Below are 72,089 nucleotides of genomic sequence, written 5' to 3' on the forward strand. Positions count from 1 at the left end.
TGCTACAGAAAAATTATGCAGAAAATATAAAAAGGCACTAAATTAGATGATAAGGCAAAGATAAAGGTCTGCAATCAGACTGAAATGTACGAAATCTGAAAACTGTTCAACATATTCTGGATTACGATGATTTTACATGCAACTGTCAATGTTAAAATTTCTGAACTTTTCTAACAAGTAAACAAAATTCAGCATACCTTATATTTATAGCTAATACTGTAAAATCATTTAATTTCGTGGGCATGAAATTTCGTGGTTTTGGTCAAAACGGCAATTTCGTGTGGATATGAATTCGTGGATTTCAACTTTTGAACATAAAATAAATGGGAATTTTATTTGTTCGTTGGGATTAAATTTCGTGGATTGACTCTACAACGAAATCCACGAAAATTAGTCCCCCACGAAAATTAATGATTTCACAGTAAAAGGATACTATTAAGCGAAATGATAATGTATCAATGGTTTGGGACCAGTAGCTAGACAAAACTCCTTACTTTTCAGTCATTATTCTTCAATTCATTTGATCATCATTAATAAAACATGCATCCCATAAACTTGCACGAACTTTGTGAAATTATCCAAAAACAGAAACCACAAGCATTAAAAGACATAAAAAAATGGTTTCATATGGAAAAAAACGGAATCATAAAAACTTGTATTTGAAAGCAAGTGGTTACATAAATATATTTTAATAATGATTGATAGCTATCTTGAAAATGAAAATCAGTAACTCATACATTTTACCTTCCTGTAATCAATAGTGCATAATCAAAATAAAGGTTACCAGACTATCAAAAGCGGCAATAAAAAGCAATGAAAAGTCGATGCAGTCTCAAATGTTTATTTGTCACACACCAATACTTCATTATTCGACTAGATAAAAACAAAAGTTGTTAAAAAATTGGCAGCTCTGCATCATCAGTTATCAGTACAGTGAAGTTAAAAGCAACTTTTGATGTAAGCATAAACGAAAAAATATGTTTTTGAAATTATTTCTTTCCCGTTTTCTTGGTGTTTCGGTTATCAAAATAATGTGCACGTAAAATCTAAATTTATGCAATGGAAGGTTGTAAAGTAATAACTTGTTGAAAAGTGATTTTCCACAGTCAAGAAAAACAATCCGAAAGATCCACACAAAAAAACCAGCAAAATTTAGCTGTTAGTACATATGCCTGCAACCACTGGTCTTGTGGGGCCACTGGTTCCCAACCAGTATTAGAACGATTGCCAAATGCTGGCAACAGTAAGATGGAAACTGTTTAGGGTTTCGGATAAACAGAACTACACGGGAAATGTGCTCTTCTATATATTTATTTTCTATGCTCATAGCATAAAATCCAACACATGTGAGCGAGCGTATCTACTCGTCTAGTTCTGTTTATCCGAAGCCCTTAACAGTTTCCATCTTACTGTTGCCAGCATTCTAATATTACTTACATAAGTGACAAAAGTACTAATTTCATGTATTTAAATCACTACAAGGTTAACACTTGAATACTCGTACCCATTCATAGCAGTCAATTTCATAGAAAATGTCACATGATGAATCAAATATTTCTAACAAGAGGGCCATGATGGCCCTATATCGCTCACCTGTTATCATTGCACTTGAGGACAAGAAGGTCCTCAGAAAAAATATCCAAGTCCAAAGGACAGGAACAACAAAAGGAAGAAATTTAACCAAAAAGAAAAAAAAAATTCTTACAAGGTATAGATATGTCAAAATATACCTAAAAATTTGAGGTACCATCCATGTTGTACCTCAGAAAAGTTGTCTCTGTTTTTCCCTACGGCCAATAATAAAAAAATTACTAAAAACAAGTGAATGAAGTATTGCCATGCAATACAAAGTCCCCTACTGGAAGGCACCTAATTTTTTCTACTGCAGTATAACATAATGAACTGATATCTGTCAATGATGTATAAACAATATTGTACTACATATACAATATGTTATAACATTATAACAACACACTTGGATTAAAATGTGCATATATAAAAACCCACAGTTGTTTTCATATTGAATTGTTTTGGCTGATTATAAAAATGTTATCATGTAAGTTATTTATAGTAACAACAAAGGGAAATCAATCTTTAAAAAAAAATAAAAAAAAAAAAAAAAAAAATAATAATAATATAAGTCCATAAGAAACTCTTTACCAGGTAGAGATAGGTCAAAATACACCTAAAAATTGGATGTAACATGCATGCTGTACCACAGAAAAGTGGTCTCGATTTTTCTCTACCGCCAGTAATAAAAAAGTTACAATAAAATCTATTTATAGTAAAAACAAAGGGACGTAATTCTAAAAACAAGGGTGCCTCATGGTGGTGAACATTTGGTCCAAGTTACATCAAAATCCCTCCATGCATGAAGAAGAAATGTTCCGTACAAAGTCATTCTTGAATTTGACCTTTGACCTCTAAATATGACCTTGACCTTAGACCTAGGGACCTGGTTCTTGCGCATGACATGTTGTCTCATCCAGGGGAATATTTGTGCCAACTGATATCTAAATCCTGCTTTGCATGACAAAGTTATAGACCGGACAGGAAAAAAATCCTCTTGACCTTTGATCTCAAAGTGTGACCTTGACCTTTAAGCTAGGGTAATGGGTGTTGGGCACGACACGTCGTCTCATCATGGGAAACATTTGTGCCAAGTAATATTAAAATCCCTTCATGGATGGCAGAGTTATGGAAGGGACAGGAAAAAAACTCTGTTGACCTTTGACCCCCAATTGTGACCTTGACCTTTGAGCTAGGGGTCCGGGATTTGCGCATGACACGTCGTCTCATCATGGGGAACACTTGTGCTAAGTAATATTAAAATCCCTTAATGAATGTCAGAGTTATGGACCGGACACGAAACAGACCCTGTTCATGCTATGTTAACATTTGACTGCTAAGTGTGACCTTGACCTTTGAGCAAGGGGTCTGAAAGTTGTGCATGACACATCGTCTTATTATGAGGTACATTTGTGCCAAGTAATTTTAAAATCCCTTCATAGATGGGAGAGTTATGGACCGGACAGGAAAAAAGCCTTGTTGACCTTTGACCTCCAATTGTGACCTTGACCTTTAAGCTAGGGGTCCAGGTTTTGCGCAAGACACGTCGTCTCCTCATGGGGAACATTTGTGCCAAGTAATATTAAAATCTCTTCATGGATGGGAGAGTTATGGACCGGACAGGAAAAAAGCCCTGTTGACCTTTGACCTCCAATTGTGACCTTGACCTTTGAGCTAGGGGTCCGGGATTTGCGCACGACACATCATCTCATCATGGGGAACATTTGTGCCAAGTAATACTAAAATCCCTTCAAGGATGGGAGAGTTGTGGACCGGACAGGAAAAAAGCCCTGTTGACCTTTGACCCCCTATTGTGACCTTGACCTTTGAGCTAGGGGTCTGGGTTTTGCGCATGACACGTCGTCTCATCATGGGGAACATTTGTGCCAAGTAATATTAAAATCCCTTCATGGATGACAGAGTTATGGACCGGACACGAAATTGCGGACAGACGGAATGACGGAAAGACGGAATGACGGAAAAGAGCATTCCTATAGTCCCCAAAACTGGTTTTCAACCAGTAGGGGACTAATAAGCTATTTATAGTAATGTAAATGTGAAGTAATTAAAAAAAAATAATATTATAAGTGAACAAAAGGATCTGCCAAATAAATCTGTTGACATAAATCAAATTTCAGATCAGTATCTTCATTAGTTACGGAGATATAACCATTTTAATTTGAAATAAAGGGAGGTAATTTGACATAAAATCAGTACATAGTTATCTATCCTGATTGTCTCAGTCCAACTAATAACAATAATGAAATTTCAAATAAGTCCTGTAAGTATTTACTGATATAAATCCATATTTATTACAATCAGGGGAGGTAATCAGATATAAAAAGCTCTGGAACCTACGATTGGATCTGATTTGTCATGGAATCCAAGATTTATTGTTGTTGAAGATATTTTGGAAGTTTGTGTCAAATAAAACCATAAACGAAGTCTCTATATGGCTGAAAAAGCCAAAATAGCCAATTTTGGACGTTTAAGGGGCCATAACTCTGGAACCCATGATGGAATCTGGCCAGTTCAAGAAAGAAACCAAGATCTTGTGGTGATACAAGTTGTGTGCAAGTGTGGTTAAAATCAAATCATAAATGAAGCTGCTATTGTGCAGACAATGTCAAAATAGCCAATTTTGGCCCTTTCAGGGGCCATAACTCTGGAACCCATTACCGAATCTGGCCGGTTCAAGAAGGAACCAAGATCTTATGGTGACACAAGTTTTGTGCAAGTTTGATTAAATTCAAATCATAAATGAAGCTGCTATTGTGCAGACAAGGTCAAAATAGCTAATTCCGGTCCTATCAGGGGCCATAACTCTGGAACCCATTATGGGATCTGGCCAGTTCAAGAAAAGGAATCAAGATCTTATGGTGACACAAGTTTTGTGCAAGTTTGGTTAAAATCAAATCATAAATGAAGCTGCTATTGTGCAGACAAGGTCAAAATAGCTAATTTTGACCCTTTCAGGGGCCGTAACTCTGGAACCCATAATAGAATCTTGCCAGTTCCAGAAAGGAACCAAGATCTTATGGTGATACAAGTTGTGTGCAAGTTTGGTAAAAATCAAATCATAAATAAAGCTACTATTGTGCAGACAAGGTCAAAATAGCTAATTTTGGCCCTTTCAGTGGCCATAACTCTGAAACCCATAATGGGATCTGGCCAGTTCAAGAAAGGAACCGAGATCTTATGGTGATACAATTTGTGTACAAGTTTGGTTAAAATAAAATCATAAATGAAATCACTATCGTGCAGACAAGAACTTGTTGACGGACGGACGGATGCACGCACTGACGACGGACGAAGGGTGATCACAAAGCTCATCTTGTCACTATGCGACAGGTGAGCTAAAAATGCAGTATGCTGTTTAACTTCTGATAGTCAACAGAATCAACAATACTGTCGATATAAAAAGGGAACATAATGGAATAATTATCTATCGTGTTTAATTATGTTAAGAACTATTCCTCCAACAATTTTAATATACAAATGTAGTTACATACATATTACTATTCAAAAGCTTTATGAATTATGCAAAATTATGAAGTTTCGAAAGCGTGCTGGAATGAAATCTCGAACCTCATTTGAAATCACTGTACTTCAGTGAACAGATTAAAAATTTTGTTATTTTATCATTTTTTTATTATTATTATTTTGGTCAAAGCAGTGAAATAAATACTAAAGGAAAGCAGATTTGATAGATATCTTGGGGGGCAAATTCAGGAAGAAAATGTCCAACTAAGGAAAGAAAGATTTTGGACCTTTGTACTTGCGTATTAGTAAATGTATAGTACTTTTATTCCATTTTCCATCTGTCAGGAGCCATATCCAAAAACATGGTTTGAAGGATTTCAATAAAACAGAATAGAAATGTTATCATTCTGTTATTAAGAGAAATTCATAATGACAGTTAAATGAATTATCTCGACTTACTAAAAGATTACGAGATATATTTAAAATGTATTACTGCGGAAAAAAATCTAATAATATACAACCTATACACTGACTAGATTTGGAACATAAAATGAACTAAGTAACTACTATGATACTAAAATACAGCAAACAAGTAAATGAGCCGCGCCACGAGAAAACCAACATAGTGGGTTTGCGACTAGCATAGATCCAGACCAGCCTGCGCATCCGCGCAGTCTGGTCAGGATCCATGCTGTTCGCTTTCAAAGCCTATTACAATTAAAGAAACCGTTAGTGAACAGCATGTATCCTGACCAGACTGCGCAGATGCGCAGGCTGGTCTGGATCCATGCTGGTCACAAAGCCATTGTGTTGGTTTTCTCATGGCATGGCTCAAATAATAAAAATATTCACATTTTATATTATACTTAACAAAATTTACAACTGGTCACTTTTAAGTTGTTAACATTCATTTCAAATTATGCATTTTTCCACATGTATATTGCATAAATGCTTGTGCTTTTTATTGAGAATGCATTTGCATACATGTATTTCCATTTTTAAAAATTCAGCTATCATATTGTCAAAAAAAAACACACAACTTTTACTAAAATGTTACTTGGTCATTTAATGAAACATTCTGAAATGCCTTATTTTCAGATTATCTCCCTTTTATTTAACAATAAACTTGAACTGTGAGTTGATATACAGCTTATACTGCTTTTTGTTATAAGGAGGACTCATTTCTTTAGCTTGTAACTCTGTTCAACTTAACATAGTTTCTTCTCCATCTAACAACTGATTACATGTATTGATTTGCTGCCGTTTGACCATCCAACATACTTCCATATTTGATATCATCATTGAAGAACTTTTATACACAACAGCATACATGAAACTGACGTCACAAATGACATCACACACCCAATATGAAGTGTGAATGTCAATATGGAAAAATATTGACGTTTTCAGGTTCCACTGAAACTTAATGGAGTTTTAAAATGAGTATGTAATAATCTGGAACACAAGATAAAGTATACATGCAAATATGTAGCGGCTAATTAGAAATTTTGCTATGTGTATGTGTTTGGAGCAATACGAATGTATTTTATGAACAACATTTCCTACACTACAGAGACAAAACATATATGTGTTTCCTGATATACATGCTTCAGTACATTCAAGACTATAAAAACTAAACTGGCCTAATTCTAAAGTCATTGTAATATAGCTGTTAAAAATATCACAGAAAATTGTTATTTTTGAAGGCACAAAAACTATAAAATATTTAGTACTAAGAATCATTTTATTCAAAATCCATATGAGTAGAAGATTACCTTGCAGTAATTTTAATCACAGTATGAATGATTATGGTAAATACTACCTATCTGTACTTACTGTAGATCGTGTAACTTTGTTTTTCTTTTATTTCAAGACAAGAATGTTTTATTACCATAAGTTTGGTAACTAGTTAAAACTTTTTAGATACTTTAAAAGCTGCTTGTTTTGAAGTCATGAGGCGCTCTGTTTGAGGGTATTTTTGCTAAAATAAAACATTGTGAATATCATCAGATCTACAGTAATAATGTTATAAAGACTGTTTACACTATTTTGCAGAATACCCTTAATAACTAAGCTTAAGTACCATGGTAAGAGTAGGCACTATACAGTACAATTTGCACTAGGAGACCACCTAAGGGAAGGTTAACAAGAGCTGTCCGTAAGACAGCACGCTCGACTTTTCTCAGTGCTTGACTCTAAATTAGAGCTTTGCCAGTAAAAACTTTATAAAACTTTAACCAAAAAATCTAAGTTAAAAAGGGGCATAAGTCTGTCAAAATTCAAATCAGAGTAATGGGGATTGTTTCTCCTGGTGTAGACTTTGATAGTAAATAAATATTTTAAGTTTCAAATCAATAGCTTTGATAGTAACAGAGATATTTGACTTTATCAAAAACTTTAACCAACAGCGGAGCCGGCCCTGGGGAGAGTGCAATAGCTCTACTTTTTCTTCGAAAAGTCAAGCTAAAAAGTGGTTGCTTAGCACAACTGGTCTCTTAAAACAGCATAATTTGTTCTTTATTAACACAAATGGGTACTAAAAAAGTGGTCTCTTAATGCAAATGGTCTCTCAAGCAAGTTTGACTGTACTTCAACGGAAAGCCTCTTTAAAACATCATTCATCATGGTGAAGTACATCTTCTATGAAGAGTTTTTGTTTATGGTGGATTTAAAGTCATAATGGCAAAATTATAAGCCATATGCAAGAACCTAACTTTTCATGGTGGATGTAAACCGAAGGTGCGTCTAGGGGCATTACTTCAGGTGAGGGCATGCAACTACAGACATATGAAAATAACTATATACAACAAAGTGGAAGACACTACATTAAATATGCAAATTAAAAAAAAATATATATAAATTTATAATACAATGTGCATAAATGAAATCACATTCATGGATTGGAACTTTTTCAGTGATGTACAAGACAATGCACTGGAAATTAAGCAGAAGTACATACTGGCATTTTCAAAAGTTTTCGAAGCTTTGAGTATTGATCAGAAGTATACTACAAATACAGTTTGTACTTTTAAAAGAAATATAAATACTAAGCTTGATAAGCTGCACAGCAATTATAAACAGTTAGTTTGTTTGTTTTTTAAATCGGATATTCCATATTTATGTGTCACAAAAATACAACAGTCTAATATAAATTCTGCACTATGTTTATATCATTGTAGGATTTTCAAACATTTAGTAAGAACAATTTCAGAACAAGACAATTTAAACACATTTTTCTGAAAATTTTGCATGCTAGCTTCTGCTAATTTGTCAAATTATAACAGAATGACGAACATATGAAACAGCTAAACAGAATAATCATACAGTGAAAATGATTTAACTTTAAAATCTATGCAAAAACTACTTGGCACACTTATTTGCTATGGTCCATCTAACATACACATAATATCAAATGGAAACAAAGGTAAAAACAAATATGAACTTGAATATCACTTTAAAATACCCTTTGCAATACAGTAATTTGGTAAAAACAATCTAGCCATGGTGAATAAAGGAAGTGGGCAATTTGCCCAGGTTAATAGCATACATTAGTCCAGTAACTACATTAAAATCTAACATATACATGAACAATAGGTTTTGAACATTTGTATTATTAATCACTAACATTATATTGCAATGAAAATGAACATGTCGAAGAAGTGGTAATAAAAGTGAATTAAGATACCTAATTAAACTGCTAAATTTCATATCATGCCAACAGTATCAAATGTTTTCACAGTAATATTACTGGAAAATAGCAATATTAAACGGTAAATTTACACATTAATCAAATAAATTTTAAACAAGAGGGTCATTGACCCTAAAGCGCTCACCTGTGTACAAGGCTTTAAGTGTGAATGTATTAGTACAGAGTTAGGTTTCTTCTATGTTAGCTTATATTATATACATTTCACACACATTTTTTAACCTAGGGCAATAATTTGAATAATTACAGTAGAAACTAGAAAATGCTTTTGTAAAAAAGCGCATGTCTCCCCCAATGCAAAGTCCTATAGGCAAGAAGTCAATAAGGGTCAGGAGCGAAAGTCAAAGAGACACTGATGGTTGGCTGCAATAGGGATCATCTACTTGGCATGTCCAGTCATCCCACTAAATTTCAACACTCGTGGCCTAGTGGTTCTCAAGTCACTGTTCAGGCTCCTGTGACCTTGACCTTTGATCAAGTGACCTCAAAATAAATAGGGGTCATCTACTCTGCATGTCCAATCATCCTATTAAGTTTCAACATTGTAGGTCAAGTGGTTCTCAAGTTATTTCCAAAAAATGATTTTACATGAACAGGCCACTGTGACCTTGACCTTTAATAGACTGACCCAAAAATCAATAGGGGTCATCTACTCTGCATGTTCAATCATCCTATGAAGTTTCAACATTCTGGGTCAAGTGGTTCTCAAGTTATTGATCGGAACTGGTTATCAATGTTCAGGCCCCTGTGACCTTGACCTTTAACGGAGTGACCCCAAAAACAATAAGGGTCATTTACTCTGCATGAACAATCATCCTATGAAGTGTCAACATTCTGGGTCGAGAGGTTCTCAAGTTATTGACTGGAAATGGTTTTCCATGTTCAGGTCCCTGTGGCCTTGACCTTTAACAGAGTGACCCTAAAATCGTTACGGTTCATCTACTCTGCATGATCAATCATCCTACGAAGTTTCATCATTCTGGGTCAAGTGGTTCTCAAGTTACTGACCGGAAATGGTTTTCAATGTTCGGGCCCCTGTGACCTTGACCTTTAACAGAGTGACCCCAAAATCGTTAGGGGGTCATCTACTCTTTATGACCAATCATCCTATTAAGTTTCAACATTCTGGGTCAAGTGGTTCTCAAGTTACTGACCGGAAATGGTTTTCAATGTTCAGGCCCCTGTGACCTTGACCTTTAATGGAGTGACCCCAAAATCGATAGGGGTCATCTACTTAGCATGTACAATCATCCTATGAAGTTTCAACATTCTTGGTCAAGTGGTTCTCAAGTTATTGATCAGAAATGGTTTTCAATGTTCAGGCCCCTGTGACCTTGACCTTTGACGGAGTGATCCCATAATCAATAAGGGTCATCTACTCTTCATGACCAATCATCCTATGAAGTTTCAACATTCTGGGTTAAGTGGTTCTCTAGTTATTGATCGGAAATGGTTTTCAATGTTCAGGCCAATCATCCTATCAAGTTTCAACATTCTGGGTCAAGTGGTTCTCTAGTTATTGATTGGAAATGGTTTTCAATGTTCAGGCCCCTGTGACCTTGACCTCTGACGGAGTGACCCTAAAATCAATAGGGGTCATCTACTCTTCATGACCAATCAACCTATGAAGTTTCAACATTCTGGGTCAAGTGGTTCTCTAGTTATTGATCGGAAATAGTTTTCAATGTTCAGGCCCCTGTGACCTTGACCTTTGACGGAGTGACCCCAAAATCAATAGGGGTCATCTACTCTTCATGACCAATCATCCTATGAAGTTTCAACATTCTGGGTTAAGTGGTTCTCTAGTTATTGATCGGAAATGGTTTTCAATGTTCAGGCCCCTGTGACCTTGACCTTTGATGGAGTGACCCCAAAAACAATAGGGGTCGTCTACTCCAGCAGCCCTACAACCCTATGAAGTTTGAAGGTTCTAGGTCAAATGGTTCTCCAGTTATTGCTCGGAAATGAAGTGTGACGTACGGAAGGACGGACGGACGGACAGGGCAAAAACAATATGTCTCCTGGGGGAGACATAATAACAAATCTGATATCACATGCCAATAATCAAGGCCCTAGCCATTATTGATTCAGAGAAGAAGATTTTTTTCAAAGTTTCTTATGTATAAAAGCATATAGTAAGTACATGTCAGACGCAGGAGTTAGGCCATTTTTTTTTACCTTAGGGTAATAATTTGGACAAGTATGGTAGAGAGTCAAACCCTTTTATCAAATGCCAAATATCAAAGCTCTAAAGAAAAGGATATTTAAAGTCTGATAGCTAAAAACCTATTTTTAACCAAAAGGACCCACATGTTCAATGAACCGGAACCATTTGAACAATTTTGAGAGAGGGCTACCAAGAGATCATTTGTGTAAAGTTTCATCAAAATCCATTCAGTGGTTTTGGAGGAGATATTGTTTAAAGAAATTGTTAATGAAAAGTGACCACGCCCTCTGGCAGCCATGTTTTTGGACAAATCAGAAAAATGTGAACAATATTTGTAGAATGTCACACAAGAACCACTTGTGTAAAATTATTTTAAAATCGTACAAGCAGTTTCACAAAAGAAGATATTTAAAGTTTCCACTATATACAAATAGGAAAACGTGACCACACCCTCTGGCTGCCAAGTTTTTTCATGAATCAAAATAATTTGAACAATCTTGTTAGAGGGTCACACAAGGACCAACTGTGTAAAATTATTTTAAAATCAGGCTAGCAGTTTCACACAAGAAGATTTTTAAAGTTTCCACTATATACATACAGAAAAAGTGACCACACCCTCTGGCGGCCATGGTTTCGACATATCAAAATAATTTGAACGATCTTGGTAGAGGGTCACACAAGGACCATTTGTGTAGAATTATTTTAAAATCGGGCTAGCAGTTTCACACAAGAAGATTTTTTATATTTCCACTATATACATATAGGGAAAAGTGATCACGCCCCTGGCGGCCACGTTTTTTGACGAATTGGTGTAATCTGAACAATCTTGGTAGAGATTGACATTAGGACCATTTGTGCGAAATTATTTCAAAATCGGACCATTGGTTTAGGAGGAGATGTCGTTTGAAATTTTTTTCTATCTTTAGCTCTGGCGGTCCTATGTGCAACCAAGCGGGACCATTTGAACAACTTTTGCAGAGGACCGTCCAAGGAACATCCATGCCAAGTTTCATCCAAATCCATTCAGTGGTTTTGGAGGAGATGTCTTTTAAACACAACTGTTGACGATGGACGGATGACGGACACAGCACGATCACAATAGCTCACCCTAAGCATTGCTCAGGTGAGCTAAAAAATATAATACAAGGGACAAAACAACAAAATTGCTAAACTTTGCAATATTTTAGGCCCTATATTAAAATCAAAGACAAAATCATGTAAAAATAATTTTAACATTATAATATAACATCATATAGTACTATAAATAAGTAAAATTAGGTCCCTTTCTAAAATGAAAAGAGCAAGCTTAACAACATAAAACAACTTACCGGTAAATAAAATACAAACTTTAAACATTCCTGTAACATTAAGAGACAAACATGTATAAAATGTAGCACCTCTTGGATATGGCCACATTAATAATGGTCACATGATAAAAACATGTATGTTAACAAATTCTCCTGAATCTATTTTTGATTAAACACTAAAATATTCAAATACAATCACTGTTATTACAGTCATTTAAGAAAAAAAAGAGAACATTTTGTGAAATTCCCTGATTTTGGATTCTGTTATCATTTCGCAAGACTGTCCCTTTAATCATGACAGCAAAAATGTTAGAATCAAGTTTTAAGTTTATTCATAAAAGCCTACCGTTACAACTTGAAGCTTACAATGAAACAGTACAAGCATTTTTTGCATTAACCTTCACCCTGCTATATTTCTATAATGGACTGGTCCATCATTCAATTTGGGCAATACCATTTATTATTCAAAGGGGTTTTGACTGAAAATTTACTGACTGAATAGCGAACAGTGCAGACCATGATCAGACTGCATGGATGTGCAGTCTGATCTTGGTCTGCACTGGTCGCAAAGCCAAATCACTTGCCGCCAGCAGGCTAAAAGTTAAAACATGCTTAAAGAAAAAAAAAACAATATCATATAACAGTTAATTCTAATTATGCATTTCTGTGGAGAAGACATAAAGCACAATATTTAGTTAATATGCACAAAATTCTAAATGTAAATAAATGAACTTTTTATCAACCTTTAAGCCTTACATATCTATGTACATAAAAAGCAAATATCTAAAACAACTAAAGCATTTCAATAGCACAGCAGTTATGTGGAATTTGTCATTTAACAGTTATGTGGAATTTGTCATTTAACAGTTATGTGGAATTTGTCATTTACACTAAGGATATACTAAGCTAAGGTAGTTTTCAAACGTATCATAAATATGCAACTTAGAACCAAATATCATGGAGGCCGGGGGGAAAAAATGATTACTCAACAAGAGATACAGTAGGGTTATTATAAAAGCTTTTACTAAGATGCTTTATTCTGCTGGAGTGGATTTTGCACGGCACACAGTATAACTGAGACTTCTATAAGAGCCAGTACATCCAAGATTAAGTCTCTTTTATTGTAAACATCCACCTAGTTCTGTTCTAAAAAGACTATAAACTCCTCTGAAACAAAGAACTATTTATCTTCTGGGTCATGAATATTAATGAAGGTACATGTAGTTAATACACAGGCAAAATACGGAATAAGATTTCCACCTAATGCAATATGGATTATAGTTTCTGATAGAAATAAAACTTGGTTACTGCAACAATAGCTTAATCTTGGGATGTCGTATTATTTTGGCTCTTGTGGATATTCCACATGCTGGTTCATGGTTGTCACACTCATAGACCTATTAAAATTCATGGGAGCCAAAAAAAACATCATCCAAGCTACTATTAAAATGACAATTTCTTAATTTACCTTTTTAGCCAAAACATGACTACAAAGTCTTCTAAGATACATTTATTTAGTATTTATCAATGAAAATACAGAAGCCGGTTTCCACTTAGTGCAATACATATTCTGATTTTTGTTGGTATTTATTTGTCAAAAACAAGGCTTCAAGCCACATTTTACAGAATATTTATAGGTATATAAAATAAAGCACAGTATGGTGCATCATGAGCCTTTTTTGGCTAAATACAACAAAATACAAACCATATACAATATTGTATATCACAAAAAAATATTAAATATACTAGAATAAAACTCGGGTATAAAAATATTAACTGGTAAAAAGTTACCTTTGCAGTTCACCTGGTTTTTAAAAACCCTATAAAAATACAACTTAGTAAATTCTATACTAAAATACTGTTGTGAGGTATTCAACCTAGAAATATTGTCAGGTCGTAAAAATATGTGAAACATTTTTATCAGTCCCCGGTATGATACACATTTTATAGTTTTCACTGGAAATGACATATTATTTAGAAACTGTTTGTGGAGCACTAAGTTTTGTAGATTTTTGTTTATTTTGTAAATAAAAGTTGAAATTCATACAATATCTATCCCCAGAAAAATGGCATTGAAATTACATGATTTCATGGTATAACCTCATTCTGACAAGATCACAGAATCAAGACTTTATTTCAAAATAGTGAACACTTCATTGTAATGTAACATTCAAAATTTAAGGAAAACCTTCTTTTACTGATATCAGGTACACCCACCACCATTATTAACTTTAAACAAAGGCTCAAAAAGCAAAAATTGACTGAAATTATGAAACCTTAAATTCAAAATTTTGTAACTTCCACTTTCCGTATAAATAAAAACACCTACACCATATCCGTATTAATCTATTAATCTACATGTAAATTTCCCTTTATATTTTTGATTTTAGAATGAATAATTATCTTAACTTGGTTACTTCCCATCTACAGACAAATGCTGATGAATTTTGAAAAAAGCATGGTAAGGTACTTTAAATTTTATGTACTTAACCCTTACCATGCTAAATTTCTATAATGGACTGGTCCATCATTCGATTTGGGCAATACCATTTATTATTCGAAGGGGTGTTTACTGAAAATTTACTGACTGAATAGCGAACAGTGCAGACCATGATCAGACTGCACGGATGTGCAGGCTGATCTTGGTCTGCACTAGTCGCAAAGGCAGAATCACATGCCGCCAGCAGGCTAAAGGTTAATCAAATACTTTTATTTACAAACAAGCAAATTTGGTTTATCGATAAACCTTGCCAAAGGGGATAGATGGTTTCACTCTTGAAAAAATCATTCTCTACTGACAAAACGCAGATATATTTTCAAAACAAATGTCAGTTTGGTCCCAACGTCTCCTTCATTATTACAGTTATTTCGCTGAAACAGCTTGCATGTTTTAGCAAAACTGCTTCCTTTCTAACAAAGTTACAAAGTAAATCATATTTTAAGTACATATGTAAAAATGCCCAAAACATAGCAAACTAAAATGCAATCGAGTTTAGTGCAAAAGTTTATGTCTCATTCCTAACTGAAGTTACTATCCCCATTTTTTTTCTATTCTTAGTAACACTGTCTTAAAAACTCCGACTAAAGCAAAACGAAGTGTACCTGAATCTTGGCTTTCATGGGAGCTACCTATTATACCAGGTTTGGTTGCATTTTTCCATTCCTAATAGATTATTGATCAAAAACAGTTTTTCTATGACTTTTGCCCAAGCTACCAAAAATGCAACAAAACTGCCTATTTACCAGATTTGGTCTGCTTGCCCTAATCATAACTGAAATAACTGTGAGAAACCACTGTTATTTTTAAGTAACAATGATCTTGATCTTGGCCAAAGCAACCTAAAATACAACTAAAACAATGGCCTCCATGTAAGATTCCTTAATTCCAATTTTGGTTCCATTACCTTATTCCTAGCAGAAACAATTTTCTATTTTTAGCAACAGCCATCTTTACCTTGACCCAAGTAATTAGAATTCATCAAAAAAGCTACATATGTACTAAGTAGGGCTGGGACGATTTCAAAATTTTGAAACCAGATAATCATTTGTATGGAATCGAATCAAACCGGTTAATCGGCCGCCATATTGAAAATGCTGTTTTCTTTCCGGACGACTCTGGCAGCCGACTTCATTAGGAACTTATGAACTTTGTCGTTTGCTAGCAGTATGATAATTAATTAGTCATATTTTGGTGTATCTTTTAAATATATCACAACAAGCAAATCAGGCACTATTGATTATGTTGATGTGTTTCAGCTCAAATACTGTGAAATCATTTAATTTCGTGGGCATGAAATTTCGTGGTTTTGGTCAAAATGTCAATTTTGTGGGGATATGAATTCGTGGATTTCAACTTTTGAACATAATATGAATGGGAATTTTACTTGTTCGTTGGGATTAAATTTCGTGGATTGACTCAACCACGAAATCCACGAAAATTAATCCCCCGATTTTACAGTATACCCTGGGTCTATGCTGCTGTCAAGGATGTAATGTGAAGTAACATACATTTTACTGGGATTGTTTATGGTTTGAGAGCGATTAGCAGTTTTGCAAAATTGAAACCAGTTTCACCTAGTAATCAAATCGGATTCGATTAACTGAGTACATTGTACTGTAACCGTCCCAGTCCTAATACTTAGTACAAATTGCTGTATATTGTCTTCATCTGACAATTGGGACCAACACTTATGTGAGAGATGACTCTGGAAGAATAAATATTAAAAAAACAATTTAACACTAAAGAATTTGAATAAAACTTGCAGGGTGGCATAACATGCAGCATTTACCAGTTCTACCATGTTTTACTGAAAACCTATAAACCATGATTTTAGACGGATGGGCAATGCTAAAACTTTTTCCTATCACCTTTGGCAGGGGATAAAAAGGAAAGGTAGCTACATAAACGTTAATACAGTCTACATTCACAGCATCCTTTGTAAATCTCATTTTGTACCATTCATTTTAAATAATTTAAAAGAAAGTTTTTACACATTTGTAGTATGTGGATTTTCAATATAGCCAATTTCATCTGGATCTAACTCATGACATAATGACTGATAACATGAGTACTCTTGTCCCTTTAGACAGCAAGGTATTCTGCCTCTTCCTAGTGGATGAAAACATCCGTAATATGTCAACTGAAAAAATAACTGTAAAATTGCACCTAGAGACACTACAAAAAATGTTGGTATATAAAACCACTGACTTTTGTCATCAGTAAAATAAAACCAGAAACCCATCATTGTCCAGTTTTCGGCATAGACGATAAAGTAGTAAACTAACATTCTATACCTGGTAGCCCCGTCTCGGACATTTAGAAAACAAAAGACTAGAACATATCCACAAACAATGTTAAAACATCTTTCTTCACACCGATTCTGATAAAACTGTGTCTTCTGGCAGAACAACCATGATGACATTGCGATCCAATGGAGACCTACGATAATGAACACAAAGTAGTCAAACAAGGCAGCGAATAAACCAAGGGAGATAACTCTAGGTCCAATTTCACAGGCACGCCATAAAAAGGAGAAAATCATTCCAGGGATGGTCATATTTTCCTTGTCCATGTGAGAAAATCTGAGCGCTTTCTGATAGGCAACCATGGACCATGATAGGCTTGCCCATGATGACAAAATTGCAGCTGCCCGTATTCCTTCTGCAAAACAAAAAATTATCAGGTAAGAATAAACAAAATGTTACGTTCCCTCCTTGGAAGTCAAAATCTAATACCTTGCAGAAGTTGTTGTACCTCAAATTTATGAGTACAAGTTGGAAAGCAAACCTGATCTGCTCAGTTTGTGAAAGCTGGCCTGCTCTCAATCCCGTTGCCTAACTTGTACAAAGTTTGTTAATCCTATATGCTTTGTGTCTAACTTGATACTCTTTTTAATCATTTAGGAAAACTTTACAAATGAGCAGAAAGATATAAACATGTCAATCATTTATAACTGATAACAATGAACACATATGTCTATTCTTTCCTACAATAATCTGTCAGTAAATAAAATGTAAATGTTTTCTCAGTAAGTATTTAATTGTTCATTCATATTAAATAATAATATTTCATTTTATTTATTCATTTATTTGGGTTTTACGGCGCCAAATATTAAATAATAAACATGTTCACATTGAATTGCTCTTAAACCAGGTTTTCCTAAATGATTAGTACTGGTAACCTTTGCAAAACTTTTGTAATGAAATAGTAAACTGTTGGTAAAACAAACTATTATTTAAAATTGTATAAATAACATATCATACAAGATAAAATTGTATAATAAACTGTAATTTTTGACAGAAACCAGCCATAGGTGTTGCTGATTGTTCAAATTTGGCTTAGCAATATGGCATATTCTATGATCTGGCATGTTACCGATGCCATGGCTCTAAAAAACGGAAATCAGGAAAAACCAATAAAGCTGATTTAATTAGATGTCTTACTATTTAGACTAGGTTCAAACCAGTTCTCAGTACCTGCTTGGGATTCTGGTTCAATGAACAATTTGTGAATTTGTAAATGATGCAATTATAAACATACAGTTGAACCTACTGCAGCGACCACCTATACTAAGCAGCCAGTCAGCTAACTTTCCATACTGACTTTTTATTCTTATTTCAATTTGTCTTAACCTTAAGCCTGCTGGCAGCAAGTGATTCTGTTTTTGTGACCAGTGAAGACCAAGATCAGCCTGCAGGCTGATCATCGTCTGCACTGTTCACTAATCAGTCAGTAAATTTTCAGCAAACACCTTTTCAAATGTTACAAATGTAAATGGTACTGCCCAAATTGAATGATGGACCAGTCCATTATAGAAATTTAACAGGCTAAAGGTTAAGCAGCCACCTGTCCTAAGCAGCCAAACTGTGTCGCTCCTTTGACTGGCTACTTAATACAGGATTGACTGTATCTGAAAAATACCTAGAATCCAAGATTCTTGTTGTCTGTGTAGCATCAAGATGTATATTTGTAGAACAAGCTGTGGTGCTGCCTCGAGAAAGCATTCAAACATTCGTATACAACACGCATCAACATCCTCCATTCTCATTACTATATAGTGACGCTTCTTTACCTTTGGAGGTAGATATTTGCTGCTGCTCTTCAAACCATTGTATATATATTCAATTTGCCTGTTAAAAAGTAATTAAATTTGAACGGTTTAACCTGGAGACTTAATAACTTAAAGTAAGAGTGCAGACAACTTCACGTTATTTAATACTGACACTTTTTTCACATAAACCCATCCTTTACATTGTGTCTGAAGCTGCCTTTGCATAGTTTCATAGAATATAATATAAATAAAGTGTTAGTTTCTAAATCTGCCTGGAATAACAAATACTGTATAGGTGGGTATATTCGCAGTCAGAAAGTTTGCAAACTGCCAATGCCAGACATTTCGCGAGAGGAAATATTTGCAATCTGCCAAAAAAACTCAAGTGCCAAAGCTAAGTTTGCTTATCTTTACTTGACTTTAATAAAGTGTCTTGGAGAATGTGGAAATTTATGCTAGCAGATTTGTTTGCGTATTTCTTGAATTTGTGAAATTAATGAAAATTTTCACGTCGCAAACTTATCCACTTAATACAGTATGCATTTTAAGCTGCACCAGGGACATACTTTCACATACATGATTCTGCGGTTGTTTCAAACTGTCAGACTTCTACCAGCTAGAATATAAACTTCAGTTTTTTGTACTCACTGAAATAACACTGAAAAGACTTTAATAAGTGAATCTAAATCTGGTGAGTAAATCTGGAAATCCTTGAACTATAAACTTTAAACTTTAAAAGCGGTCACCTTAATAACAGACACTTGAAATAATCTACCTTAAATCCATTTGCTCCGTTCTTTCATATTACACTTGGAGAGCAGTGGTCTGGCAGTTATGGTGTTGGCTGCTAACCCAGAGGTCATGGGTTTGAGCCCAACTAGGTTCACAAAAATACCTTCTTCTTTTACAACAGCACTGGATTGTTCAGGAAGGGAACTCTTAAGTGATACATTATAGATTAAATCCTAAACCTATGAAGGTAAAAATATCTTACTGAAATAAAAAATGAAACATTAATAATGAAACACACCTTATAACTGGCCCCATCATCAGCAGTGTCAAAGCAAACCTTGTGAGCCACAGGAACACTGAAGTCTGCTGCACATTTTCCTTTCCATAATTTTTTACCAGGAGTTGCTGACTCTGGAAATCCAACAAGTACCAGCGAAAATTCAGCATGCAGGTAATAAGTGATGGTCCAATAATGAAAGCTGCTGTTAGAGCGAAAGCCAACATGTTACCCTGATGGAAATAATCCCTAGCAAGTAAAATGTCTGTAACAACGTCAAAATAGAAGAATGCGATTGATGATAAGCCCACCAGTACATCGAAACAGGTGAAGTCTGGACCAATATGCAGGACCTCTGTCTCAGAATGGCCATCATGCGGAGGTATTTGCCGTTTTCTTCTTTCCTTATGTTCAAAATCTGGAAGAGGTTCATCTGGACTTACATACTTATCAATACCTGAATTCTGAGATGAAGCTCTGCTCTGCAAAAACGAAAGTTTAAAAGGATCTTAACTGATGCTGAAAAGCGGAGCAATATACACCCAAAGAGTGTAATGGCGGATATGTAAATACAGCGAGGTAGCCAAATGAAACACATGCATGTAGTGTTTACACTTTATTAACATGTTTTACTGTTATGTTTAAACCATAAAATGATTCAGTTTTATTTTGTTTTACGATTTCATCATTTAAGTATATTGTCTGATCGTGTCTTTACCTAAATCTATTTTCACCACAGAAATGTTTTTTTCTGGTTTTGTTGTAAAGAGAGGGATTCTGCACTATCATGAAAATATCTCAGAATCAGTTCTGTCGTCAAATTATTTGGACTAGGTAATTTACAAGTATAACACGTAATTGGTATACAAGATATCGGGTTCCCTGACAATTAAGCGCCTCTCAGTCATAATCTTAATTGATCGTTTGTGAGTACCAACTAAAACTAAAACTAGGAGCTCATTTTCCCTGTTATCCACTGACACTGTTATTTACATCTTATTTTTTTTTTGAAAAATATATGAAATATCAAGTAGAACTTAATCTATATTCATCTTCATTTAAAACTTTAATCTAAATAGTATACAGATACAAGCTTTTAATTGTTTACATTATCTTCTGAAACTTAAATAACCAAGGAACGAATTGTTTATGTACGAATCACACGATTATCATTGCAAATTCTGACATACCTGCACTTGGATAAGATCAGGAGAGTCGGTTCCTTCACAGCAAGGTTTCTCACAAGACTTTAAAGGGACATCACCTTCATCGGTGGGACAATAGCAATAGGCTGCAACTTTTTCAGAATATTTGCACCTTCGTGAGTGCGGAAGTTTCTTTTTTGACGCCATTTTGTAACATTTTTTTTCTACCACAAAGTAAAACAATTTGAGCAAAGAAATAAAACTATTGGCAAAAAGAATGTAAGATTTTCCACAATGTAGAAGCTGATTAAAGCCTGATTTTTCAAAACTGCAGAATATACTTAGATTTTTTTCTACAATGTAGAATTTGATTAAACCAAAGAAGTATAAAATACATTTTACAGCTCTTTGATTATGTTGTATTGTTTCTCTGTCTTGCCGACTTAAAATAAAATTTATCTTATTCTTATCTTATCTTTTGATTAAACCCTGATTTTTCAAAACTTCAGAATATACATGGAGCAATGATCTTCTTCCCAGAATATTCTTAGAAAATTCAACAAACAAATAAAAATGATAGGGCCGTGTGCTTGATTTTTTTTGTAAGACTGATTTGAAAAATTTAGACCTGACGCAATTTTTCATAATGGGTGTCTGGATTTAGATTTAATTCATAGTGTAAAATATTTGGACACATTTATATGAATTAAAGCAGAAAATGTGGCTTCAAAAGTGTTAACAAATCTTTTCTATGATGTGACTTTTCATCTTATGTATCCCAGCTATAATTTTGATTTAAATCTTTATAGTGGCAAACATTCTGAAAATGTTTAAGAATATCAAATGGAAAATGTAGCCTCTTGTGTTTTGTAACATGGTTTTTCAATAATTTAACCTAGTGACTTACTTTAAGACCTTAAATGTTAATTATTATTGAACTTCTACAGATTTTATTAAACCAATATTCTGACAAAGTTTTAGGAAAATAAAGTAAAAATGTGGCTGTGTAAACAAGGTTTTTTTTTATGAATTGGCACGGTGGCCTATAATAGCCCGAGGTTACCCAGTTTTGAACTTGACCTACATTTCATTGGGACAAATAATTCTTACAAAATATATGATTATCAAATTCAAATTGCTGCCTTCATAGTGTTAAAAGTGGTTTTCAATCATTTGACGTAGTGGCCTTTTTAAATGCGTATAATCCAGTTTTAAACGTGACCTTCAATTCATATAGACAAATATTCTCACGAAAATAGGTGAAAAAAACATGTATCCTAAATGCTTCAAGAAGTTTTTTTTTTGTATGATATGACAAAATGACCTAATTAATGACCTTACACTAATTCTTTATCTCATTTAACCCAGTTTTATGCTTCACCTACACTTTCCTGAGGTAAACATTTGAACAAGTGATACATGAAGCTGAAATGGCAAATATGGTTTCTTGAGTGGAAAAAATATATATGATTTGACCCAGTGATCTAATTTAAGACCTCAAGCAAGCAAGTTGTAAACTGACCTGCACTTCAAAGAGGCAACCATTCGAAGATTTTTTTACGAAGATCAGGTGGAACACGAAGATTCAAAAGTATTAACAAGGTGTTTTAATGATTTGATCTAGTGACCTAGTTTTTTACCTCATGCAGCCAAGTTTTAAACTTGACCCACATTTCGTACACACAAATATTGTCACAATGTTTTATGAAAATAAAATATATTATTTGGCCCTTCTTGTGTAAGCAAGGTTTTCTATGATTTGACCAGATGACCTAAGATAAGACCTCAGGAAATGCAACTTTGAACTTGACTTAAATTTCACTGAGGCAAATATATGATGATCAAATGGAAAATGTGGCCTCTATAGTGTTAAAAGTTGTTTTCTATGTTTTGACCTAGTGGCAGAGTTTTCAATCTTAGTTAAGAAAGTTTTAAAGGTGGTCAATCACATTTGAGCAACATTTTAAGACATTTTTCAGTTTTCACATATATTCTGTTAAGAGATTTATTTAAGGAACAAAAAGACCCATTACACAAAGTTAGATCTTACTTAAAATGTGTATTTGCTACTATTCATGAAAATTTGTATTTACCTCCCTTTAATATAAAGTATTGTAAAAGGTAGACTTTTTCTTTAGACTTCAATATAATTTCTAGTTTTACATTTGCATTTGATAAATTCTGAGATTTCTCAACTACCTGAAAAAAATGTGTGCGCGTGCGTGTCTGCGTGCATGCGTGCGTGCGTGTATATGTTTAGGTTTAACGTCTTTTACAACAATTTTCAGTCATATAAACCACGGTGTCTACTTGTATCGCAATGAGCACAATACCCTACTGAATAGCGCTGCCTCACTGTAGTATCACGCCGTAGACCCGTGACATGATACCCCACCCAGTCACATTATACTGACACTGGGTTGAACCCGCCCGCTTAGCTCAGTAGGTAGAGCATCGGTCTACGGATTAGGTTAACTGCCAGCCGTTACATGACTGAAATACTGTTGAAAAATGGCGTTAAACCCAAAACAAACAAAACAAAGACACTGGGTTGACCAGTCCTAGCACTATCCTCTTAATGCTGAGCCTTAAGCGAGGAAGGTACTATATAGTACCATTTTTACGTCTTTGGTATGACGCGGCCAGGGATCGAACCCACGACTTCCCGCACTCGAAGCGAGCGCTCTACTACAAGGCTACCAAGGCGGTACATGATTCTAAAACAGCATGTAGCTTTGGAATTCTATCTTTGTTGCGTAACCGAGATAGGCAAAGGGAGGTAATGTTTTTATAAACTTGCATTTCTAATGAATTTTGGCAAACAATATATACTTGTTAATGCAAATCTTCGCAAATTTAATACCATAGTGGTTATGTTCATATTATTCCTTAGGCAAAATATATTTATTAAATTTATAGTTATGCTAAAATAATGCTATCTTGGTTGGGCAATCAAGGTAGAAAGATCACATTTTAAAAGTACATGTGAGTGATTTTTTTCTAAAATCGGGATAGCATTTTCTTACATCTTTTTTTTTAAGTTTCCGATTTACATAAATTGTCTAAAGTTGCGTACCTTGTTTTACTGAAGGCTCTTTACCAAAACAAACAAAAAAAGACCCAAATAAACACTGTCAATAAACGCCACCAAAGCGAGTTGTTAGTCCAATAAACACCATCGAAACCATGTTCCAATTTCACATGCAAATGAGCTAATGGATCGCTAATTAACATAAATGTCTGGTATAACAACACGCTTATGGAGCGCATAATAAACCGCTAATGGATCGCGTAATAGATCACTAATGGAACGCATCGTGGATCGCTTAATGGAACGCAAAATAGATCGCTCAATGGAATGCGTTTCATCAAACAGATACATTCCTAACAACAGGCTATGTGCAACTGAAACCATTCAGTTTTGGCAAATTGTTTATGTGAGTCAGGTGCGTATAGCCTCGATTTGCAGAGATGTGAAGTAACTCTTGAAAAGGCCTTTCTGTTAAAAGTATTCAAGCATTGTTACAATAGTAATAACTATATATGTATTATGCATGACATGATATAAATTGAGTAATCATTGAACATTTTCATGATCATAGGGATTTAGTTTTACACAAATTATTTGATAAATCAGCTAACAGAAATTTAATCTTTGTTTAATACAGATAGACAAAGAGAAACATACATTAGCAAGTTTTCATATATATTTTTACAGTATGTCATTTGAATCAGCGTTCCAAAAACTATAATGTTATGTTAAATTAAATCAAATCTTGGAATTCTATCATACACTTATTTTATTGAAATCTTTAAAACAAATCACAACATAAACATGCATTTATTTATACTGAATAGTATGTATTAAGAAAATACCTGTAATATGCATCTAAACTCTTATGAATCATAGAATATAAATAAAATAACAACCACCATTTCCTCCTGTCCATCCTCTGTTCTAATTACCTACAAAATGCACTAATTTTTGTCCCTGTTTATTATTCCTAAACATAACCATGGCAAGAAGATGTGTTGTGAATGGTTAATTGAAGGGATTAAAACCATATGTTAACTGAAAAAAAGTAAAATTCTCTGAATGACTCTCTGTAAGTTAATAACTCGCTTCAAAATGGAACACGTCCCGTTAGCGATCCATTGCAAGCATATCTTGATTGTTTAATTGGATCGCTTATGGAACGCACTATAAAACTCCGAAAAAGCGGGTTTGACTGCGTTTATAAGGTGTTTTGACAGTGTTTATTTAAACAAATTTTTGTTAGGGTACCATTCACTGTAGGCAAATTTTGGTCAAATACGGGTCTACCGCAGAGGCACGGAGTACTTAAAACATTCTAAAATTAGCATTACGTATAGCAATACCTCGTGGCTTAGTTCAAATTATATTTAACTGTATCATACATAGGTCAATCAAGTACTTGCATGAAGTATGCAACTACTGTTTAACGGTGCTTTTACTGTTTCTAAGTAGCCTTATAACCGCTTAGGGCATAGATTTCTTCCTGGGAGGAAGCTAACAAGCCGGCTTACGGAATGTTGATGGTTCTTCCCAGGTACGCACGCCCAAGCTTAAAACAATGCCTGGAGGGGCACCTTGGATCTTCCTACACCATCAAAAGCTGAAAAAGTCACTACATGACCTAAATTGTGCCGGCATGATTCTAAACCCAACAAAAATCAAGTGGAATACTATCTCTACAATATATAGAAACTAATTGTCAAACATTTGAGCCGCGCCATGAGAAAACCAACATAGTGGCTTTGCGACCAGCATGGATCCAGACCAGTCTGCGCATCCGCGCAGTCTGGTCAGGATCCATGCTGTTCGCTAACAGTTTCTCTAATTGCAACAGGCTTTGAAAGTGAACAGCATGGATCCTGACCAGACTGCGCGGATGCGCAGGCTGGTCTGGATCTATGTTGGTCGCAAAGCCACTATGTTGGTTTTCTCATGGCACGGCTCATTTGTTCTTATAAATAGATGTATGTACAAGTAACGACTAGAACGTTATGAAGTTGACAACGTTTCTAAACAAACAGATTTATTTGGCAAAACAAATCTACCAATATAGAAGACAAAAGATACGTTATATATGTTATTATATTGGTAACAAAATCAACACATATACATGACAAGCAATATTTGAATTTGTCTGACTTTTAAGTTAAGCGATCCGATCAACTTTAGCGCCGTGCAGTTTATGGAGCAGCACTTTTTAGTCATTTCTGTGACAATGTTGTAGCATATCCTGTTTCAAACATTGTTTGCTTGTTTATTTGGGTTTAAACTGATTCGATTTTTACATGAAGTTGTTGGAATTCGTAATTAAATTAACTTGTTTGTTTTTATTGTTATGGGTTTAATTAATCCGATTTATACACGAAATTGTTGGAATTTATATTTAAATTAATCGATTTCTTTATTTGTTTATTGTTTAGCGCCATTTTTCCACAGTATTTCAGCTGTGTAACGCCGGGCAGTTAACCTAACCACTGTTCCTAATTTTGTACCAGTAAAAGTGCATGCAACTTCTCCAAATAAATCAGAGGTATATGACTTTAGACACAATGTCTTTCGTCGTAATGGGGAACATAGGCCCGGGGATCGAACTCACGGCCTAGCAATACGTAGATTCGCGCTCTTTTTATTACGCTAAACGTTGTTTGTTTTGGGTTGAACGCCGTTTTTCAACAGTAAGTTATGTAACGGTGCGCGGTTAAGCTAATCAATGTTCCTGGATTCTGTTCCAGTACAAACCTGTTCTCCGCAAGTTACTGCCAACTTCTCCACATGAATCAGAGGTGGACGAATGATTTCAGACACAATGTCTTTTATCAAATCGTAACGGAGAACATACGGCCCGTCCGAGGATCGAACTCACGACTCTGCGATCCGTAGATCGGCGCTCTCCCTGTTGAGCTAAGCGGACAGGGTGCATTGCGCTAAACGGACAGACAGTACCAAACATCAAATATAGTTTTATCTTGGATGAAAAGCTCAACTGAAAGAGAGCATGTTATCTATCATATAGAATGCCTTCACATGTTGTAACAAAATGTCAGAAAAACAAAATTACAAGAGGGAAAGAATGTAACAATGTATATTGGCATTAGATCTTGGATTGCGAACGTTCGGTACAGCACGATAACACTTCATGTACTTAACGGGAAGAGCAAGAATATTTTAGTTTATGAATATCTAGATGGCGGAATTTTGTAGATTGAATCAGGATCATCATCTTCGTCTACTTGACTACGTGGCCTTGGATAGTCATACAGATCTTCCGCTTTCGGCTCGTCTGTATCAGAATCAGCGCTTACATCTCCATTAATTCTTACAGTCATTCCAGAGGAATCAGGTAAGCTGTCGTCTTCTGAACACTGTTCCTCGTGTACTGTCTGCCCAAATGTAGTTTCAGTTGTACGACTTCTTTGAGTTTCATTCACAGGCGCTCTCACTGGAACAGCTGGTAGAAAGTCGTTTGGATCGAGTCTTTTCTTTTTTGATACACGTGGTTGAGCTACTGGTGGTCTCGAAGAATGTAATCCACATTCACTTGCAATTCTTTTAGGCAAATGTTCTTCTGGCTGGTTTTCACCCTGTAAATATGACAAACTAGTAACTTGCATACTCTGTACTCTCCTTATGTCAACATTAGTATAAATGTCATCTGCATCGTCTTCAGTGTATCTTAGCTGATTTTCCTGAAACTGTTCAACGTTATCGCTGTCATTATTTTCAAGTTGCATAGCTACATATTCTCCATCATCTACATCATCATTTGCGATAATTCTTTTCTTGTCTTCTGTACCATTTGTGTCAGTATCTTCATTCTCTGATGTAACATCATCGCCACCAATAGGTCCTGCTAAGTCGTAGTCACCAATTGTATTTTCAATTATCTGAAACCTTTTGGTTTTCATGGTAGATTCCTTTACAGCTGAAGCAGCTTCACGAGTCACTACTATGTCATCTTCTGAATGCTTTTCAGTAATCTCAGGATCTGAATCCGTATTCGATGCTTCTCCGTCCCTTTCAATTACGTAATCTTTTAGATTATACGACTTATCGTCAGAGCCAAATACTTCAGTTTCTTTTTCTTCGTAGCTCCTGTTGAAGGATTGGTCTTTTTCTGCAGCTATCTCCACGTCGTGGTTAAAGGCGTCAGAGTTGGTAAATATGTTACTAGGTTGTAGTTCTATGTCTGGATTGAAACCGCCTGAAATGACATATTAAACACTGGTATTCTAGTCATATTTTTACAAAATACCAACTTCGGAATGCATAAACATTGTGTAGAATAACGTATAATTACTTGTACAGTTAACATTGTGTAAAATAACATATATTTGCTTGTTCGTAATCCATGAACATAGTGTAGAATAACATGAAATTACTGGTACGTAATCCATGAAAATTGTATAGATTATCAAAAAATACTGGTATTGAGTCCATGAACATGGTGTAGAATAACATATAATTACTGGTTTGCAATTCATGAATTTTCGTTAGATTAACATGTAATTACCAGAACGGAATCCATGAACTTTGCCTAGATTAACTGACAAATGTTACATGAATGAAATACAGTTCAAATATGAAAGTTAATAGAAAACGTATCAAATTCTCACTGTTAACTTCAGCGCCATCCTCTTCATACCAACTTGCGTGTGGCTTTGGTGTAGGTATTGTGTGAGTTCTTTCAATCTGCCAAACCCTCACATTTTCTTTGCTACATCTGTTAGGTGTATACGAAACATTTACTTAATCATTGAGATATTGCCCATTGTTAAAGATATTTTTCATTTAATCTTTAGCCTACAGGCGGCAAGTAATTGTGCCTTTGCGACCAGTTCAGACCAAGATCAGCCTGCATGTCCGTGCAGGCTGATCATGGTCTGCACAGTTCGCGAATTTTGTCGGTAAATTTTCAGTGAACACACCTTTAAATGATAAGCGGCACTGCCCAAATTGGATGATGGACCAGTCCATTTTAGAAATTTAGGATAGTAAAGGTTAAATACTAAACAGGGACAAGATCAATTTAAGAAATGACCGTGTAATATCAAGTGTCCTACCTTGAGATGCTATTTACATTCAAAAATTGTACAGATACTATTTGGATTCAAATTGAATAAATGCTGAAGTATTTCAATATTTATCAAACAAAACTCACTTTATTCTAATGTATTTGCGTTTTCTATTTAATAATAAACGAACTAACTTACCCTCGTTTTCTAAACACACAAATCAAGATGATGGAAACAACAGCGACAACAATCAAAACTGGAACCACAACTCCCACTACCAAAGTTGTTGAGACATTGCCTAAAAGTTATATTTGATCGTTAAATACTTTTTAGTACAATTATACTTCAAGCATATTTTTAAGTCATTTTTTTTTCAAATTATCATTGTACAATACAGCTACACATTTACAAAGGCTCGAAACCTTTGCGACCGAATTTAAATATCAACATTATCAATTTATCAATATGTTTTCTCCTCAGGTAAAGTTATCTATTCTTATATAATAATTAAAATTCAGCTTAAATAAAATGACAATGTAGTTTGCGCAATTTCTTCAGCAGAAAACTTAACTTTCTGAAGTTGTAATTAAAATACGCTCTGTCGTGTTTTTTTGTAGTTTTTTTTTTTTTTTTTTTTTTTTTTTTTTTTTTTTTGAAATATTAAAACACCGGTACTGTCATACTTTCATATGTCTGCAACGTGCTATTATCAACTATTCCTCGGATTATTCCATCAGTGCTTGTAAAACTCGACACACCACTGAAATGTGATGCCCCGTCTCTAGTTGAGCCCCAGGTCACCGTTTTTAAACTCGTGGTATTCTCCGTGAGCTTTGCGCTGTCATTTGTCGTCACATTGCTCAGTGCAGTCGTATCTGTGACCGAAGGCGTACTGACGGAGTTCATTGTCAAATCAAAGTTAGTGCCATTCGTTCCTCCGTTCATTTCTTGTGTAAACACTTCGGTGTATTTTAGCAGCCTCTCATTTGGCCATACTCTGTGTCAATTTCACTGACCAAGTTCAGATTAAAAGATGTTCATTTAGGAGGTATTCAAGTAAATCCTTTTTATAATTTTATACAACTTTGTTTTGCACTATGCATGAAAGCTCGAAATATGCACTGACAATCAACCTGTTTTAAGTGAAAGTTTTGTTACATGTATAAGGTACGGTAAGTACCATGCATTCACTTACAATGTCTATTGTATCCAGCTCTCATGTACCTTCAAATTATTAATTATCATTTGAAGTCCATGTCAAAATTGATAGCTTATCGTTAAACAAAAGGGAGAGCTGATTATAGTTATTAAAACGTAATTGTTTACATACTAACCTAATACTTTCAATTGTATTTGTTTTAAATAGTTAATATGTCATATTTATAGTTTAGTATATTATGTCATATCTTTTTATTAGTAAGTCACAACCTAATTTTGATTTTTTAAAATGACACACTAACTTTAGATAACGTTCAGTTTGATATTTACGATCGAAGATTTAAATACTAAACAGTTATTGTACTATCTGCTCCGATAACAATAATAAAGTGATATTTTTATATATTTTATTTTATTGGTTTGTTTTGTTTGTTTGTTTTTGTTTTTAAACAAAAAATCCTGTTAAGAATACACATACTCTATGCATTTCGTATTTATGTAATATGCACATTTAGCGACCATAATTTTACCGCTTTCAGAATAGGAAGTGCTTTCAAAGTCAAACGAGGAGTAGTATATATTGTCTTCAGCCGCTTTACTCGATCGCAGCATGACTGTGTCTTTTTTACAATAACAGATACCTGTCTTCTTATTGCTTTCCTATGATCCTCAAAGTCTTCCTCAACCTGCTCTTCCAAACATGAAAAATCCCCGATTCCCTGACTTTTTCTTCTTTCCTAGGTTCACCCCAGTATAAAATTTTCCTTTTTTGTCCTCGGATTTAGAGTTTTTTATTTTTTTTTTTTAAATCATTCATAAACCTGGCGGTGTTTACTTGTAGCAGTAAGTGCAACGTAACATGATCCAGTCACAATATACTGACACCGGGCTGACCAGTCATAGTGCTATCCACTCAAAGCAGAGCACCAAACGAGGAAGCTACTAGTACCATTTTTCGTGTCTTTGGTACGTAACCGTATGCATCTGAATGGATTCTCCGGCCATGTGCATCTCGACAGATATTTAAGGCAGTCCTTTTCCGGAATTCAATGTTTATATCAGTATACTGACGCATGTTTTGTAGTTTTTGTAATGATAGCGTATATATTACTCTACAAAACAAGTGTCAGTATACTGATTTAAACATTGAATTCCGGAAAATGACTGCCTAAAGGGGCCCCACTTCCGGACAGTCAAACGCCTTTAATAACTCACCATTTTCAAAGAACTGTTACACATGTTCGTTTTGATCCATTGGAAATAGCGTGCGAGTGTTGAAATTTCACATAACTAGGTGGAACACAATTTTCAGCAATTGTTTATTTTTATATTTTTACAAATGGCATTCATTTTCAAAGGGGGACAACGTTTTCAGAATATTTTAAGTACGGGACAGTACGGCAGAACATGTAATGGTCAGTTAAAAGATTGGTAACGATGTTGTTCGTTTATAGAATATTTCTGTGTTTTGGTGATATACTCCTAAACCTTAAGCCATTCAAAAAGTTGAACCCGGACTCAATTTTTAACAAGGCAAGTTATATACCAAAATGATCGTAAAGGTCCGAAATTTATCAAGCTGCCGGCATAAATTGGCATAAATGGTGGCGATCTGAGAAATCTAAGATGGCCGCCACAAAGGACATGTTGACTACAGTGTTTAAACACACAATCATGTCGACATTTTCATATAAATTTTAATTATTTTTCTGTTTAATATTTTACTACGATATGTCAGATTTTATGAGTATCTTTTTAACATAAATTGCCTAAAATTATTATGCAGATTAAAGGTCAAAAGGTCAAATAATCATAAAACTCAGTATCGGATAGATAAAACTATATATTTAGCATATGATTTCAGGACAAAAACATGTCCTTAAGTTCATTCTCTGTAATGTGAAAACTACTCAATGAGCAGTACTCAGAGTGCCATAAACACTATTCAGTGAGCAATACTCACGGTGCCGTGAACACTATTCAGTGAGCACTACTCAGTGAGCAGTTCCCACCGTACCGTGAATACTACTCAGTGAGCAGTACTCACGGTAATGTGAACACTACTCAGTGAGCAGTACTCACCGTGCCGTGATCATTACTCACTGAGCAGTACTCACGGTAATGTGAACACTACTCAACGAGCAGTACTCACAGTACCGTGAATACTACTCAGTGAGCAATACTCACAGCACAGTACCGTGATCACTACACAGTAAGTAGTACTCACAGTGCTGTGAACACTACTAGATGATCAATGTTCTATGAAAAGTACTCAGAGCTGTGATCACTCCACATCGATCATTAGCAATGATCACTGAGAAATTGTAACCCCAGCACACACCACACTGAAAAGAGACACCGTTGTAAAACAAATGTGACCGTGCGACCACATACACGCGTCAAGGCTGGTAGGAGAAGTAACTCTTAATGGAAAAAACCAAAGTCGGTCAGAGTGACCTCCCCTTAATTTTGCAAATGGCGTCAAGGCGGGTAGGGGAAGTAACTCTTAATTGAAAAAAGGCCAAGGTCGGTTAGTGACCTCTCCTTAATTTTGCAAATGGCGTCAAGGCGTGGACGGGAAGTAACTCTTATTGGAAAAAACCAAAGGTCGATTGGAGTGACCTCCCCTTAATTTTGCAAATGGCGTCAAGGAGGGTAGGGGAAGTAACTCTTAATTGAAAAAAAGCAAAGGTTGGTTAGTGACCTCCCCTTAATTTTGCAAATGGCGCCAAGGCGGGTAGGGGAAGTAACTCTTAATGGAAAAAAGTAAAGGTCGGTTAGAGTCACCTTCCCTTAATTTTGCAAATGGCGTCAAGGCGGGTAGGGGAAGTAACTCTTAATGGAAAGAAAGCCAAGGTCGGTTAGTGACCTCCCCTTAATTTTGCAAATGGCGTCAAGGCGGGTAGGGGAAGTAACTCTTAATGGAAAACACCAAAGGTCGGTGAGTGACCTCCCCTTAATTTTGCAAATGGCGTCAAGGCGGGTAGGGGAAGTAACTCTTAATGGAAAAAAAGCAAAGGTTCGTTAGTGACCTCCCCTTAATTTTGCAAATGGCGTCAAGGCGGGTAGGGGAAGTAACTCTTAATGGAAAAAAGTCAAGGTCGGTTACAGTGACCTCCCCTTAATTTTGCAAATGGCGTCAAGGCGGGTAGGGGAAGTAACTTTTATTGGAAAAAACCAAAGGTCGATTGGAGTGACCTCCCCTTAATTTTTATTGGAAAAAACCAAAGGTCGATTGGAGTGACCTCCCCTTAATTTTGCAAATGGCGTCAAGGCGGGTAGGGGAAGTAACTCTTAATGGAAAAAAGTCAAGGTCGGTTAGAGTGACATCCCCTTAATTTTGCAAATGGCGTCAAGGCGGGTAGGGGAAGATACTCTTATTGGAAAAAACCAAAGATCGATTGGAGTGACCTCCCCTTAATTTTGCAAATGGCGTCAAGGCAGGTACGGGAAGTAACTCAATGAAAAAAAAGCCAAGGTCAGTTAGTGACCTCCCTTTAATTTTGCAAATGGCGTCAAGGCGGGTAGGGGAAGTAACTCTTAATGGAAAAAAAGGGCGATTAGAGTGACCCCTTAATTTGCAAATGGCGTCAAGGCGGGTAGGGGAAGTAACTCTTATGGAAAAAACCATAGGTCGATTGGAGTGACCTCCCCTTAATTTTGCATATGGCGTCAAGAAGCGGAAGGAGAAGTAACTCTCAATTGAAAAAAGCAAAGGTTGGTTAGTGACCTCCCTTAATTTGCAAATGGCGTCAAGGCGGTAGGGGAAGTAACTCTAAATGGAAAAAAGTCAAGGTCGGTTCCAGTCACCTCCCTTAATTTTGCAAATGGCGTCAAGGCGGGTAGGGGAAGTAACTCTTATTTGAAAAAACCAAAGATCGATTGGAGTGACCTCCCCTTAATTTTGCAAATGGCGTCAAGGCAGGTAGGGGAAGTAACTCTTAATGGAAAAAAAGGGCGATTAGAGTGACCCCTTAATTTTGCAAATGGCGTCAAGGCGGGTAGGGGAAGTAACTCTTATTGGAAAAAACCATAGGTCGATTGGAGTGACCTCCCCTTAATTTTGCATATGGCGTCAAGAAGGGAAGGGGAAGTAACTCTTAATTGAAAAAAGCAAAGGTTGGTTAGTGACCTCCCCTTAATTTTGCAAATGGCGTCAAGGTGGGTAGGGGTAGTAACTCTTAATGGAAGAAAACAAAGGTCGGTTTGTGACATCCCCTTAATTTTGCAAATGGCGTCAAGGCGGGTAGGAAAAGTAATCTTAATGGAAAAAACAAAGGCCGGTTTGTGACATCCCCTTAATTTTGCAAATGGCGTCAAGGCGGATAGGAGAAGTAACTTATTGGAAAAAACCAAAGGTCGATTGGAGTGACCTCCCCTTAATTTTGCAAATGGCGTCAAGGAGGGTAGGGGAAGTAACTCTTAATTGAAAAAAGCAAAGGTTGGTTAGTGGCCTCCCCTTAATTTTGCAAATGGCATCAAGGCGGGTAGGGGAAGTAACTCTTAATGGAAAAAAGTCAAGGTCGGTTACAGTCACCTCCCCTTAATTTTGCAAATGGCGTCAAGGCGGGTACGGGAAGTAACATTTATTGAAATAAACAAAATATCGATTGGAGTGACCTCCCCTTAATTTTGCAAATGGCGTCAAGGCGGGTACGGGAAGTAACTCTTAATGGAAAACACCAAAGGTCGGTGAGAGTGACCACCCCTTAATTTTGCAAATGGCGTCAAGGCGGGTAGGGGAAGTAACTCTTAAAGGAAAAATGTCAAGGTCGGTTAGAGTGACCTCCCCTTAATTTTGCAAATGGCGTCAAGGAGGGTAGGGGAAGTAACTCTTAATTGAAAAAAACAAAGGTTGGTTAGTGGCCTCCCCTTAATTTTGCAAATGGCGTCAAGGCGGGTAGGGGAAGTAACTCTTAATGTAGAAAACCAAAGGTCGATTGGAGTGACGACCCCTTAATTTTTCCAAAAAGGGGTGATAGCGAGTAGGGGAAATAACTCTTAATGGAAAAAAGCCAAGGTCAGTAAACTCCCCTTAATTTTGCAAATGGCGTCAAGGCGGGTAGGGGAAGTAACTCTGAAAGGAAAGAAACCAGGTCGGTTAGTGACCTCCCCTTAGTTTTGCAAATGACGTCAAGGCGGGTAGGGGAAGTAAATCTTAATGGAAAATAAAACCTGGTCGGTTAGTGACCTCCCCTTAATTTTGCAAATGCGGTCAATTTAGGAAGGGGAAGTAATCTTTAATTGAAAAACCCGGTCGGTTAGAGTGACCTCCCCTTAGTTTTGCAAATGACGTCATGGCGGGAAGGGGAAGTAATCTTTAATGGAAAAAACCAGGTCGGTTTGTAACCTCCCCTTAATTTTGCAAATAGCGTCATGGGGGTAAGGGAAGTAACCTTTAATGGAAAAAAGGTCGGTGACCTCCCCTTAATTTTCCAAATAGCGAAAGAGTGGTAGGGGAAGTAATTTCTAATAAAAAACAGGTTTTGCAAATCAAGGGGAAAGGGAAAGTAACCTTGCATGGGAAAGAGGTGCTAGGGTAACCACCCATTTAGGAATGGCGTCTATTGGGTAAGGGAAGTAATTTTGGATGAAAAGTGTGTCAGTTAACCTCCCATTTTAGGAAAAAGATGAATAACCCACGTGCAAGGTTTTACTAAATTTGTAGACCGAGATAAGCTGGGAACAAATGGCATAAATATAAATATCTTTCTGGTGCGTCTGAGCCAGAGTGTTTAAGGTAGCTGACTTTGAATCACTTGCCCCTCACCAATTTAGGTTCGGGCCATCTTCATGTGAGTAATCCATCCAGGTCGGTGGTTCTACCCAGGTGCCCAACCGTGATGAAATAATGCACGGAGTGGCACTTGGCATCTTGTTCCACCAGCAAAGCTGGAATATCGCCATATGACCTATAATTGTACCGATGCGACGTTAAACCAAATAGCGCAACACTTATATATTTTTTAAACATCGACTGTTTAGATTAATATACATGTACCACCAAACAAGAACGCTTATTATACGCATTGTTCTACGTCGTTGCTTTTAAATATAAAATAAATCATTTACAGTCATTTTTTATCTCATTTATGCAATTCACTTCACATTTAAACAAGTTTGAAACTTAAAATATTTGATCTTGCTGATTGCAGTAAATATGAGTATGAGTGTGTCTTATTTCTGGATCTCTGCCAATGCAGGTAGTTAAAATAGGCCAGCTAGGAGCAAAACTGTTACACATTACGCCTGCCCATAGTCTAGACAAGACACAAATATCGTCATTTGTTGTGGTATGCTATTTATGAATAGGGCTATTATTGACGCCGGTCGGCGTCTCTAATGGAGCTGGGATTTTTTTTTTTTTTTTTTTGCTAAAGGGAGGAGCGGTCATTTTACATACGCTGGTTGTCGGACCTATTTCGTACTAATAAAGATTTTCAACTTACGTCGACGCGGACAGTGGACAGCGGACTGCGTACTTACAGTAGGGTTTTTTTTTCTCAAAATATTTAAAGGTTCGCAAGAAAGAAAACATACCTAGGGTACATATGTTTCTTTTACCTGTATGTATAGTAACTTTTGCATTCACTGTAGAAATAAGTTTATTATAAACCTATATAACTATATAATTTCTGTAAAAAAAATCGGCATGTATTTTACAGTTAAATATGAACAGACAGACAAAAAATCCGTATTGTACATTTTAAATTCCGTATTGTACCTTCCGTATTGTATGCTGCCGGACTATTTTCATTAATATGCATGACCCGACAGATTTCTATAAATAGCGCACATAAAAACTTCACTAAGTTCCATTTAATATCGATAAATATTGAAGATTTTGTTCAAGAACAAAACAAGAATCAAAATGGTAAAGATATATAATAAAAGGGTCATTAGAACAGTAGCTAGATCTAGGACTTTGTATTCGGCTCTCGTGGATTTTGCAAATTTGGATCACACTCGGCGCCTGCGCGCCTCGTGAGATCCGATCTGACAAAATCCACTCGAACCGAATACTGCATTCCAGATCAAGCTACTGTTATAATAACCCTATTGTATTGTGGTATAATTATCTGTTATTATACAATACATACATTTAAAATATTTGCATAGGGAACAGGCTATATTTAACACACGTAATCGCAGTTTTCAGATGTCATCTAAACACGCTGTCGCATTTTACTTGCCCTTTAGCATGTTCTTCAAATATCCGTATCCTTTAACGTTTTGTTTTGATGGCGTTACCTATCTTCTGCGCGACTCGAACGACACGACATATACAGTTTCGAACCAACGGTACTACGATACTACTTCACCTTAATATGTTCATACATTAAAAAAGGTGGATTTGAAGATAACGGCGATTCCTATAAAACAGTTTGGTTTTAACTTGTGTTCGTCCTTACGATTCCTATACTTGTTCTTCCTGGCAACAATATAAGAAAAAAGCAGTACAAAATATTATTATGAAAAAAAAATATAAACATTCTGAATAAAAAGGAACGTACGTTTAAGTTTTGTTGCATAGTATAAATACAGCGTTCTGGTAGACTTCTGTATGGAAAAGGTCTTTTTTTTTCATTAATTTTGATAAGTGTAGAATGTTCCATAAAACAGAAGTTTTAATGAAATATCTTGAATGATTTTGTTCAACATTTTGTCTAAACATACAGGTTGTCTCATACATGTACCTTTTATCCCCGTCGAAACGAGATCTTATACTTTACCTAATTTAGCGAGAACATCCTGAATTAGTTACGTATCAGCATGTTTGAAAAAAAATAGCATATCTGATACATTACCATAATTTAGCGACAACATCCTGAATTAGATATGTATCAGCATGTTTGAAAATAATAGTAAAAAGATAATAGCCACTTCGTATTAACATAATCTGATATCAGATTTTAAAACATGATCTAGACAGGCTCGGCCTCGATGACTCAGGTCACGCAAAGATTGAATTCATGGACTTCTGTTTTCAAAACATTTTTTGTTTGTTTTGTTTTTGGTTTTAACGCCGTTTTCCAACAGTATTTCAGTTATGTAACGGCGGGCAGTAAACCTAACCTGTGTTCCTGGATTCTGTACCAGTACAAACCTGTTCTCCGCAAGTAACGGCCAACTTCCCCACATGAATCAGAGACCGAGAACGAATGATTTCAGACACAATGTCTTTTATCAAATAGTCTCGGAGAACATACGCCTTGCCAATGGCTCGAACTCACGACCCCGAGATCCGTAGGTCTGCGCTCTCCCTACTGAGCTAAGCGGACAGGCTTCAAAACATTTTGAGTCTCAGCTGAGTTTGATAATTTTCATTGATATGATAACATTTCTTAACAACGTTCTTCTCTGTTTTCCTGTACTACGAACGTTTATTGACTGCGTTGATTTAATGCATATTTTGTGAATTTCTTACTGTTCTTATTATTAAAGGATGAAACTTTACTTGTTTCTTCTTTAATTACATGGCGCCCTTTAATGTTTACATTAATACTTTTCTTGTAACTATGTTATTTTCGATATAACAGCTCATCACCAGACGTATTAAATATCATCCATGCATAATGCAATATAATCTCCTTGACGATTAAAAAATATGTAAATTATTACTTTTAGTTGAATCTATATGTAATAGTTGCTCGTTAAAATTTCAAAAATATTTGATTCAATATATATAGGTCACAATTGGAAAGAAAAAATGTAAAACTCATGTTCACCACTTTAAAAGCGTGTGAGACCTTTCGAAAGACGCTGTTTATTAACAGGCATAAAGGAAGTTTTAAATCATTAAATTGCCTACTGAAATTAAGAGTTGCTGTAAAGAAGCTTAGCGAAGTGAAATCAATAAAAATGATTTATAACCTGTATATAGTTTAATACATTAAACTGTAGGTTACCATTAGCAGCCCCCATGTTTGCCTAATAATGCATTCACTTAATAGGCACTGTGTAACTGGACTACATAATGTTTTGCAAGCGCATATAAACGGTCACGTTTACATAAAGCACCCTCTAAAATATTAGATTCATAACATTTTCTTAGTCGCTTCAAAACATTTTTAAAAAGGATACAACTATTGGTTTCTGGATTTACTGGCAAAAAAATTGCGTAAATCAAAGCAGATGCGTAAAACGCCACCACAAAATCTGCATTGTTTGGTGACATCACACATATGACGTCATTCTTCTTAATACCGTAGTTCTGTAGCAATGATGCGGTGCATTTTATCCGATCAATTAGTGATCGATATGTGTAGGTTGTTTCTCCGTCGACCTGGCAATAACAGAAAAGTTTTTAAACACATCATCATAGAGCACATAAAATGGGGTACATCTGTTGCAAACACTTAAATTAGCTCATCTGAGCACGAGGTATCATGATGGGGTTTTAGAATCGTTGAATGTCCGTCGTCCGTCCGTTAGTCGGCCACGGTTTCTTTAAAGAACATCTCCGACACCCCCTCCCCCCACAAAGAAAACAAAACAAAAAAAAAAAAAAAAAAAAACGATTTCAACCACATTTGATGGTACCATTTTTCAGGTGGCCCCATTTAAGATTCTTTAAAATCGAAATCATAAATGCAGAATTCTTGTTTACATAGCAACAAAAAGAAACTGCTGGCCAAATTTCAAAATATTTTCACACTATTCCTTAACTTTTACCCTGTACCAAATTCTTTAAAGTCATTCTTTTTCGTTAAAAAAGCATGACCACCATTTGTGTAAAGTATTCTATTTCTTGTTATTACATGACATCAGAAAACAATTAAAGGCTTTGTCTCAAAATTTAATGTAAACTTAGCAAACCTATTTTGAACTGTAAACTAGTCTTTAGCGCACAAACAAACTGCACAGACGAGTCAATAGCGCACAAACTGCACAGACGAGTTATGTAACGCTTTGGCCGCTGACCGACAAACCGTTCAATGAGTGTTTTAATACATGACATCAGAAATAAATTTCAGTAAGTCATTCTTTCGAGTTTTGGATTTAGCCCAACGAAATATGATATTGAACTATAAACCGACCAAAGAATACAAACTATGGAACAGCAATTTATAAAAAGAGTAATATATTGCATCTAAATGTTAGACTTACAAGTGCTGGTCTATTTGGATCGTGACAGCTCATGCAATTAAGTATAAAATCTCCAAGATTTATTTCCGGTATATCCTTCAGAGAATAATCCATCTTACAGGTTTGCAAGAATGCAGTTTATGTTAAAATTTCAAGCACGTTCTATCCCATTAATCATGCATGAATCGCAGGCTTTATGTAACACGAGCTACATGACACGCAACGAGTAATACTTTTTTGCTGGGTTGAATTATTACGTTAGCTACATTGGCATGGCATACCAGAACAGTATCTGAAGCTAGGAAACCATTTGAAATAGTGGATTCAATTAATTTTATGTCAGTTGATGGGGACGTTATGATATAATTTTTAACACTGGGCATGTTGATATTTGTATAAGTTAACATGAGCTGATTGTACAAATGACATCCTGTCAGATCCAACTTGGAGGTTATGTTAACTTGACCTTTGACCTAACGGCCAGAAAAAAATCAAGAGGTTATCGGTTGACTACAAGCAATTTCAGTTCTTAAGCAGCTGACCAGAAATGTTTCGTATTCAATGGTTGCTGTGACCGTGAACCTTTTAGTATTCACCCCAAAATCTGATCACAGGAAATAATCATATGGAATTCGACAGCCATAACTTCGAAAGTGCTCCATATGTCGCCCCGAAACAGTTTTCAGTTTCAAGGCCAGTGTGTCCTTGACTACTGACATACTGATTAAAAAAGTGGTCATTTGTTGACAACGAACGATGATTGTATAAATTAAAAAAAAAATTAGGCACATAGGTTATAAAGTGAAAACTGTCTCGATGTAAATATGACCTTGATCTTTGATCTAAACTTTTTGTACTGATCTATTTCATAATACAGACCATTTATTGACCACAGGCAATCATCCTTTGAACATTGAAGGCTGTAGGACAAAAGTTTCTTTAGTTATAGAGCGAAAAGCAGTGTCAGTGTCCTTGATACGTGAAAAAAGGTGAAGCCATACTCAAATTGTATTTGAAATACAGATCCAATATGGTCAATAAACAGATATCTAACGTAACAAGAAGTATTTTGTTAAATAAGATGCTAAAAAGAGCATATGATATTTAAATACTTCCACTTAAAACGGTGCTAAGGAGCGTGAGGGGTGTTGCACAATGAACAGACACTGCCATTGCATTGTTTGGATACGTTCTATGCTCCCAAATTAACTTCTTTTATATTTTTTTTTTAAAATTTGTGATATTTAGATGTTCATGTAAAACGAATATTATATAAATATTGCATTCCTGAGAGTGAATGAAAAATGTTCACGCGCGAGATATGTGAATATTGCCGAGGGGGCCAGCCGAGGTCTATATTCATTTTCGAGGGGTGAACATTTTTCATATAACCCTCTCAGGAATGCAATATTTATTTTTACCGAAGTTATAAGGGTCAAAATTTACTGGAAAATCAACATAATATTTTTTTAACATTTAAAAAGTAATTTGCTAACCAAATATGAAGACGAATTAAGGTTTTACTTGTTACGCTCATAATTTGTGGCGACTTTGTGTAATAAGATTTTTGATATATTTTGTTATATTATCGAGACGTTTACATATGTTGACCCATATTTATTTTAATATTTTACATTGCGTAATTTAGTTGCTTCGATTAAACGGCGTTTTTTTTTTTTTTTTTTTTAAAGAACATTTAATGTTAGCATCATTTTTTAGTTAGATCATTTCCAACTTAAATTTTTATGTTTCGATTCATTATTTGAAGAAACTTTGTTTTTTTTGAAATATTTTGCACCCTAGCTAAAAAGATAATAATCATAAATGTATCAACTCTCAAAGGTAAATAAAAAAATAATTTTTCACATGCCAGAAAACAAAATAACGCTGTTCGATGTTTTGTTAAAAATTTTGGATTTTATTCCCTGCGCAGAATTGAAATAACTTTTGCGCATGTGATAAAAATATTTGGGAAATTATATTATTCAGTTAAACTATGGAAATTTGCATTGGATTTATTTTAGGTATAATTATAAGTTATTATGTAGTTTTTTTTCGAAGTTTGAGTAAAACACTTGTATGCCTTTTCATAATATCAATTTGTTGCAAGGAAACCCAAAAATAATATAGCAATTTACAAATACATAACATTTTTGCCTTGACCTTTGAGCTACGGACCTGGGTCTTGCGCGCGACACGTCGTCTTACTGTGGTACACATTCCTGCCAAGTTATTTGAAAATCCATCCATCGATAACAAAGATATGGACCGGACACGAAAAATGCGGACAGACTGACAGACGAGGTTCAAAAACTATATGTCTCCCTTCGGGGGCATAAAAAACAAACCTTAAGAACCAAAATCACGTATGTACCCAATGCCTTTTCAGAAGACAGAGCAACAACAGAAACACCCTTAAGGGCCCGACGAAACAGGCCAGAGGACAGATATCAAAATAGTTCAGTGCTGGTAGGATTTAAAAACTGCTTATCATATAGTCCTCCCCCTATTCCGTCAGACACAATCAAAGGGGGAAGCGTAGTGTCCAACTGTAAACGGGTTGAACACTAAACATGCGGTATGTCTCAAAACAGTTGGGTCGTAATGATCCAAGATCTTACTAAGTTTAGAAATACCTTCTTGCAGAAGTGTCTTTAAATTACTATTGAATTTTAAAACCAAATCAGAATCACGATAGTAAAAGCGTCGCCTGATTTCCACAACGCCATATGTCAATTTTGGTCAATTTGGGGTGTTTGGTATCATATTTTTCGTCTCGCCGAGCTCTATCATCCTGTTTGTTTCCTTGTGGAACGTATATAACTAGAGTAAATCGCATTTCCACAAAGCCCTAAGTCGTTGAAAACACTATAGGTAATTTCCACAATGCCACATATTGAAACGCCAATGATATTGTCATATCACATCACGTGACAACAATATGAGGAACATGGCGATGTTTCAACTAAAAAGGTACATATTTTGAAACAGTGAGTGAGTGAGTGAGTGAGTTGGGTTTTACGGCGAACCGACATAAAATGGTCATATATCGCCGAGAAGAAGTCATATTGCAAACGCCAACTGTAAAGCCTAAACATTGATGTAAAAATGTAAAGCATACCTAAAAACATCCATGTAAAAATGTAAAGAACACTATGAATAATGTAAAACCTATCTAAAAGCATCCATGTAAAAATGTAAAGCATATCTAAAAGCAGTAATGTAAAAATGTATGTACGTGTGTGTTAAAATATCAGCTGCAAACATAATAATATTGCAAGATGTAAATAAAAATAACAAGTGTTAGATCTTTTGATATATTCCTATCTGCTTTAAAAACGATAAAATATTTCCGACTGAAACGTTGTCAAATAATTCTCTCAAAGACTGAAAGTCATAATATGTACTGCGTTGTGTAGCAAAGTCCACACAGTCGATTAAAATGTGTTTAATAGTAAGCGGTGTTTGACATGGTACACATTCGGGTTGATCTTCTTTATTCAAAAGGTAAGAGTGAGTCAAACGGGTATGACCTATTCGACAGCGAGAAAGAACAACTTCCTCCCTTCGAACAGATCTGTTCCCTTGGTGCCATTCCCCTAGAGTAGGTTTGATATCATGAAGTTTATTGAATGAAGCACGATTCCATGACGATTGTCATTTAGATATAATGTATTTGTTTATATTGGGCCTAAAATCGGTATGTGGTATTTTCAAATTAGATTGTGATAATAAAAGGGATTTCTTTGCTGCAATATCAGCATCCTCGTTTCCATGAATACCAACATGACTAGGAATCCAACAAAATATGATAAACGTTTTTAAAGATAGTTCATGAAGCCTGAAAAGAATATTTTGAATGAATGGATTTTCCATATTTCGGTTACGAATTGACTGTAAAACAGAAAGCGAGTCGGAAAAGATAATAAATTTCTCTGCACTATTTCTTGATATAAAATTTAGCGCTAAATCAATAGCTTTGGCCTCGGCTGAAAATATTGTTGCATTATTTGGCAAACGTAATTTTGATTGATGAAGGAGGCTGACAGCAGTACAGCCAACCTTTGATTCATCTTTTGAACCGTCTGTGTAAATTGCAAAATAGTCCTTGTAAGTTGATTTGATTTCATGATATTTGGACTTGAATATTTCAGGGTTTGTTTCAGATTTTCTAAAGGCAGTTTTCAAATCGAAAAGAACTGTAGGGATATGAAGGGTCCATGGTGGTGTATCTGGAATTGAATTTTCTTTAATACCATCGAATTCAAAGTCAGTTTCATTCATAGAAGATTGTATGCGAAATCCAAACGGTTTGATTTGTTTTGGTTTTTCCTTATATGAATCGGAGAACTTTGGTTTAAAAATAATTTCATGAGCAGGATTGGATGTATTTTGAAACAGATTTTGCAGATTATTTATTACAAATAGTGAATATTTTACTTGCTATTTATTGCTTTTTACAATTTCATAAATTAGTGGTGTATATAATTTGTGCCATTGAAACGGGTTAGTAAATTTTCATCTTCATGACCATGGTTCTTATTGTTCCTTCTCTTGAGAAGGAATACTTAGGGCCGGTAAGTCACACTTGACTGAGCAAGTGACCTCGAAATCTGTTGTCATTACGAGCTGGCCAATCAAACTCCGTGACCTTAGAAATATTCTCTGACGTTAAACATAATATTTCCTAATTGAGGCGACCCTGACTGAACGCGTTCCACGGATAACATAGGATGACTGATTGATTCTTTTATTTCCTCCATTCTTGAAGAGCATAACATGTGTACAAACAGATAGACATATATCAACAAATTTACATGTAAACAACAAAATAAATATATTGTTTCCTTCGAATGCATGGTCCGATATGTGAAAACAAATCCCATTGCGACCCTCTAATTATATGTAACAAATTCACGCAACATGTGGAATTGGATTGACCGGGTCAAATGTGTATAGCCGGTGTATTCTTATTGCCGTATTTACTCCACTGAAAGTGGTAACGTATTTCCTTTGGTGTTGTATTTAACAATTTATGTAAGCATAAATACTAGTCGAACTAATTCGACGTATACAGTTTGTTTTATATTATCACGGTCAAACTGCGGTGGCTGCAAAAGTCAGATATTAAAAAGCAGCCACTCAGCGACAGTAAGCTTATCTACATAAATATCTACTTGACAATTTTAGGCAGTATAAAAAAACATAGTTCTTTTTCAAAAAAATTTAGTGTTTTTTTTGTATTTTGGTACAGAAATAAACGCACTCTTGGTGCAAATTGTAACGCTCCCAGGTGCGCTTAAAAAGTAAGTAAAGTTTCTTCTTGACGGAAGTCCTCACCTGATGGAACAACTTATTTCCAGCCGAGCTCACGGCAGGCATCATTTAATTCCCCAGCATCCAGTCTAGACCGATACTGTTGGAAACAATACCAAATTAAAGTAAATCACCCAGTATTGAACACTAGTCGGGATATCAGCCGCAACCAGGAATCGATCCGGGTCCGGTCCAAACTGCTAACCACTGCGCCACTGACTCCCTGATTATATGGGATGATGCGGAATGTCAATATGGTAGAATAGTCTTGTCCCTGTGTCCGATTCTGGGGTTCCGCACACTGATTACCAATATTTTAAACAGACATTGCAACCCAAATTTTACAAGATGATCATTATATATTTACATACATAATGGGGGGTAAAGAACCAACATGTCAGTTTCTTCGCCCGTCACTGTATATAATTCAGACGTGTGTGTGTGTGTGTGTGTGTGTGTGTGTGTGTGTGTGTGTGTGTGTGTGTGTGTGTGTGTGTGTGTGTTCGGGTTTAACGTCTTTTTCAACAATTTTTCAGTAATATAAACGACGGTGTCTACTTGTAGCAGTGAGCACAATGCCCAACTTTATAGTGCTGCCTCACTGGACTATCACGCCGTAGACACGTGACATGGTACCCCACCCAGTTACATTATACTGACACCGGGCTGACCAGTCCTAGCACTACCCTATTAATGCTGAGCGCTAAGCGAGGAAGCTACTAGTACCATTTTTACGTCTTTGATATGACGCGACCGGGGATCAAACCCACGACCTCCCGCACCCGAAGCGGACGCTCTACCACTAGGCTACCGAGGCGGTTAGATACATGCACACTAGCACTATAAAGGGGAAAGAACCAACTAGCTTCTTTCTTTCTCCTATACCGTCTATTATGATTCAGGTATAAAGATGCATAGCAGGGGGAAACTAGAGCTATCACTAAAGGTGATGAATGTACCCCCGCATGCACTGACACAGTACATTGCAGTTTGACGCACACAAGATTGCATAATTATGTGGACTGTATGTATATAGACTGTATCTGTACAGTATGGTAACAAAAAACAAAGTCCCATAACTATGCTGAATATTTATCTAAAAGAACGTAACATGCACCATGCACAACTAGGGTTGGTACTGATCTCTTGTGTGAAGTTTCATTAAATTGTGTGCAAGGGTTCGGAAGATTAGGCGTGCACAGGATTGCATACATAGTACGTTAACAAGAAACAAAGTCCCATAATTTTTGTCGTTGAAAGAACCTAACATGCCCCATGCACAACTACTGTTGTTACTGATCACTTGTGTGAAGTTTCATTAAATTGTTTCACGGGGATGAGGAGAGATCGTGCGCACAAGATTGTGTCTATGTATATAGAATAGTAGCAAAAACCTAACATGTCCCATGCACGCACAACTGCTGTTGTTATTATGTCTCCCCTAGGAGACATATTGTTTTTGCCCTGTCCGTCCGTCCTTCCGTCCGTACGTCACACTTCATTTCCGAGCAATAACTGGAGAACCATTTGACCTAGAACCTTCAAACTTCATAGGGTTGTAGGGCTGCTGGAGTAGACGACCCCTATTGTTTTTGGGGTCACTCCGTCAAAGGTCAAGGTCACAGGGGCCTGAACATTGAAAACCATTTCCGATCAATAACTAGAGAACCACTTCCCCAGAATGTTGAAACTTATAGGATGATTGGTCATAAAGAGTAGTGACCCCAATTGTTTTGGGGGTCACCCCGCAAAGGTAAAGGGTCACGGGGGCCTGAACATTAAAAAAACCATACCCGATAATAACTAGAAACCCACTTGCCCCAAAATGTTAAAATTTTTCAAGGATTTGGTCACGAAGAGTAGTCCCCCCTATTATTTTGAGGTCACCCCGTAAAAAGGTCAAGGTCACAGGGGCCGAACATTGAAAACATTTCCGTCAGTAATTTGAGAACCCACTTGACCAGAAGTTGAAGCTTCATTGATATTGTACATGCAGTAGATGACCCTATCGATTTTGGGGTACTCCATTAAGGTCAAGGTCCGGGGGCCTGAACTTTAAAAAAAACCCATTTCCGGTCAGTAACTTGAGAACCACTTCCCAGAAGATGAAATTCAAGGATGTTTGTTCATGCAGGAGTAAATGCCCCTATGCGAGTAGATGACCCCAAAAAGTTTTTTGGGGTCACTCTGTTAAAGGTAAAGGCCCACGGGGGCCCTAAACGGGAAAAAACCTTTTCCACAATAATTGAAAACCTCTGCCCCAGAATGTGGAAATTTAAATAGGATGATTGGTCATGCAGAGTAGTTTTCCCCTAACGTTTTACGGTAATTTGTGAAAGGTCAAGGTCACGGGGCCCCCTAAAATGAAAACCTTTCCCGGTCAGTAACTTGAAAAACCACTTGACCCCGATGATGAACTTCACGGGAGATTGTTCATGCAGAGAAAATGACCCCTATGCAGGTAGATGCCCCCCTAAAGATTTTAGGGTCCCCTTTTGAAAAGGTAAAGGCCACGGGGGCCTAACATGGAAACCATTTCCGATAAATAACTTGAGAACCTCTCGACCCGAATTTTGAAACTTACGGTGATTTTTCATGCAGAGAAAAATGACCCCTATTGTTTTTGGGGTACTTCCGTTAAAAGGGGAAAGGGTCGCAGGGGCCTAAACATTGAAAACCAGTTCCGATCAATAATTTGAGAACCACTTGACCAAAATTTTAAACTTCATGGATGATTGAACTGCAGAGTAGATGACACCTATTGATTTTGGGGTCAGTTATTAAAGGTAAAGGTCACGGGGCCCTGTTCAGAAAAAATCATTTTTTGGAAATAATTGAGAACCCTTACCTACAATTTTTGAAACTTAATAGGAGTTTGGACGGGGTAAAACCCCCTATTTATTTTGAGGTCACTTGATAAAAGGTCAAGGCACGGGGCCCGAAAGTGATTTTGAAAACCACGAGGCCCAAAGAGTTTTGAAATTTAGGGGATGACTGGACATCCAAGTAGATGATCCCTATTGAGCCAACCATCTGTCCTTTGCTTTCGCCCCTGCCCCCTATTGACTTCTTCCCTATGGGGACTTTCATTGGGGGAGACATGCGCTTTTTTAAAAAACATTTTTAGCTGATCATTTGTGTAAAGATTTTTTAAAAAATTGTGCAAGGGGAGGGGAAGGGGGATAAACAAGATGCAAGATTGTGTTTGATATAGTATATAACAAAAAACGAAGTCCCAAATTTGCAATTTTTTTTTGAACAAACCAACATCCCCCATGCACAACTACTGTTGTTATGATCATTTGTGTAAAGTTTCATAAAATTGTGTCAAGGGGAGAGGAGGATGGTGCGCACAAAAATTGTGTTACGGCAGCGACGGACGGACGGAGGGACTATCAAAAAAGGTGATGAATGTCCCCCCCCCCCCCCCCCCCGCATGCACTGACACAGTACATTGAATTTGCGCCACAAGATTGCAAAATTTATGTGGACTGTATGTATAAGACTGTATGTTTTTTTGTTTTTTTTGGGGGTTTTTTAACGCCGTTTTTTAACGTATTTCAGTAGAAACGGCGGGCGTTACCAAACCCAGGGGTCCTGGATTTGTCCATACTAACGTTTCCGCAAGTAACTGATGTATGTTTCAGTATGTAACAAAAACAAAGCCCCATAACTATGAGAAATTTTTTAAAAAGAACGTAACAGCCCCATGCCAACTGGGGTTGGTACTGATCACTTGTGTAAAGTTTCATTAAATTGTGTCAAGGGTTTGGAATATTAGGGCACACAAGATCATTGCAGACTGTATTACATATAGTTAACAAAAAAAAACAAATCCCATAATTTGCTTTTTTGTCGTTGAAAGAACCTTACATGCCCCGTGCCAATACTGTTGTTACTGATCATTGTGTGAATTTTCATTAAATTGTTCAAGGGGATGGGAGAGATGGTGGCACAGATTGTGTTTGTATATTTTTTTGTAAAAAAAAAAAAAAAGCCCCGTAACTCTGAAAATTTTTTTCTGAAAAACCTAACTGCCCCTGCACAACTACTGTTGTTACTGTCACTTGTGTGAAGTTCTTAATTGTGCAAGTGGATGAGGAGAGAGGGGCAAAAGACTGTGTTTGTATATAGTATAGAAAAAAAAACAAGTCCCAAAACTCTGAAAGTTTTTTTTTCTGAAAGAACCAACATCCCATCAAACTCTTTGTTACTGATCATTTGTGTAAATTTTTCCTTTAAATTTTATCAAGGGGTGAGGAGAGACGGGGGCGCAAAGTTTGTGTTACAAACGGACAGGGGACAGACGACCCTAAAACCCAATACCCCCCTTTCAACTTTGTTGTGGGGGGGGTCAAAGTACCAGCTTGTGTTCCAGAATGTGATAATGCATATAGAAGGAAAGAAAAAAATAGTGCTTTTTTCCCTCCTTCTGGTCTATTTCATTCTGGAGTGATCTACAAAATGGGGGGGGAAAGAACAGTTAGTCATTTTTTCTAAATTAGGCTATTTTTGAATGCAGAAAATACAAACTACAGGGAAAAAAACCAGACAGTTTTTCTCTTGTTTTTGTACAAAAAAAAGTGGAAACAATAAATTTGGGGGGAGAGAAAACAATATTGTTTTTTTCTTTGTGTACAAAACTACAGCAAAAAAAACAAACCCAAGGGGGGAAAAAAAAACTACTTGTGTTTTTTTTTCTTCCTTTTTGGTGAAAAGAAAAATGGGAGAGGGGCGGGGGAGGGGGGAGTAAATAGAGAAAAACTAAACAGGGGGGAGAAAAAACTGCTCAGTTTTTTTTCTCCCTTGTTTGTGCATACAAATGGGGTTGGGGGGCGGGGGAAGCAAATGGGGGGGAAAAAAAGCTGAGCTCACATTTTCTTAATTGGTACTTGTACACATAATACCCCGGCAGATGGTTCATAGGGGGTGTTCAAAAAAAAGAAGATAACGCCCCTCCCCTATACAAAAACAGCACGAGATGGACACAACCAGCACAGTCACCGCTACAAAGCGAACCATGAGCACAGGAAAAAAAAAAAGAAAAATACCCAACAGAGAAACCCACGTTTTGTAGACCCCCAAAACGTTCAACAGGGCTTTTATATTTCGTCTTCGCAAGGGGTTTCAGCACGACTTTTAGTCGTGTTATTGGTATGTTTGTTTCTCAACTTTTCCCGGGCCCTGGGTGTCTGGTTGGCCCTTCTTCACTAGGTTTTTAAGCATTCTCAAAATTTGGGATTCATCTGAGGGAATATCCCAAGAGGTTGGAATATTCTTCGGTGGCCCCCATTGGGAAAATATTTTTTGTTTGTTTGTTTATTTTTTTTTTTAACGCCGTTTTTCAACGTTTTAGTCTTTAAAACGGCGGGTAGTTACCCTTACTATTTTTCCCTGGATTCTGACCAGTAAAACCCTGTTCTCCGCAAGTAACGCCAATTTCCCAAAATGAATCGAGGTGGGGAAATGTTTTCAGCAAAATTGTTTATCAAATTGTCACGGAAAACATACGCCCCCCCCGGGGATCGAACTCGCGCCCCCGGATCCTTTGCCCAAAGTCTTACCTACGAGCTAATATGGGGTACCTGTTTCAAGCGGGAGTTGTTTTAAATTTCCCCCTTTTGATACGTCTAATTGGTAGTGCCCCTTGTTTCCTAAACTTCGAGACAATGCTAGTGGCCGAAGAAAGTATTAGGAATTCATGGTCAAACGCTGAACTAGATTCTTGGAGCCCATGAAACAATGTCTATGGATAAGGTGTTCTCTGGTTACTTTCGGACAAGCCGTGAGAATGAACAGACATGTTAACCAGGCTTCATCCGAGCTTCTACTATGAAGACTAAGTACTTGATCAGGTCGTAGAGACTGTAGAGCACGGTCAAGATTCAACATTTGCGAAGACCAAGTGTTAATTGGTTCCGTTCTGTCTTTACCAACTTCTCCAAGAGCTGTGATTTCTGTCTAGGTAAGTAACTCTTCAAACGTTTGCCACTGTTCCGGCGACGGGTTAGTTTTCCTCGTGTGTTAACCAACAGCAAAATAACACCTTGAGACTTACACTCATGCACTTGATCCTTAGTTGGATAAGTCTCTCGTTCGCAAAACACTTAAACTGCATGTTGAACATCTACTTGATAATCTTCTCTGACAGTCCCAGCATTGTTGATCTCAGCCAATTAATACAAGTAAACCAAGTTAATTCTACGGGGACAAGATGACCGTGACTATAAAAACGTGGGGGAGTGTGTGGAAGTGCCTTTTTTTTCTTGGGTGAAGGTTAAAAAAATTTTTGGAATGATCGACCCCCAGGCTTCAGGAGAGATAAAAAAAAGGGTTTTTCCCAAAGGGAGTAAGGTCCAAACCCCAAGGAAATAGAAAAAGTGGAAATCCACAGGTCGTTAAACCGAAAAAAAACAAAATGTTGCGGGCTCGGTTGTTGACCCTGTTCAGGGACGATAGGAAAATTGATGTACCGCCACGCCCTCTACCCCGGTTGAGCAGAACTAAATTTTAAAATGCTACAAGTACAAAAAAAATTTGGGACACCCCGCAATTTTCTACGGCGGTGCCATAAAACCCTCAATGATCATAGTGTTAATTCCCATAAAAAGCGGCGTATGGTCCCCATTAAAAATAATGGGTTAGCCCAAACGAAAAAAACAATGGGAAAACTAAAAACAGGGAAATTTAGAAAGGGGGATTGGGTTTTAGGGGCCCTGAAATTAAAGGGAATGTCAAAAAAAAAAAATTTAAAAAAGGGGCAGGCCCCATACCCAAGGGTGATTAACAATACCCAAAGTATCAAAGCGGGGTATTGGAACCACCGGCCGAAATTTTTCAGGCTGAGAAACTAAACTTACCAAAACACGACAAAAGGTCGTGTGAACGATCGAAAGATCGAAATATAACAGCCCTGATTGAATGTACGGGGAGACTTTTTACGGCCGCCACATGTCGAACTCACTGGGTACCGGTTCTGAAATTTCCTCCATAAACTCTCTCGTACCATGGTGAAGATTGGGACTAGGTTCAACCTTTTTGACTGTGTGGTGTGCGAGAGTTATTCGTGTGTGTCTTTGGGGAGGCTGCGTTTTTTTAACGTGGCCCTGTTGGATATTCTTCCTTGTTTTTTTCCACTGACGTAGCCATTTCCACCAGAGAGTTTTGTAGGGTTTTGTGAGTAAAAACCAGCATTCTCTGTAGAGTGACCAGGGCTGTCCGTCTTTTTGCTGCTACTTCCTTGTCTGTATGTAGGGATCAACAACAGGGGTTATGCTTCTAAAAAGGCATGTTTCTGTTCCTCTTGACAGCATCAGAAACACGACATTGATGGTGATCCCAAGTCTTTACTGTTTCCGGGTTGGGAGTGCCCTTGCTCGATGTTCATTATTCTGTTGGGGTGGAACTGTTCTCTGACTCCTGGATCAATCATGGTTTGCTGAACCGGACTCGGATCTGGGTTTCGATCGGAACGCCCAAATTTCTCAAAAAATTGGTTTTGATTTTTTTACGGGATAAGGGTTTTTTTGGGGGTTTGTTGGCGGAGTTTGTATGTTCCTTCCTTGGGACTGAAAAATAAAACAGCTCTGCTGCTTGTATCCATCTACATCCTTTCCTTGCCCCCGCTTCATTTCAAGTTGGCATTCCGAAAAAATCATCCAGGTACCCCCCCTGTTCTCTGTAGGTCTGAATGGGGCTTGAGCGGTTTCCCCTACTACGGCCACCCTTGGGACTTGGGGATTTTAGGGGGTGGAAAGGGATACACATTTGGGGCAGCCCCCCATGTTTGAATAGTGTCGCAGAAACCCTTTCCCCGCCAACGCCTTCCTCTGGGTCTTCTGGATCGCCCCCTTACAAAGTTCCACTTGCCCCAACAGTGTGCGTTCCGCTTCGGTTTTAAAAGTCTAGGGTGAAATCTCGGCTTTGCTAGTTTGTTGGGGCCATGAGTTTTCCGGATGTTGTAAGGGAGTCGATCCCGCCCTGCTGAGATAACCAATTAGCCTTTGCAGCAATAATGATGTTGAGTGAGCGAGTGAGTTTGGTTTTACGGCGAATCAACACAAAATGATCTAATCGTGAGAAAAGGGAGTTATATTAAAAACGCCAATTGTAAAGCTTCTTAAATCTTTATGAAAAAATGTAAAGCAATCAAAAATCATTTCGAAATGATAAAAACAAGATTGCCCACATTAAAAATTTGGGATGACGTGTAGTTTTGTTTCAAAATAAAAACTGTTTTCTGACTGTGAATGTGACCTACTGCCCTATTCCCTTAACTTTTTAGATAGTTTGACATTTGAAACCTATAGCATTTACTCAAGTAAGCGATCCAGGGTCATCGGGGACCCTGTTTAAGAAATATGCCATAATTTTTTTCATATGGTTTTGAAATTTCTGTGTTAGGGAAAAAAGAAATACACAAATTAGCATGAAGGTTATTATCTGACTTAAACCTGGGCTTTGAGCCAAATAAATTGACCCTGTTCCTAATGAAGGGTCAGCTTGTTATCAATCAACCACTGCCAAACTGATTCAAGATCTTGTTCGCTCATTTTCAGTCGCTGACCTATTTTTACTAGATACCAAGATAGCAAAGTAATAATTTATTTTTGACAACTGGAGAAAAATCATTTACCTCAACTTAAAATAAAAGAGGTCATAGAATTGACCCTTGTGGAACACTAAGATAAAGTTTAGTTTCATTTATATATTTTGAATATATTTTTCATTGAATTTTGTGCTTAATTTTTAAAAAGATAACATAGTAGTTTTTTAATGTTTTGAAATCTCTTTGTTGGGGAAAAAAGAAATAAACAAATTAGCAGACCTGAAAATGTGTTTTTAAATGTATATGTGTGAGAGCGTGAAAGTTCTTTTGTAAGGGGTAAAGACAAATTTAAGGAGGATTTCTTTCAAAATAATTGTTGTTGGCCCCTAAAAGGGGCCCTTTGTGACTAATTTATTTATTTTTTTTAGTTGGGGTTTTAAAGCGCACGAACAACTTTGGTCAATGGCGACTTTCCAGCTTTAATGGTGGGGGAAGCCCCCGGGCCCTCCCTGCTACTTTTATCCGAGCGGGACCCGGGTAGAACCACCGACCTTCCGTAAGCCAGCTGGAGGGTTCTCCGTGAAGACTTCTACGCCCCAAATGAGGTTTTTGAACCCCTTCGATGAGGGGAAATGGGTTTTAAATCAACGACCTAACCCTCGGGGACGGGGCCCCCGTTTGTAGACTAATTAAAAATTTGTCTTATGCAGGCCCAGTGCAATCGCATCCAAATCTCTTCGTCGTTTCTTTAAGCGTTCTGGTAGGTTACTACATCTTTCTGGCTTCTCGTATGTCGTTTGGGGCAACCCCGACCTGGCTTTTCCCGCCAGTCTTCTTTGTTAAAGAAAACATACTATCTGAAGTTTTTTTTCCCGATTCGCCCCAATGGTAGATCCTTCAGTGGAGCTTGGAGAGTGAAACGGGGTTTAAAGTTTCAAGTTGAGGGTTACAGATTTAATTTTGAATGAAAGATTTTCTCAACCTTAGCAAATTGGATAAATTTTGACACTTGTTGAGGGTTTGGGACCGTTTTAATATATGGCATTTGATGCACTTCCAGTTTATATATTGTAAGGGGTAAAGACAATTATAGAAGGGTTTCTTCAGAAATAATTGTTGTTGGCCCCTATAAGGGCCCCTTAGTAGATAATTAAAATTAGTCGTTTTGCAGTGCCCATGCAATCTGCATCCAAAACTCTTCGTTTCCTTTCTTTAAGCTTTTCTGCGTTGTTACTACAGTTTCTGGCTTCATGTATGTCAATTGGCGCAACCCCAACCCCAGCTTTTCCTGCTAGTCTTCTTTGAAGAAGACTTTCTATCTAAGTCTTCTGCCCGATTCGCCAGAATGGTTAGAATCTTTGCAGTGCGCTTCAGTTTTCTCTCCAGAGCTTGGATAGTGAAACGGGTTGAAAGTCTCATGTTGATGGGTTATCATATTAATTCTGAATGAAAAATATTTTTCAGACCCTTAGCAGAAACCACACAAATTTTGACATTGGTTTTGGGGGGGCCCCCGTAATATTGGCATTTCATGACAGCTTCCCGTTAAAATATTGTAAGGGGTAAAGCAAAATTAAGGAGGATTTCTTTCAGAAAAAAAATTTTTGTTGGCCCATAAAAGGGCCGTTTTTTGATAATAAAAATTTTGTTTTGCAGTGCCCCTGCGTCTGCATCAATTTTCTTTTAAAGTTTCTTTAAAATGTTCTGCGTAGGTTACATACATCTTTCTGGCTTCATCGTATGTCAGTTGGCGCAACCTCAGACCTCAGCTTTTCCTGCCAGTCTTCTTTGTTAAAGAAGACCTTCTATCTAAGTCTTCTGCCCGATTCGCCAGAATGGTTAGAAAACAAAGACATATATCAAACAGGGAATGCCACGCACCAAAAACGCAGCCTGCTCAAAACGAAACCCACAGCACGCAGACGTAGAATCCTTGCAGTGCGCTTCATTTTTCTCTCCAAAGCTTGGAGAGTGGAACGGGTTGAAAATTTCATTTTGATGGGTTATCAGATTAATTCTGAATGAAATATGTTTTTCAGACCTTTAGCAGAATTCACACAATTATGACACTTGTTGAGGTTGGGCCCTGTCAATATATGGCATTTCATGACAGCTTCCAGTTTAGTATATTGTAAGGGGTAAAGACAATATATAAAAGGATTTCTTTCAGAAATAAAATTGTTGTTAGCCCATGAAAGGGCCGATTGTAGACTAATTAAAATTTAGTCATTATGCAGTACCCAGTGCAGTCTGCATCCAAATCTCTTCGTACCTTTCTTTAAGCTGTTCTGCGTAGGTTACATACATCTTTCTGGCTTCATCGTATGTCAGTTGGCGCAACCTCAGACCTCAGCTTTTCCTGCCAGTCTTCTTTGTTAAAGAAGACCTTCCATCTAAGTCTTCTTCCCGATTTGCCAGAATGGTTAGAATCATTGCAGTGCGCTTCATTTTTCTCTCCAGAGCTTGGAGAGTGAAACGGGTTGAAAGTTTCATGTTGATGGGTTATCAGATTAATTCTGAATGAAAGATATTTCTCAGACCCTTAGCAGAATTCACACAATTATGACACTTGTTGAGGTGGGGCCCTGTCAATATATGGCATTTGATGACAGCTTCCAGTTTAGTATGCTGTTACGGGTAAAGACAATATATAAAAGGATTTCTTTCAGAAATAATTGTTGTTTGGCCCCTAAAGGGCCCTTATAACTAATTAAAAATTTTGCCGTTTGCAGTGCCCGGCAATCGCATCCAAATCTCTTCGACGTTTCTTTTAAACTGTTTACTTTGGTTACATAATCTTTTTTTGGCTTCATCGTATGTCGTTGGCCAAACTCAGATTCGCTTTTCCCGCCATTTTTTGTTAAAGTAAAGAAGACCTTCTATCTAAGTCTTCTGCTGGATTCGCCAGAATGGTAAGAATTCTTGCAGTGCGCTTCATTTTTCTCTCCAAAGCTTGGAGAGGAAAGGGTTTAAAATTTCATGTTGATGGGTTATCAATTAAATTCCCAATGAAAATTTTTCTCGACCCCTTTCAGAAGCCCAATTTGCATGTTGAGGTGGGGCCCTGTCAATATATGGGATTTGATGACAGTTCCGTTTTGTATATTGTAAGGGGTAAAGAAATATATAAAAGGATTTCTTTCGAAAAATTGTTGTTGGCCCCTAAAAGGGCCGTTTTTAGTAATTAAAAATTAATCGTTATGCATGCCGTGCAAACTGCTCCAAATCTTTCGTACGTTTCTTTAACTGTTCTGGTGGTAACATAAATCTTTTTGATTATCGTAGTCTTGGCGCAACCTCAACCTCGCTTTTCCTGCCCGTCTTCTTTGTTAAAGAAAACCTTCTATCTAAAATCTACGCCCGATTCGCCAAATGGTTAGAATCTTGCAGTGTGCTTCATTTTTTCTCCAAAGTTGGAGGGGAAACGGGGTTTAAAGTTTTCATTTTATGGGTTTTAGATTAATTTGAAGAAAGATATTTTCAGACCCCTTTCAGAATTCCACAATTATGGCATTTTTTGAAGTGGGGGCCCCGTCAAATTTTATGGCCTTTGTGCGCTTCCGTTTAGTATATTGAAACGCAAAAAACAATATAAAGAAAGGGTTTCTTCAGAAATTTGTTGTTGGGCCCCCAAAGGGGCGTTAGTAGACTAATTGAAAATTAGTCGTTATGCAGTGCCCAGTGCAGTCTGCATCCAAATCTCTTCGTACGTTTCTTTAAGCTGTTCTGCGTAGGTTACATACATCTTTCTGGCTTCATCGTATGTCAGTTGGCGCAACCTCAGACCTCAGCTTTTCCTGCCAGTCTTCTTTGTTAAAGAAGACATTGTATTTAAGTCTTCTGCCCGATTCGCCAGAATGGTTAGAATCCTTGCAGTGCGCTTCATTTTTCTCTCCAAAGCTTGGAGAGTGAAAGGGTTGAAAGTTCATGTTTATGGGTTTTCAAATTAATTCTGAAAAAAAAGTATTTCTGAGACCCTTTGCAGAATTCACCAATTATGAATTGTTGAGGGGGGCTTTGTCATAATGGCATTTGAGGACAGCTTTTCCCGTTTGTATATTGTAAGGGGGTTAAAGACAAAATATAGAAGGATTTCTTTCAAAAAATTTTTGTTGGCCAATAAAAGGGCCGTTGTAGACTATTAAAAAGTCGTTTGCAGTGCCCAGGCAGTCTGCATCCAAAACTTTCGTACTTTTTTTTAAGCTGTTTTGCGTATTAATTCTTTTGGCTTTACGTATGTCAGTTGGCGCAACCCCAACCTAGTTTTTCCCGCCCGTCTTCTTTGTTAAAGAAGACCCTTTTATCTAAGTCTTCTGCCCCCATTCGCCAGAATGGTTTGAATCCTTGCAGTGCGCTTTATTTTCCCCAGAGCTTGGAGAGTGAAAAAGGGTTGAAAGTTTATGTTGATGGGTTATCAATTAATTTGAAAGAAAGATATTTTTCAACCCTTAGCGAATTCCAAATTTTGACACTTGTTTGGGGGGGGCCCTGTCAATATATGCCCCTTTTATGACAGCTTCCAGTCTGTATATTTTAAGGGGGAAAAGCAATATATAGAAGGATTTCTTTCAGAAATAATTGTTGTTGGTCCATAAAAGGGCCGTTAGTAGACTAATTAAAAATTATTCATTATGCAGTGCCCAGTGCAGTCTGCACCAAATCTCTTCGTAGTTTTTTATGCTGTTTCGTAGGGTTTCATACATCTTTCTGGCTTCATCTATGTCTTTTGGCGCAACCTCAGCCTAGCTTTTCCCGCCAGTCTTTTTTGTTAAAGAACCCCTTTATCTAAATCTTTGCCCGATCGCCGAATGGTTAGAATTCTTGCAGTGCGTTTCATTTTTCTCTCCAGAGCTTGGGGAGTGAAACGGGTTGAAAGTTTCATGTTGATGGGTTATCAGATTAATTCCGAATGAAAGATATTTCTCAGACCCTTAGCAGAATTCACACAATTATGACACTTGCTGAGGTGGGGCCCTGTCAATATATGGCATTTGATGACAGCTTCCAGTTTAGTATATTGTTAGGGGTAAAGACAATATTAAGAAGGATTTCTTTCAGAAATAATTGTTTTTGGCCCATAAAAGGGCCGTTTTTAGACTAATTAAAAATTGGTCGTTATGCAGTGCCCAGTGCAATCTGCATCCAAATGTCTTCGTGCCTTTCTTGAAGCTGTTCTGCGTTGGTTACATAGATCTTTCTGGCTTCATCGTATGTCAGTTGGCGCAACCTCAGACCTCAGCTTTTCCTGCCAGTCTTCTTTGTTAAAGAAGACCTCCTATCTAAGTCTTCTGCCCGATTCGCCAGAATGGTTAGAATCCTTGCAGTGCGCTTCATTTTTCTCTCCAAAGCTTGGAGAGTGAAACGGGTTGAAAGTTTCATGTTGATGGGTTATCAGATTAATTCTGAATGAAAGATATTTCTCAGACCCTTAGCAGAATTCACACAATTATGACACTTGTTGAGGTTGGGCCCTGTCAATATATGGCATTTGATGACAGCTTCCAGTTTAGTATATTGTAAGGGGTAAAGACAATATATAGAAGGATTTCTTTCAGAAATAATTGTTGTTGGCCCATAAAAGGGCCGTTAGTAGACTAATTAAAAATTAGTCGTTATGCAGTGCCCAGTGCAATCTGCATCCAAATCTCTTCGTACCTTTCTTTAAGCTGTTCTGCGTAGGTTACATAATCTTTCTGGCTTCATCGTAGTCTTTGCGCAACCCCAACCCCCAGCTTTTCCTCCAGTTTCTTTGTTAAAGAAGACTTCTATCTAAATTTCTGTCCCCATTCGCCAGAATGGGTTTGAATCCCTTCAGTGCGATTGGGGGAGTGAAAGGGTTTAAAGTTTCATGTTTTTGGGGTTTTCAGATTAATTCTGAAGAAAGATATTTCTCAGCCCTTGCAAATTCACACAATTATGCACTTTTGAGATGGGGGCCCTGCAATATATGGGATTTGATGACAGTTCCAATTTAGTTATTGTAACTGCAAAGCAATATTAAAAAGGTTTTTTTCGAAAAATTGTTTTTGGCCCCAAAAAAAGGGGTTAGTAGACTAATTTAAAAAATTTGTCGTTATGCATGCCCAGTGCAGTTGCATCCAAATTTTCTTCGAGTTTCTTTAAGTGTTTGGTAGGGTTTAAAACATTTTTTTCTGGCTTTTCGTATGTCAGTTGGGTAACCTCAGACCCCAGTTTTCCTGCCCTTTCTTTGTTAAAGAAGACCTTTATCTAAATCTTCGCCCCATTCGCCCGATGGGGTTTGAATCCTTGAGTGCGAGCTTGGAGAGTGAACGGGTTGAAAATTTTATGTTGATGGGTTTTCGATTAATTTTTGAATAAAGATATTTCTGAGCCCTTAGCAAATTACACAAATTTTGAATTGTTGAGGTGGGGCCCCGTAATTTATTTTTTATGACAGCTTCCAGTTTGGGGTTTGTAAAGGGGTTTAAAAAAAAAAATATGAAAGGATTTCTTTCAGAAATAATTGTTGTTGGCCCCTAAAAGGGGCCCTTTGTAGTAATTAAAAAATTTGCGTTATGCAGTGCCCAGTGCAATCTGCATCCAAATCTCTTCGTACCTTTCTTTAAGCTGTTCTGCGTAGGTTACATAAATCTTTCTGACTTCATCGTATGTCAGTTGGCGCAACCTCAGACCTAAGCTTTAATTTCCTGCCAGTCTTCTTTTTTAAAGAAGACCCTTCTATCTAAGTCTTCTGCCCGATTCGCCAGAATGGTTAGAATCCTTGCAGTGCGCTTCATTTTTCTCTCCAAAGCTTGGAGAGTGAAACGGGTTGAAAGTTTCATGTTGATGGGTTATCAGATTAATTCTGAATGAAAGATATTTCTCAGACCCTTAGCAGAATTCACACAAAAAGAACTTGTTTAGGTGGGACCCTGTCAATATTGACATTTGAGACACTTCCGTTTTTTATATTGGACAGGGTAGAAAAAAGTAAAACCCCCTTTTACCGTCGTCTATTCACAGGATATTTGTGTCTTTCAAAAAAACTTGCAAATTGTAGACAAAAACATAGAAGTGTCAGTTTTTTTATTCCAGTTTTTGTTAAGTAAATTTTTCCCGATGAATATAGTTGGGTATTAATGTACATTGAAAAAAAAAAAATTTAAAAAACCGGGAATTTTTTAAAAACTTTTTGACTCCATTTTTAAAAATTTTGCTACGGCTTTTCGGGATAATATATTTTACTTTATTAAAATGTTTTTTGTTATTTTTTAAAAAAAGAAAATTTACCCCAAAAATATTTAGTCCCCAACTTTTTTGGAAATAGGAAAACCAAAACCCTGAAAAAACTATCCATCAAATTTACTGAAATAAAAAAAACTTGGGTTTTTTCCCCCCGGGATCCCCCCTCATTAAAGTCTTTTTCCCTTCATTTCATTCGGGACTAATGTAAAAAAATACAGAACAACTTAACAGTAAAAGGGCATCAAACAACCTTTTTATTTTCCCTTCAGACAGGTACACATTTTTGGGTCAACAAATGTATTGGGGGGGGGGGGGGTTAAATTAAAACCAAAATGAAAAAAATTTAAATTACTCATCAAAAAAACCTTTCACAATATTTTATTACCCCCCCTTCTTTAAACTTTTAAATCAATTCAATTTTTACAAAATTTTTTTTTAAGGGAAATTACCCCCCTTTATCTAAAATAATTTTCCTTATATTGCAATTTAATCATAAGTATTTTTTCCCTTAAATTTTTCCCAACAAATAAATTTATTTTTTTTTAAATCCTGGTAAGATGAAAAGCATAAATTTTATTAAAGAATACCATAAAAGCATTTTACACAAAATGCAAGGTATACACAACAAATAATTTTGACCCCTTGTTGCCAATGACAATGTTAAAAATATTAAAGCCCCAGATGGCATAACAGTGAGATAAAATCTTTTTAAAGTTAAGTTAATAATTCCCCAATTAACTTTTAAACTACAAAAATTTAAATTATGTTGTTTTTTCCCATTTTCAGTCCAACAATCTAAAGAAGTAAATACTACAAATAAAATACTAAAAAGGGCCCTGAAATAAAAATTTTTTTGAAAAATAAAATTCCACCAACATTTTTTGTTTCTTTATTTTTTTTATCAAAAATTATTTATTTAAACTTTATCTAAAAATGATGAATTTTTTTAAAAAGGGGTATTTTTTCTTTATTCTCCTGGATAAAAAAAATAAAATATATAAAACAAAATAACCTTTTAAATACCAACCAAATTGTAAAAACTTAATTTTTCTTTGAGGGTTAGTAATTAATGTTGAAAAATAAAAACAACATAAAAATCAACATAAAATAAAACAAAAAAATTTGGGGAACATCATATGTAAAATTAGATTAAAACTGTATTATACAAATTTTTTAAATTTGAAAATAGGGACAACTCTGGTTAAATAGAATATTATTTTAACATGGTAAAATGCCTGAACTGCTTAAAAATTAACCTCCCAAGTGATAAATGATTCTTCTTACCAAAACCTTTGAAATTTAATTTTTTATAAGAAAACTATAACAACAAGAAATGACACACAGAAAAGTATAATTTTTGCTGAAGGGACGGGGTCGCCGTCACCAAAAAATACTTGAAAAAAAAAAAAGTCCAATTAAATGTGTTTCTTTTAAATTAATTGATCCCTTTTTAACATTTCAAATGAATGAAAATTTTTTAAAATTTTGCTTCTTACATGCATGCAAAAAAGGGAAATAAAAAATTTTTTAACAATGTATGAATACAATCTTGCCCTAAAAACACATTCTGTACAGATGATAATACAAAGAAAATAAACATTTTTAATTAAAATGGGTCCATCTCATTTTACACCCTGGTGCATGGCTTTTTGGGCATTTGAATATACATTTTGGGCAGCACAGTTGGGGTAAATTCCATTTCCCATAACAACACATTTGTACACTTCTGGAAATACAAATGTAAAACTTTATTACATAAAAGAAAAAAACCCTTATAGTTTTTAAAACAATTTAACATAAATTTTAGACTTTTGCAGATTTCTAACTTAGAAATATATTATCAAGCAGCAAGTCAGGTAACTCTACAAATTGACATTTTGTCTAATTTCAACTTTTTTCTAAGGAATTACCGTTTAAAACAGCAAAATTGTGTTTTTTAACTTGGGTTGCCCGCTTTTTTTAAAAATTTTTCCCTATACTTTTGACCAATAAATGAAAAAGTTATTTTTAAAAGGACCCGTCGAAAAGATTGCATATTTTTAACATTCAAAAATTTCATATTCAATAAAAAGGGGAAAAAAAATAAACAATAAATTTTGATTATTTCACCTATGACTCAAACCAAAAAACCCCCCAACAACAAACCCACCCAAACCCCTGATTAGTATATGAAGAATAATGAAAAACTACCTAAAATGGTTTTTTTTTAAAAATTTCAAGCAAAAAAAAAATGAAAATTGAGAACTTTCCAAAACTTCACCTTAAGAATAATATATGTTTTACTTTTCCCCTTGTTTAAAGTTTTTTTCTTAAAACATTTGAAAAACATAGATATTAAAGAAAAAAGCAACCCCTGTAGAGCAATAAACCCCGTGGATAAACAAATATTTTAGTTTTTTGGGGGTTGTTTTTTTTCTGGGGGAAGTAAAATTTTATATTTTTTAAAATTTAGCTTTTGGGGAAAATTTTCATGATTTTTTTATAGAAGGTTTTTTCTTTAGGGTGAGCTACTCTGGAGGTTGTAAATGTGAAAATTGCTTCAAACTTCATCTCCTTTAGCTGACTAAATGGGAAAAAAAAACAACAAAGGATTTTCCCCAAAAAAAAATTTCCTTGTTTAAAAATTTTTACATTTAATGTTAGGGGAACTAACCCGGGCATATTTTTATGTGACACAATCCGCCTTTTAAAATATCCTTTTTTCCAATGAACAAATTGCAGTCTTTTTACAAAAACATTGAAAAAAAGATCACAGTAAAAAAAAAATTTAAAAAACCAAAACATTTTTAAAATATTTTCAAAAACAGCTTAACAAACTCTAAGTTTAAAAAAAAATTAAATTCAAATATTGCCCTTTTTAATTTTGCACACTGGCCATTTTCTTTTTATCACAAAAGTTTACCTTATTTTATCTGTTTCTTTTGTCATAACTTTATGTCCCTTCTGCACTAACCATTGTCTTCAAGTTCTGAAAAATTGTAAAACTTAATTCCCCACACATTCTAGGAAATCAAAATAAAAACAAATGTCCCAAAACATTTTAATTAAAATTTCTTTAATTATCTTAATACAAAGATACCAAATGTACTTCCCCCTTTTTGTTTACTATAAATTTACTTTAAATTTTTATTTCAATATTTATTATCAAAACACATGTTTTTCTATTTTTGAAAAGTTACATTTTCAAAGCCCATCACACATTTTTTTACTAACCCCTATCTATTATCATTTTTTTTTAAGGAGATATTTACTTAGTAAACTGAGGGGAAAACCCAAAGGGAAAAGGAAAAAATGTTTAAAGCAGGCTGACATAAAGTTTCCCGAAGGTTCACATTTTTTCAGGAAAGTTTATCTTGTAGCTGTCTTGTACAGTTATTTCCCCCAGTAAAATGTAGCCAACAGCATATAAAAAAGCTTTGAGACCTTTGTTAAAAATACAAAAGCAAAATACCCCCCCTGCATTTTTCATAATGGTAACCTCTTCTGGACTGCCACAGGGGAAGACATTCAAACAACTGTACATGTAAAATACTCAAACTTTTTTCCTTTCCAAAACTGAAAATAAAAATTTTACAAACCCTTTTTTTCCTTTATTTTTGTACAAAAGATGACCTATGCATTTAATACAGACTTTTTTTCATTTTAACTAAAATTTAAAAAAAAATTAATAAAAAAAATCTCAATAACTCATTGTATGTTAAAATTATAAACATTAATAAAATATACCAAACAGGGAAACCCGAAAAAGTTCTTTAAATTTAAAAAAACGCAATTTAAAAATTGAAAAAAAGCAACTATTGTATACAAAAGTATATTAAAAAAGTATCAAAGAAAAACCCGTTTTTAAAACATTCCCCCTTTTAAATGTAATAACAATAAATGTCAGAAAATCAATGGGATGTTGTACTTTAAGGGTTTCATCATGACATAATGCCATCAATAAACTTCATATAAAACAAACTATACCACATGTCCCCTCTTTCTTTTTATTTTACATTTTCCAAAAACAGACTGCAACACGTTCAACACGTAAGTAAAATATACAAATAATCTTACACAAGAGAAATTTTTTCATTTAAAAAAGGGGATTTAAAATTAAATGCAATCTGAAATTTTTTGCTAAACAAAAAGGAAGAAATTATCAAAAAAAGAATGAAAAAAATGCATATAAAGGGGGAGGTATTTAGAAAAAAACAACAACTTAAAATTTCCCCATTTAAATATATTGACTTTGACAATGACCTATAAAAAGTATCAAACCAAAAAAACAGCCCTTGAAAAAGCATTTTTTTTTCCTTTAAAATACAAAATATTTGACTGTATGTGGGGTTCTCTAAAAGGTTAAAACTGAAAAAAAACTTGCCCCTGAATTCAGACTATTAAAATTCAAAAAAAAAAATCCCAAATTTCCACGCTATTCACGGGCGAAAATTTAGTACTAAACACAAAAAGGTTATATCTAACTTTTTTAATAAAGTCTCAAAGGTAGGGAAAAACTTTCTGGAAAGGCAAAACTTCTGATCTAGCATTCAAACATTTTCACTCATTTGCATATAAAGAAATTTAAGAATTCCCCCCGTTTCTCTTTATTTTCCAAAAAATCTGTAAAATATTAAAAACCCAAAAAATTCTCCATGTGTCAGCTATCAATATATATTTCAACAAAAACGTCAAATTAAACCCTTGGTTTTAGAAAAGACAAAAATTCCCTGGCAAATTTCGCTTCCCCGCAAAACACCGGGGCCACAAAAAAATCTCAAATTTATTTTCAAAAAAATACAGTCAGACCACAATTATTTCCTTTAAAAAAAAATGCTCTAGGTAAATGCCTAATTAATGAATTGATGTCGTTCAAATAGTTTCCTAAGTCCTAGTCCAGAAGAGGCACACCGCTAATCCACTAAATTGACAAAATCCCCTAAAGGCCTTTTTGAATCATATAAAACCCAGGGACATTTTTTTTTTCTTGTTTTTTTTTGTGACAACTATAATCCTCTGAATTAATTACATTAGTTACATACGCATACAAAAAAAAAATTTTCGGGGGATTTTTGAGGGAATTTGTAAGAAAACAAAAAAATTTTGATTCAAATTCATGGGCTTTTGGGAAAAAGAAAAATATAAAGGGTTTTTCAAATTAAAGTTTTAAAATTTAATTGTTTAGCAAATATTTCACAAAGGTCAAACACCAACCAAAGCGAAAATAAATTATTTACAGGATTTAAATTAAATTTAAATAATTTTTAAAAGTTAAAAACTTTGGGGCCCCTTTCTTTTAACTTTTTTTGCCCCGGGCCGGCGGGGGATAGAAAATCCCCGGCCTGACCCTCCATGAAAGGGGGGTACAAACCCCCCCAAAAAATGGACCCCCACCTGTTGCCGTGGGTGGGGGGCCCGAAAACCCGGAAAAGAGGGTCCTGGATGTTTAAAGGTGCCCCATGCCCATCTCGGGGAGATGATTGTACTAGTTTACATGTATCCCTTCCTTTCCGGGTTTTGGGGATCCCAAATACCATTTTTTTGGCTTTTTGTTTCCGGTGAAAGACGTTTTGGGGGTTTCCGAAATTGGGGGCCCGAAAACGTTTCAATCGGCTAGTCATGCCAAGCCCTAGGAAATCTTTTTAAATTTACTTTTTATCTTTCTTGTTCTTCATTTTAAATTACTTCTATGGTTTTCTTTTAAAAATTTTGACAATTTTCTGAGTTTTTTCCCAAATTTTTAGGGTTAAACAAAATCTAATGTCTCCTCTTTTGGGTCATATCTTACTGCGCTCAGCAAATTTCTTTGTATGTTCACACAGTTATAGAACACTTCACTGAAATTAGGGTTATTTCCACTTATTTCCTAGAAGGGGCGGGGGGCTTGGGGTCAATTGGTTGGGTAAGAAAGCAAACCTTAAAACCCCCCTTATTGTTTTTTTTGCAATACAGCGGTGTTTATAAAAAGATTGCAAAATATCGGGGCCGATATATCACTACAGTATCCCTAAAAAATTATAAGCTGGATACCTTTTTGGGTTTCCCAATGTTCCCCTTGTTGGGATTTCCGGGGCGGGGGGGGCTGCGAGGGGATGAATCTGAAACATTTAAGCAGGAAAATCAAAAAAAAAAAAATAAAAAAAAAAAACGACCGCTTTCGAAACAGCCCTCTGACGAAAAGGGAAGGTGAAATTTCTTCTCCCCCCGGGACCTTTTTGGCTCAAACACAAATTTACCCTAGATTTCTTCCGATTCATCCACCGACGAAACTTTTAAAATGTCAATACCCTCCCCCTTTTGTGATTGAGAAAACACTCGAGAGGTCGCGGTTTTTCCCCAAATCATTTAAAAAACGCGTACAGGGGACCTGCTCGGGAGGTTGACAAAGAAAGCGCATGCACATAATTTACTTGGCATGACGCCCATTTTTTAAACCACCCATGCAAGTGTATCCCACACCGTTCCGGAACTCCTCGGGGGGGAATAAATTCGTTGTCCTGATTTTGCAGGAGTATCGGGAGACTGAAAAAATTGTGCGAAAACCTTGCTGCGCAACATGTCACTGCGCTAGACCATAAAAATAAAGAAACTAGGAAAAGAAATCCAACGAACACAATCCAAAAATTTTTTGGCTTTCCATTTCCCTTCCTTCTTTTATCTGCCCCTTGCCGGGGGGGGGATAAAAAAATCCGGGCTGTATCTCCTCAGGGGGGAAACCGACTCCCCCGAAAATGGAGCCACCTGTTTGCCGTGGGTGGGGGCCCCCGTAACCGGAAGGAGGGCCCCGGGATGTTGAGGTGCCCCATGGAAATCCCGGGAGATGATGTTTACTTGTTTGCATGTGCCATTTTCCCCCCCGGGGATGGGGTCCCAAATACACATCTTTGGCCTCTAATTCGGGTAGACTTTCTGGCGGTCGTTTTGGGCCCCCCGATACGATAAATAGGGCTAGTCATGCCAAGCCCTAAAAAAAAATTTTCAACCTTTTTTTTACGTTTACATTTTTCCTTTTGCTTTTTTCAAACTGCATCTTTAGTGAAAATTTTTTATTTTTTTTCAAAAAACCCACAACTTTGGGAAACAAAATACTTTTACAAAAAACCTTTTTTTAAACTCGGGCTGTTTTGTCACTTTTTAAACCTGCGCTCAATAAATTTCATATTACTTTCACAAAAATGTTTTTTAAACCCAATATATTTTCATATGTACTTCAATCTAATTTTTTCCTAGAAAGCGGGGGCGGGGGCCCAATTCGGTTGGGTAAAAAACAATCCCTTGAATCCCAGTTTGTTTTTTCTGCATTAAAACGGTGAAATGAACAAGTTTAAAAAATACCGGCCCGAGTATATCACTACAGTACCCAAAAACATTAAAGCGGAAAACCGCCTGTTTTCATTTTCCCCTTTGTTGGACCCCCGGGCGGGGGGTGGGGCTGGCGAGTGACAATTTTTAAAACAAAAAAATTGGAAAACCAAAAAAAAAACCCGACCGCAAACCAAAACAAAATTCTGACGGCACAAAAGGTGAAAAACCTCACCGACCTTTCCATTTCCAACATGGCATTCCCCGCGTTTTTCTTTTGATCCAGTCAACAGACGAAAAAATTTAAAAATTTTCAACCCTTTCGCCATTTATAATTTAAAAAAACCCCATCAAAGGGGCTTTTGCTGGTGTACCGAAATCAGTAAAAAAACTGCGAACTGGTAAATCTGCTTTTTTGAATTTTGAAAAAGCCCCACATTTCACGAAATTTACTTTCCGTAATTTCCCATTTTACAACCGGCCATGTAAGTCATTGAAACACCGTACTTTAAAACACCTAAAGGGGGTTTCATTTCGGGGCCTGACCTTCCCGGGGGTTTTTGGAGACGGAGATTGTAAAGGGGCTTTCAGATCAAAAAAGCCATTTGCTCTAGCAAAAAAAATCAACCCAAATTAAGGAAAAGAAATTCACACAAAAACATTATTTTTACTTTTTGGCACCCTTTTCTTTTTTTCATTCGTAAAAGTTGGAACCCCCACCCACAAAATTTTTTTAACAACAAAAATTCCTAATCCCTTCAATGCTTTTATTGCTTTAATTTTGGGGAAAAAACCAAAGAAAAAAAATTGAAAAGGGCCCAAATTTACACTTGCCCAAAAATGCGGAAAAGGAAGGCCCATTCCATGACCACGACACGGGTAGCGTCCTTTGGGCTTTGTGTGAACGCAACGGCCACTTTTCAGCCAAGCCTCGTGATTGCAAGACATGGAAAACGAAAGGGGGGTTCTTCATGTAAAATTCCCACACGGGCCCTTTGGGATTTCCAAAAGCAAGAAAAAATTTGCCAATGCCAAATTTACATCCCCAAACACTCGAAACAAACTTATTCATCAATAACTAAATCTGCCCCTCTACAAATCAACACAGGCTTGATGCCGTACTAAAACAGATTCAGTCCCTGCTCAACAAAACCCCAACTCAAACTTTTTGAAACCAACTGAAAAGCCTAAAGTACCAAAAAACCCTTTCAAAAGGCACCCTCAACTTTTTAAGGGCACTGCTAAACCAAAACTGCCACCAGCTATAAAAAAATTTCCTAAGTTTTCAGGTGGGGGGCCCCCGTCACAAACAAAACGTTTCATAAAAACACTAATCAACGGGGGTGAGTCAAACACCCAAAAAAAAATTGACTTGAGAACTGAGGGGTTTTGGAAAGGGATCAAATGACCCAATACAAACCCAAAACCCGGCCCCCTCAAATATAAACCCGGGTTAACAGGGAAGATAAATGACGATCCGCCTTTTATCTGCCCCGCCCATTTAAAAACCAGCACAAAGGAAGGGAAAAAAAAAAGGGTTCCCTCCGAGTAAAAGAAAAACTAAAAAATTAATTTTCCATGGTTTAATTTTTTTTTTCCCCATTGTAAATGGAAATAAATTTAAATCCATGGAATTGCCGTGGACTTAAAGAAAAATTATAATGAAATTTCCTTCTTTTATCAAAATAAAAACCTTCACTATGTGCCTTATTAAAAACTTTTTTAAAAGGGAAGGGAAAAAAAAGTTTTCCCAAAAATTTAAATTCAGTGTAAAAACTTCTTTAAACACTAACACTAAAGGGGGCGTCTGTGGTACATCTATTTTATTAAAAAAGCAGCCCCGCACAGACAAATTGTTCAAAAATTCAAGAAACCAATCAGTTCCCAAAAAACCCTTAACATTAAAACGACCGATTACAATCTGTTCGATTTACATCCCCTCCCAAATTTTAAAACTAAATCTTAAAGGAACTTGAGGGATCTTAAAAAAAAATTTACCACAACCTTTTTTGTTTAGGGGAAGTTTTAAAAGGTCATCATAAATTTCCCGGGGGCTTTTCTGACAGCAACCTAGGGGGTCAAATTATTGAAACTTTATTAAAAAGAAAGGGCCTCTGTTTTTTTAAATGATCAACCCAAAAACGTATCTTAAACCGCAAAAAGGAATTTTTTCTTCGCTTGATTTGAAAATTTTTGTCAACAAAAACATCTTTCTTGTTTTTGAATGGAAAGTACGGGAATGATTTGCATGGTGGGACCTTTTTTTCCAATTTTTATTTCCAAATACTTCTAACCCTGCCTTCAGACCCCCCTTTTCAAAATTTCAAATTTAAAAAAGTTTAATTGGAAGAAATTTGAAACGCTTTTAAAAAAAAAAAAAAAATTAAATTTGATTTTGGGGAAATTTTTAAACAATTTTTATGACCAATTGATGGGTTTTCTTTCTTCTGGTCCGTTTTTGGGTTTACAACCCAAATTCCTAAAACTTCAAGAAATGGTAACATAAAAATAAGCCTTGTATAATATTTTGTAAGACTGCTGTTCGAAAACGTAGAGGGGCCATTAAAAAGTTCAATAACGGCCGACGAAAGAAAACTTACAATCTTTTAGGTTTCGGGAGGGGGGCAAAAGCTCGCAAACTTAAAAAAAGGCAAAGAAAAAAAAATGGCATTCAAACGTTTAAAAACTTAATTCTAGGTAAAGGGGTTAAAAAAATTCGGGAAAAAAAAATTGTTTCGCAAAATAAGTGGAAAAGGAAAATCTTAAAATTTTTTCCCATCTTACAAAGACAAAACCAGCCCATTGCATCTAGAAAGGAAAGGACATTGCCAATACATTTGGGTAAAATTTTTTTTCAAAAAACCTTCATAAAACCAATTATAAAAAAAGGGTTTTCAAAAAAAAAAAATCACAAAAAAGCAAACCTTTTAAATTTTGATTCAAATAATGATGAAGATTAAAAAAAATTTTTTTTCACTCACGAATTGTTTGACGCTTTAGAAAAATTGCACGATACCGCAGCGGGCCCCGGACCAAATTCTTTTATCAATTTTTAAAAACCCTTTAACCACAAAATCTTAGACCCCTACTTGAAATTTATAAAAATTAACCAGGGAAAAACTGGCATTTTTCCAGTTTCCCTGAGAGAAGCTTAGTTTTTCCCCAATCCCAAAACCCGGGAAAGATAGCACTAACCCCAGAAAATTAAAACCGATTGCACTTACCCCAGTTTTTTTATGAAAACCTAGAAATATGATCAACCAAGACAATTTTGGGTATCTTGAATCTAAAGGGCCAAATTACAAATTTTTCAAACGGTTTTGGGAAAGCAGCGCAGCCCCAACTGATCATCTTGTTCGACGGAAAATTTTATTCGTGATGCATTTTGTTAAAAAAGAGCATTTAGTGCCTTTTTTTTTCCGATTTAGAAAAAGCCTATGACACTTAAGGGAAAAATAGGGTTTATAAATTTAACAAAACGATTTTGGGTTTTTAAAAGGGTCGT

The 72,089-nt window shown here is 36.1% G+C and overlaps 2 protein-coding genes across 2 annotated transcripts; both read right to left on the minus strand.

The window, feature by feature from the left end:
- Positions 1-16,579: 16,579 nt before the first annotated feature.
- Positions 16,580-21,144, minus strand: LOC123524631 (XK-related protein 6-like). Its single transcript, XM_045302957.2, has 4 exons — positions 20,983-21,144; positions 19,814-20,274; positions 18,654-18,862; positions 16,580-17,393 (listed from the first exon to the last, which is right to left on the minus strand). Exons 1-4 carry the CDS (start codon positions 21,142-21,144, stop codon positions 16,720-16,722), a joined length of 1,506 nt encoding a protein of 501 aa, XP_045158892.2. The 3' UTR covers positions 16,580-16,719.
- A 5,371-nt stretch (positions 21,145-26,515) lies between these two features.
- On the minus strand, positions 26,516-30,184 carry LOC128556043 (uncharacterized). The gene is made up of 4 exons (XM_053539946.1): positions 29,670-30,184; positions 29,185-29,284; positions 28,588-28,694; positions 26,516-28,175 (listed from the first exon to the last, which is right to left on the minus strand). The coding sequence occupies exons 1-4, from the start codon at positions 29,929-29,931 to the stop codon at positions 27,145-27,147; spliced, it is 1,500 nt and encodes a 499-aa protein (XP_053395921.1). The 5' UTR covers positions 29,932-30,184; the 3' UTR covers positions 26,516-27,144.
- Positions 30,185-72,089: the final 41,905 nt, after the last annotated feature.

Source organism: Mercenaria mercenaria, chromosome 3, assembly GCF_021730395.1.
Source record: "Mercenaria mercenaria strain notata chromosome 3, MADL_Memer_1, whole genome shotgun sequence".
Taxonomy (NCBI): Eukaryota; Metazoa; Mollusca; class Bivalvia; order Venerida; family Veneridae; genus Mercenaria; species Mercenaria mercenaria.

What these genes read in the sequence shown, in the direction of transcription:
- LOC128556043 (XM_053539946.1), bottom strand. Translation starts at nt 29,931, where the DNA reads ATGAACGGAGGAACGAATGGCACTAACTTTGATTTGACAATGAACTCC. An exon ending in CACGTTGCAGACATATGAAA is followed by an intron (nt 29,285 to 29,669) that starts GTATGACAGTAC and finishes TATAACTTTTAG; the next exon opens with GCAATGTCTCAACAACTTTG. An exon ending in GGATGGCGCTGAAGTTAACA is followed by an intron (nt 28,176 to 28,587) that starts GTGAGAATTTGA and finishes ATGTCATTTCAG; the next exon opens with GCGGTTTCAATCCAGACATA.
- LOC123524631 (XM_045302957.2), bottom strand. Translation starts at nt 21,144, where the DNA reads ATGGCGTCAAAAAAGAAACTTCCGCACTCACGAAGGTGCAAATATTCT. An exon ending in CTGATCTTATCCAAGTGCAG is followed by an intron (nt 20,275 to 20,982) that starts GTATGTCAGAAT and finishes TCGTTTTTGCAG; the next exon opens with AGCAGAGCTTCATCTCAGAA. An exon ending in ATGATGGGGCCAGTTATAAG is followed by an intron (nt 18,863 to 19,813) that starts GTGTGTTTCATT and finishes ACTTTTTAACAG; the next exon opens with GCAAATTGAATATATATACA.